The 70,715-nt window shown below is 42.5% G+C and overlaps 3 protein-coding genes across 3 annotated transcripts in view; 2 read left to right on the top strand and 1 right to left on the bottom strand.

Moving 5' to 3' along the window:
* The first annotated feature begins 3,287 nt into the window (after positions 1–3,287).
* cfap43 (cilia and flagella associated protein 43) lies at positions 3,288–31,363 on the top strand. The gene is made up of 37 exons (XM_076286482.1): positions 3,288–3,316; positions 3,608–3,861; positions 4,108–4,204; positions 4,288–4,455; positions 6,208–6,358; positions 6,449–6,602; positions 6,726–6,808; positions 7,434–7,565; positions 7,706–7,825; positions 8,056–8,136; positions 8,406–8,554; positions 10,311–10,414; positions 11,827–11,990; positions 12,323–12,484; positions 13,245–13,375; positions 13,787–13,949; positions 14,230–14,343; positions 16,453–16,530; positions 16,717–16,842; positions 17,128–17,232; positions 17,415–17,531; positions 18,004–18,201; positions 18,937–19,143; positions 19,282–19,371; positions 20,716–20,796; positions 23,753–23,878; positions 24,057–24,176; positions 24,304–24,411; positions 24,639–24,725; positions 25,101–25,189; positions 25,900–26,101; positions 26,236–26,348; positions 27,818–27,977; positions 29,206–29,370; positions 29,815–29,895; positions 30,514–30,667; positions 31,188–31,363. The coding sequence occupies exons 1-37, from the start codon at positions 3,288–3,290 to the stop codon at positions 31,361–31,363; spliced, it is 4,839 nt and encodes a 1,612-aa protein (XP_076142597.1).
* LOC143123777 (swi5-dependent recombination DNA repair protein 1 homolog) lies at positions 31,173–32,786 on the bottom strand. The gene is made up of 3 exons (XM_076285060.1): positions 32,653–32,786; positions 32,090–32,446; positions 31,173–31,717 (listed from the first exon to the last, which is right to left on the bottom strand). The coding sequence occupies exons 1-3, from the start codon at positions 32,752–32,754 to the stop codon at positions 31,526–31,528; spliced, it is 651 nt and encodes a 216-aa protein (XP_076141175.1). The 5' UTR covers positions 32,755–32,786; the 3' UTR covers positions 31,173–31,525.
* A 10,538-nt stretch (positions 32,787–43,324) lies between these two features.
* col17a1b (collagen, type XVII, alpha 1b) overlaps positions 43,325–70,715 on the top strand; it is a 29,612-nt gene continuing 2,221 nt past the window's right edge. The window contains exons 1-53 of the mRNA XM_076285747.1: positions 43,325–43,448; positions 45,476–45,537; positions 45,733–45,777; positions 46,118–46,219; positions 47,712–48,062; positions 48,339–48,386; positions 48,484–48,513; positions 49,150–49,197; positions 49,409–49,555; positions 50,182–50,355; positions 50,614–50,739; positions 51,042–51,119; positions 51,380–51,532; positions 52,149–52,244; positions 52,593–52,637; positions 53,069–53,212; positions 53,653–53,922; positions 54,892–54,942; positions 56,251–56,277; positions 56,446–56,472; positions 57,042–57,104; positions 57,227–57,331; positions 57,592–57,654; positions 57,935–57,970; positions 58,108–58,152; positions 58,319–58,354; positions 58,478–58,513; positions 58,740–58,802; positions 59,362–59,397; positions 59,484–59,555; positions 59,645–59,671; positions 59,775–59,810; positions 61,140–61,175; positions 61,604–61,684; positions 62,998–63,033; positions 63,206–63,298; positions 63,385–63,465; positions 63,809–63,868; positions 63,966–64,028; positions 64,241–64,300; positions 64,612–64,638; positions 64,896–64,946; positions 65,812–65,889; positions 66,593–66,640; positions 66,963–67,097; positions 67,341–67,475; positions 67,961–68,059; positions 68,240–68,395; positions 68,653–68,748; positions 68,964–69,116; positions 69,326–69,466; positions 69,745–69,945; positions 70,604–70,715. The exon at positions 70,604–70,715 is cut by the window's right edge and continues 53 nt beyond it. Of these exons, the coding sequence (XP_076141862.1) occupies positions 45,486–45,537; positions 45,733–45,777; positions 46,118–46,219; positions 47,712–48,062; positions 48,339–48,386; positions 48,484–48,513; positions 49,150–49,197; positions 49,409–49,555; positions 50,182–50,355; positions 50,614–50,739; positions 51,042–51,119; positions 51,380–51,532; positions 52,149–52,244; positions 52,593–52,637; positions 53,069–53,212; positions 53,653–53,922; positions 54,892–54,942; positions 56,251–56,277; positions 56,446–56,472; positions 57,042–57,104; positions 57,227–57,331; positions 57,592–57,654; positions 57,935–57,970; positions 58,108–58,152; positions 58,319–58,354; positions 58,478–58,513; positions 58,740–58,802; positions 59,362–59,397; positions 59,484–59,555; positions 59,645–59,671; positions 59,775–59,810; positions 61,140–61,175; positions 61,604–61,684; positions 62,998–63,033; positions 63,206–63,298; positions 63,385–63,465; positions 63,809–63,868; positions 63,966–64,028; positions 64,241–64,300; positions 64,612–64,638; positions 64,896–64,946; positions 65,812–65,889; positions 66,593–66,640; positions 66,963–67,097; positions 67,341–67,475; positions 67,961–68,059; positions 68,240–68,395; positions 68,653–68,748; positions 68,964–69,116; positions 69,326–69,466; positions 69,745–69,945; positions 70,604–70,715 (4,574 nt within the window). The 5' untranslated portion in view covers positions 43,325–43,448; positions 45,476–45,485. The remainder of the gene's footprint in view (positions 43,449–45,475; positions 45,538–45,732; positions 45,778–46,117; positions 46,220–47,711; positions 48,063–48,338; positions 48,387–48,483; positions 48,514–49,149; positions 49,198–49,408; positions 49,556–50,181; positions 50,356–50,613; positions 50,740–51,041; positions 51,120–51,379; positions 51,533–52,148; positions 52,245–52,592; positions 52,638–53,068; positions 53,213–53,652; positions 53,923–54,891; positions 54,943–56,250; positions 56,278–56,445; positions 56,473–57,041; positions 57,105–57,226; positions 57,332–57,591; positions 57,655–57,934; positions 57,971–58,107; positions 58,153–58,318; positions 58,355–58,477; positions 58,514–58,739; positions 58,803–59,361; positions 59,398–59,483; positions 59,556–59,644; positions 59,672–59,774; positions 59,811–61,139; positions 61,176–61,603; positions 61,685–62,997; positions 63,034–63,205; positions 63,299–63,384; positions 63,466–63,808; positions 63,869–63,965; positions 64,029–64,240; positions 64,301–64,611; positions 64,639–64,895; positions 64,947–65,811; positions 65,890–66,592; positions 66,641–66,962; positions 67,098–67,340; positions 67,476–67,960; positions 68,060–68,239; positions 68,396–68,652; positions 68,749–68,963; positions 69,117–69,325; positions 69,467–69,744; positions 69,946–70,603) is intronic.

Here is a 70,715-nt window from a genome sequence, read left to right on the forward strand (position 1 = left end):
ATATCACCATTAGGTTATTATGTTAAATAATAAAAATACAAAAAGCGTATTATAACAATTATTATATTTTGACATGTATCTCACCACTGCAAGCTGGCAGCTCGACTTGCCTTACATGTGTGTGTGGAGCAGACTGTCCTGAATCTGGCAATATCATTGCCATGGTGGAGGGATTCTCTGGGGCTGAGTAATTTACAGACATATGTGGTGTGCGCCTTACAGAAATAAATGCCTTTTTTTTATTTAGTTATGAAAAATGACCTTTCTGTGCTCCAAGACACAAGATATATAGTCTAGTCAGCTACATTAGAGAAGATGAATAGGCCTAACAGTTTCCCAAGAGAAAGTCTGAAGGTGAAGTTCCTTTCAAACCTTTACATAGGATTCACTGTAAAACTAAGCAGACCAACAGAGTACATCTCAGTTATTTCCTTCGATGTTTTGTTCAAGAGCAATAATGTAGGCTCACATTCCAAGTTACAGAATAGAAACTAATGCGTTAGTTTATGGCTAATGTATATGAGAAATCCCATAGAGATGCTAACGGTTAGCATAATCGGTAAACATAGATATTAGAGCGAATTTCAGTCCATTTACAAAAGAGTTACATGAGAATAGTTCTTTGTTTACAACTGACTATTAAAATACTCAAAGGCTAATGTTTGCTCTCCATATAATACCGTGTAGGAAAAAACGTGACTGTCTCATCAACTTGAACAGAAGCCGCATAAAATTCCAAGTAGCTGGGAAGGAATATGTGAAAAATCATGAAGATTGGGCACTTCTGGATAAGTTTTTGATTTTTGGCAGTGTTAGGTATAGGCCTAAAAATCCATGGATACAAGTTGGGGTGGCCCCCCTAGTGGCAGTTATCCATAAAATCCAAATATATCTCAGCTTCCTTTAGTCTTAAATTGTTGTATAATGTATTTTCTCTACTTTGTTTGATACAAGTAATCCATTTTTTATATGTTCTTCTTATTCTAAGTCCATTTCCATGTTAAATCTAGTATCATAGTCATATTTAGCTCATAAACTGTCAATATCTCTGAAAAAGTCACATTGAAATATTACTCAGGTCCCTAGACCCATATTTTTACCTCCAAGGTATGCTTTTCTTTGTTGACTGGACAGGTCACTATCACTATACTGTCAAAAATCACATGTTGTGACCAAAAGGACCATTGTTGAGGCCTTAAATAAACACAAATTCAGAACTATGCCACAGTGAAAAGTTACAGTATATTCAATCAATATTATAGTCAAATAACACAAAAAAACAATTCATACTTAAACCAGAGACTTTCTAATGAGACACAGCACTCAAAAAATCTTCCATAGAAATGCATGGGTTTAGTTTGAAACAGCAATATGGCAGTTGTCTACGCAAATCACACCCTTTCCGCGGCAAAATGTTGACGTGAATACATTGAGCCAATCATGTGCTGTGTTGTGAATACATTGAGCCAATAATGTGGTGTGTTGTGAAGACATCGTGCCAATCATGTGTTGTGATCACGCCGCTGGAGCAAGATTGGTGTCGTGAAGCCTTGCGCACGCGCATTTCTACCGAAATGGATGCCCGATGAGTGCCCAAAAAGCGTTGCAATATGGCTGCCGAGTGGAGGGACTTGCCTAAAAGGACTTTGCTTAAACATCATGTATTTATTCAAAGATTTTTGATTTCTCTCTTCATCATTATTAGTACAGCCTCCCTCAAAGTTCAGCTCGGTGGCACTTACAGTTGCCCATACAGGCAACCACACAGCCACAGTTGAGGAGGAGTGAGCATTCCTTGCTGGCATCTTCCAGATCTGTCCAATATGGCACCCAGACTTTGATTCTGTCATTCCATTCCCAACCCCACTCACTGGGGTCTGGAATCTCTGGAGTTTTGGAGAGGGACTGCTTCCAGACAAAAGTTGCAGTGTGCAGGACACGCTTTCCATGCTGGAATAAGGCATGATGGGTCGGGGGGATTGAATCCAGGGACTTGAGGCCATGAGTTAAAAGAAGCTTCCGGGTTTCATTGACTGACTCGACACCGCAGTTCTTAAGTACAGTCCAGCGTTTGAGAACTTGCATGTGCACTGATTCCAGTGTGAGGCTGGTTGGGTCTTGGGTGATCACAATGAGGGTGTTGGTGACTTCTGGATAAGCTGCCCACGCATTCCATGCAGTTTTTTTGCCAATTCCATACATTGCTGATACAACGTTATCCTGTGAACGTGTGGAAGAGGGGCAGTGTTTGACATTTTTGGGGTGCCAGCATTTGAGGTGGTGGATTGGAATATCTTTATATGCCTTCCCTGATCCAAATCCAATCCACAGCTCTGAGGCCTAACTCAGATTGATGGCCAGCACAACCACATCGCTACTGTCCTTAGGTAAGCCTTGGTGTGACCCTGTTCGGCAGTATGGCGTAAATGTAGCATCATTCGTGTGTCTGCTTCCTCTTCCTGACATGGTGACAATGCTTCTAGGTCAGTATGTTTGTTGCTCAGGACCAAGTTAGTCTTTGTTGTGAGGAGGTGGTACTTTGAGCCAGCTGTGGTCTTCTGAAGTTCCTCACTGATGTACTGAAACAGCTCACCTTTATTTTGACTGTCCTTGAGGAAATTCTGTCATTGAGCTCCCTTTGGCAGAGGTATCTTAGTAAGGCTGGACTGTACTCATGTATAGTAAGAACTGCGGTGTCGAGTCAGTCAACGAAACCCGGAAGCTTCTTTTCACTCATGGCCTCAAGTCCCTGGATTCAATCCCCCCCGATCCATCATGCCTTAGGCCCCGCATATTCATGGTCCAGCGCATGTAGCCTAGCCTACTACAGACAACCTGACATTTCCAACGCCGACACATCGTGTTGCAAAGCTTTATTAAACAACAAAGTGGAGCATCACAAACATTTCTATTTGAACTTGAGTTAAACAGACGAATCTGCGACCAGGTATCGGAGGCTAAATCATCAGCTGAACGCAAAAGAAGAAGGGGGCGGTTATAAATTACGTTAACTCCAGAGGCAAAGTAAACAGTCCAGCCAGTTAACATGAAAGCCAGTTACCGTATAACACCGGATTAGCGATTGCATTTGCCTCGTGTTATGCATAGCAGAGCATTAAAAGTTCGAGAGGACTTGACTGGCTCATCTTTACGCCACCGTACGGTCAGGTTAGACTTGACATGGATTTCCCAAGGCGGGTCTAATGTATAATCCACCAATAGAAATGAGTTATTCAGTTGTCAGGGAAACCCAGAAACGTGTACACACTGACGGCGGCTAGAAAGATATGGATGCTTTAGGACATTTAGAAGTCAGGTGAGTGTTAAATTGTTTGCCTGGACTGTATTGCAATATGCAGTGCTCACTTGGTATCCTAATTATTTATATTTTCATACAATTGTATATTATTTTGGGAAAAACTTACTGTTTGCTAGCTTCCTGAACTCACGTTCAGACTAAGTTATTGATAGCAGCTATCATTTAAACATACGTCAATCCAGCATTGCCTAAATCAATGTGAGTGCTACTTTTTTCAAGTTTGTTACTAACGTTAACGTTAAGTTATTAACTACGACACAATCGTTGATGGCGATTTCTTTTGTACAGGTGGGTGCAGGGTTTCACCAGCCGGAACGTTGCATTTGTGGATAGGAAAACAGCATGTTACGCCTGTGGGTGTTTTGTTGTTCTCCTGAACATCGAGACGAAGATGAGGGACTTTCTCCAATGCCCCGGTCGTGGGATCGGGACATTTGCAGCCAGTGGACATTTGAAGATTTTGGCTTTTTCTGACCAAAAACTCAACCCCTCTATTTATGTCTACAAGTATCCAGAACTTACTCTACAGTGTGAGCTTGAAGGCGAGTGAAATATTGCACTGCTAATAGACTTAACTGTCTTAGACTTAACTGCGCAGACTACGTGATTGGTGGGCACATTCTATGTTCAGAGGTTAGGTTAATATGTATCTAATTTCTTATTGCAAATTACCATTACCATTATCATTACCACCACATTTTAAATGTTATTATTGTCAGTTTCACATTTGGTTGACTGTGTCATTCAAAATGTGTTTGTCATAAACGTTTACTTGCCTGACTATGTAGGCTCAGCTCAACTGGAATATACATCTCTTGCACTAAGTGACACTGGTCCTTACCTGGCTTGTTGCTCATCTGTACCTGATCACACCATCACTGTCTGGTAACATTTACAACTGTTCATTTATACATCTATAACTGTGTAAAATACATCTGATATTAACCTATCAATCTTTTTTGTTGTAGGGACTGGGAGAAAAGGGTGCCATTATGCAGCCATGCTCAAATGAAAGAGGTCTTCACGATTTTAGCATTCAATCCCATGAGCTGGCACCAAATCTGTGCAATGAGCTCCAGCTCACTAGTGGTCTGGAACATTGAAAGAAGTGATAACCTTTACATTTTAAAACAAAGGTAAGTGATCCTGTAGTTACGCTTATCACTGTAGCGCCTTAGTAAACAGGTGGCTGCATTGTTTCATATCTGCTAGAAAAGGTCATATTTTTGTATTACATCAGAATGCCCCCCTGCCACCACCACCCCACCCCACCCCATCTAACACTAGTGCTATATGAGTTTCACATTATGTTTAACTAGTGCAGTGCCCGTTCAAACATGCCATTCCTGTAGAAAACCCATAGCCCAACTACATGCCTGCTTTTAAAAAAGGATGATGGAGAAAACATCATTCCAGCTCAGCATTCAATAATGAATACTGAATATTATATTATCATATATAAGCCTATAGTTAATGTACAGTAAGCAGAATTTATGCATATTTAGATCAAAATGACATAAGCCTAACAGCTGTTTTTAGTCAAGGCTATATGTTTGGGGCGGTGGTAGTGTAGTGGTTAAGGAGCTGGGCTAGCGTGCAGTAGCCTGAAAGTTGTTGGTTCAATTCCCGGCTTCCACTGTTGTGCCCTTGAGCAAGGCACTTAACCCCAAGTTGCTCCGGGGACAATGTGATCCCTTGTAATATAGATGACATATGTAAGTCACTTTGGTCAAGAAGTGTCTGCTAAATGTAATGTAATGTAATGTTTATTGTTAATCTTATTGAATAACTTCCTGATAGAGAAGACAAACCATTTTGTGGAATGATGCATCATTGTTTGAAATTTTCATTGATGTGACTCAACAATCTCTGGTAGCCTATAAGTGACATCACACTCTGTCTGCCACCCGTTGTCTGTAGCTGATCGAAATGACGTAAGCCTAAAGCTTTGATGTAAGGACCATTAGCCTATCGCTCATTTCAATTTGGGACCTTGTAGCTGGAATTGTTCATTTGTTTATTCAGAGTCTCAAGTCCAAAGTAGCCTGGGCAATTTGAAATGTCAGTGATTTTTTTTACATAATTTTGAATAGCCACTGCATGTTTCAACGGTTCAACAGGGAGCCTACAGTGCTGTGTCAGAGGGGGAGTGGATACGGTAGATCAGGGGAAAGCCAAGTCTTTACCAATGTATTTACCAATATCTTTTGCATTTCTTATCCAAACAACGTCAATGTTGGCCCTGCACTTACTCATGTCCATAGCAAGACACCTGCCACGTTTGAAATTAAAGGGACACCAGGCAACGTTTTCGTGTTAATTACTCATCTTCGTAAGTCGCTATATGGTTGAATGACTCATTACAGAGCGAATGACGACTCTCTCGCCCGCCCCTACTGCCTGTAGGAAGAATATCCCGCTTGCAAGTTCAGTGTATTGTACTCGCCGACAGAAGCAGGATCAGTTGCAACATCAGAAGCAACATCCTGCATCCACAGCACAGAGGCAGGCTAACGAAACGCTAGCGATTGTTGCAAACGTGTGTATAATGGCAGAGCCGGCGAAAAAGCAGCAAAAACCCTTGGTGGAAGATGCAAAAGAAAAGGAAAAGAGCTTCAGACCGAGCGAGGGGGAGTTTCGTAGAGAAAAAGCATCAGGCTTGCCTGGTGTCCCTTTAAATGGATGAGTGGTTCGACATATAAGCTTATGCAGTTAAAGATAGATGTCAGTTTCATTACCTAAATCCTGTAAATAACACCGTGACTGATTTGTCAGCATGTTTGTATTTATATGTCATGAATCACAAGCATATGATATTATATTCTATTTCATTATATAACTTACAAATGTTGTTCTTGGATGATGCAGCATCATGTGTTGTCCTTCAGTGTAATAGACCTCCCAGCCACAGATGGCAGTGTGGTGGAGACAGAGAAGGGCACCTCCCGGGATAACAATGTGAAGCTTTCATACCTTGGCCCTCAGATGCCCACTTCTGCCATTGCTGGGCTTGTAGGGAAGCGTGCAGACAGATTTGTGGTAAAGTATCATTGATTACAGCATGCTACTCCATTTACATTGTTAATTTTATAGGCCAAATATTGACTGTGTGTGTATGTGTGTATACAGCCCAAGTGTCACGTGAAGCCTCACCTGAGCCCTAGCTGTGTGTGTTGGTCGGCTGCGTCTCACCTGTATGTGGGCTGCAGGGAGGGCTGGCTGCTCAGGGTCAACCCAGAGTCTCTTCTCGTCTCCATCCTGCACAGGCCAAATCACACACACGGTGAACACAGACACACACAGACACACTGCAGACTGTAGTATTAACAAGCTGCATCCTCACACATACACGCTGTTGTTTCAACTGTTGGATGGCTAATATAGGATCTTGTGATTTGGACTGTAGGGGATCCTAACATTCCAGCCTTAGAGGAGGGCAGTTTCCTAACCATGGCGGTGCACAAAGATGGACTTCTCGTGTCAGGAGACGTAAGGGCCAAACTCACAATGCCATATATCCTGTGTGTGTGTGTCTGTGTGGATGTGAGCACTCATGGGTGTGTAACAGGGACCACAGACTGGGCTTTCTTTCAAAGCCAAAAGACACAGGACTGACAATACCAGTGTCATTTGCAACTTATTATCAATCATATTTTTGAATAACACTCTGAGGTCCTCTGAGATCCTGTCAGACACTTTGAGGGAGTCTGCTATACCTTGATATTTTTAAGTATTTTATCTAACTAAAAACATCTATGCAAAAGTGACACATATTGTTATATTCTGGAAAACCTCAACAATAATAATAATATGAGAGTAAAGTGAATGTAATGAAATTAGTTTTTAAAAAACACTATAAATATATCTGGACAATACATTTGAAGTCTGAACCTTGTGAGAAGAGCAAGAAGAGCATTCAGAAATGTTATGTAGTTTCAATACAAATTGTAAACACTTCAGACTATTCAGACACTTCTAACTATGTTTTTCCCTATGACAGAGGTAGTTGAGAGCTTCTCATCAGTCTGTGGGTTTGTGGTTCTTTCTGGTCAACAGCGGAATTGTATTGTGTGCATTAATCAGTGTGTCTGTGCCTTTGTCTGCTCGGTGGCAGGATGGTTTTCTGCGCAGTCTGCAGGTAAAGGGGACTGTGGTGGAGGTCTCACAGACAGTGGAGCTGGAGGAGCCGGCCTCCAGCATGTGCTACTCGCCAAACAAGGAGAGTCTGCTTCTGGCCACCAGTGCTGTATGCGTGTTTTGATTCTTTATATGTTATTGTGCATTTGTATTTGTTTTATGTTCTGGTCTGTTGGATAACAGCTGAGATTGTGGCACTGGTGGTAAAGTGAGTGTGCAGGCCTTGCTGAGGTGTGTTCGGTGTTACAGGGGAACTTTTACCACTACAAACCCCCTCAGTCGGACAAGGCAGTGAGGATCCTTGAGGTCCTGACAGGGGACTTTGTGGCTGTGTCGTCACTGCACACAGAGAAGAACCTATACTGTGTGGTGAGACTGTCCTCCCACCCCTAACATCACATTACTTTTAAGAAAGTGGAAAGTGCACATGTTTAGCAGTTTTAGTCCAAGGCAGCCAAACAATCTGATAATGTAGAATTGATTATTAAAAACATTGATGTGACATTGATGTGCTGTTTTGAGTAATGTGGTCTGTTTGGCACATTTGGCCCAAATCGTGTGCCTGACTGTGTTCTGCTAATGTTTTCTGTGTAATGTAGTCTGTGAGAGACAGTGGGGAGCTGCAGCTGTGGTCTATGGATGATGGACTCTGCATTGCATCCATCAGTCTGCATGTTCAGGTGAGGGGTAATGTGTGCTGGAACAGGGGAGTGGCCTAATTGTGACTCACTGGCATGGCTTTAGGTGCTTTATATGGGTCTATGGGGGGTGTGATGTATGCATTGGTCTGTTTGTTTGGGTTGTGGTTGTGCGATAGACGACTGAAAAAGCATGTGTTAGTGTAGTCTCTAATGGACTATATGCATATTTACAAGTGTGTATTTGTGTGTGTGTGCGTGTGTGTGTGTGTGTGTGTGTGTGTGTGTATGTGTGTGTGTTATACCTTTAGGCCACAACTCTGGCCTGTTGTGTAGTGGCGCAGTATGCAGCCGTGGGAACTGCTTTGGGCCAGGTCCTGTTTGTGGACCTGTCGACAAAGAAGCATCCTCGTCTGGTGCACCGAATCCAGCTCTACCACATACCTGTAGAACACCTGCTGTGAGTCCACCTCCCACCACACCTGTGTGTATTATTGATCATACCTTAAGCCCAAGAGCATCTAGTATTTTTTCTAATATTAAGATTCTATATGATTTGTTCTAATATATAAATATATAAAAAAATACATTGAAATATACTACGTTGGACATGCTACCATATAAGTCGCTCCGGAATATAAGTTACATCAGTCAAAAAATTAGGCACTAGGCACACAACAACAGGCTGAATAGGTGTCCGGGATGTTAACGTAACACAGTAACAGGTATTCAGCTACACAATAGGATAAAGAACATACCTGAGAGGCTGAATAGGCTAAATTAACATAACAAGCCAGCGAGTCCAACAAACAAGTTACCGAAGCAAGTTCACAAAGCTCCCGATCTCATTCCACAAGCCTAGAGCGCCCTCTTGCGGCTGTAGACGGTAATGTGTACTCCTTGGTTCATGTCAGTCAGTATGAATTAACATTTAAGAACATGTTAAATTATATTTATTTTAATATATAAGTCACAGGACCAGCCAAACTATATATATATATATATATATATATACACAAACTACCGGTGAAAAGTTTGGGGTCGCTTAGAAATTTCTATTCCACTCCGTTATAGACAGAATACCAGCTGAGATCAGTTGCATTGTTTTTTAAATCAGCAGTTTTCAGATAACGTTTAATTGTAAAAGGGTTCTCCAATGTTTTCTCAGTTAGCCTTTTAACATGATATCAGATTAGTTAAAGCAACACCAAAGAACTTTTCCTCTGTCGCACACACTATTTGTTTATCCAGCACCGGCTTTGCAAATAACAATTTCCACAGACAAGGTAAAATATGTTGCATGGTTTTATAAAAGTACGATGTATTGCGACATCAGATGCAAGTCAAATTTGTAGTTTCTTATGTCTCCTTCCATCGAACTACAGATCCGCTACCCGATCTGGCAAACTTACATAGTGCGGTTATAGCCGATAGAGGGCCGCGAAGCGAATGCAGAAGTGCCGTTCACCCTGTTACGAGTTGATGAACCACTGAAACTATTTTGGAAACATTATTTTAAGGTACAAAAAACTCTTGGGTGGTGCTTTAACTCATTGAATGCCAAGCTGTTTTCGGAAGTGCCAGCAATCTAGACCATTGTTGATGATTTTTGTACAGCCACAGCATATTCTGTGTTATAGCTATGAACACATACAATGGCTCGTTTGAAAGGTGAGACTTTAAGCTCTCAGTGGGTGCAAACCATGTATTTCGAGAAATCGCAAGCAAAACAGTGGCTAGTTTTCATAAAAATCGCTGTTTTTGAAGTATGAAGTGTTGCCTGTAGTTTCCTAGTGACCTAGCGAGACCTGGCGAGACTGCCACCTAGTGATAGACCCACGAAAATGGCCTGGTTTTGAGCTGACGTGCATGTGTCACTGATTCGACCCAAAGCGGCAACCGAGTTATGATAAAATATCCAGATAAAATGTCCATATATTTCATTTCCATTCATCACAGAGTTCCCAAAATCACATATAAGGTGTGTTAGAGTGTCTAGTTTCGTACTTAAAAAAAAAAAGCTAAAAACGTAATATTACGTTTTTTGGCACTCAACGCATGGGAAGGAAAAACGTAATATTACATTTTTGGCACTCAATGAGTTAACAGTATGTGCCTTTGGAACATTGGATGAATGGTTGCTGATCATGGGCGATGTAGAGAGAAAGATATTTGTATAATATGGGCCTGTTCTTTGGACTGAATTGTTATCGTAGGTTTGAGCATGGTGGGAACTTCCTGATCATAAGTGGCTCAGACAAAAACATCTTCCTTCTGGATGCCAGGCCGTCCAAAGGCTTTGAGGTCATCGGATATATAGGTACAGTTTATCCACAGCATAGAAATGTATTTATACACACAACCACACGCACACGCACACACACACACACGCACACACACACACACACACACACACACACACACACACACACACAGACCCACACACACACACACAATGGTGTTTTTTGCTGTGGTTACAGAAGCTGATGGGTTGGTGGTGTCCATCTCGGCTCTGAGCGTGAGGGAGAGGAATCTTGTGAGGGTGGGGGTCGTGTGTGGAGGAAGGAGGGGTGAGCAGATGCAGACAGGAGTGAAGGAGGGGAGGAGGGTCATGCTCTTCTCTCTGCCCAGCCAGGAGTCCTTAGCAGGTGGGAGAACGAGGAGAGAACACTGATACACTGAGAACACTGATACTGTGTGTGTGTGTGTGTGTGTGTGTGTGTGTGTGTGTGTGCGCAGGGCCAGTGGAAGGCAATTGCCCAGGGCGCCAAACTACCAGGGGTGCCACAGCGTGGCGAGCTATGGGCTTACAACATTGAAAACATGTTGATTATCAAAGAATGGCAGACGGTTTATGCGGGAGCAGCAAGTAATTCATTTTCAGTGATATCGGTTAAATAAAAGTCATGAATGAGACGTTTAAAGTCTAGTGCTGCAGAATACAGAAAAGTGCACAGGTTGAAAAACTTTTCTCCAGCATATGATGAGGGCACTGATCTTCAGCCTGAATCGCCAGGTTGCTAACAGTGGAACGTAGCAGAGGGGGCGACAATGTAATAAGGTAAAATTTGAATCTTACCATGTCACCGAATCAGGGGAGCAATGAGCAAATAGGTAGTCCGATTTCTGTATAATAGTCTGTAATAATAATATGTTTATATTAGGTGAAAGCCTAACTGCTTAATTGTAGGCTATCATTTTTCCGTGAGGCCTGGTCGCAATTGTCCCGCAACATTTTATTATTTTTCTGTGCGGTCCAGTAGCCCAGGTCGCAGGATTACCTTCCGCCGGCCCTGTGTGTGTGTGTGTGTGTGTGTGTGTGTGTGTGTGTGTGTGTGTGTGTGTGTGTGTGTGTGTGTATGTAGGTCCTTTTTAGACTGTGCTTTTATTGTGGAACAATTGCTTCATCACAACATAGACATATGGTCTTTTGGGCCCCCACCGTCAACAAGGCAACGCTGCCTGGAAGGCACTAGGGTTAGGCAAGGGTTAGGCAAGGGTTATGGTTAGGTGCCTTGAAGTCGACGGTGCCAGCGCTGCCTTGAAGTCGATGGTGGGGGCCAAAAAGACCATCAAGCCACAGCATACCAAAGATAATTCATCATCTGTCACTGGGCATACCTATCCTTTTTACATAGATGGCAGGGAGGGACTGAGCTGACCCCCCCGTATTTTTTTATGTTGGACACAGTTTATTTATCATTGTATGTATATATGTGTGTGTGTTCATAGAGCGAGCTTCCTGTGTGGACCAGAGAGGTTGTATACTCTCTGAGCTGCTGCAGGCGTGCTACTATGAGACACACTTCCCCCTGTCCTCCTGTGCTCTCGGCCTCAACAGGCTATATGCCTACTGCCATCCCAGAAAGACTATTCAGACATACCAGCTCCCAGAGGTACAACACTCACACACACACACACACACACATACACACACACACACACACACACACACACACACACACACACACACACACACACACACACAGTGAACATCATTAACGCATAGACAAACAATCATCAAAACTTCATCTATAAAATTGTAGCCCCACTACAGAATGCTGACAGTGCTGTCGTTATCTCACATATCTGCTGTTGCTCTGCATGCATCATGTATTAACATTTAAATGAAGCATCAACATTTTTCACATTTCCAACCCCAAATCTGTATGCTCTTCTTACTGTTGCTTATCCTCGTCCTCATACATTTGAGCCTGTGTTCCTCCAGGGCGTGATGGGATCCTCTGACTCGCCCGTGTCTGTGGCCCCAGACGGTGAGGTGCAGGGCCACCCCCTGGGGCCCGCCCTGCTGCTCATGTCCCCCCAACACACCTGGCTGGCCACCTTGGGCCGGGATGGCCTGCTGCACTTGCGAGACTCCTCCAACTTGGTAGGGGGCGACGTTTCGGTAGTACACCGTGTGAAATGGGGATGCCTGCAGCTGTCCAGTGGTCTTCTTGAGGGGATCTAATGCATCAGACTTTGACAAGATTTGGGAAAGATTCTTGAAAGATTGGAGTCTTTTAACTAATTCCCCCCATTCAAGCTTTACTCAAAAGGCTACAATCTTTCAAGAATCTTTCCCAAATCTTGTCAAAGTCTGATGCATTAGATCCCCTCAAGAAGACCAGTACAGTGGCTCCTCTGCCGCAAAGATTCTCAAAAATATGTGTGCTGATCCACAAATGCGAAGACGAAAAATGCGTGTGCTGGTGATCCACAAATGCAAAATTAGATTTCACAAAGGCAATTTTCAGTTTTACAAATGCCATTTCATTTACAAATACACATCTACAATTGTGAAAACCAATTTACAAGTTACAAATATGATTTTTTTACGTGTGGATTTGTGCGACTTTCATGCGAAGAACGTCTCAAAAACACGTTACTTTGGAAAGTGAAGAATGTGTGTGCTGGTGATCCACAAATGCAGAATCACATTTCACAAATGAAATTTTCGGTTTTACAAATGGCATTTTATTTACAAATGCACATCTATATTTGTAAATATACGAGTTTATGCAAACACACATGCAAATCAAGAAATATTTGTGGATCCCCCTCTGCGCATATACAAATATTATTGAGACAAATTTATCTCCATACACACATGGTCAACTGACATGACATGTCTGTGTTTCCACTGTAAGGACTGCTATGTGCAGTTTCAGTGTCACTCTAGCTGGCTGGGTGGCGGGCGAAGCCTCTCCTTCACCACAGACAACCAGGCTCTCCTCAGCACTGGCCTGAGAGATGGCAGCCTAGTGTGCCTCAAATACAGGTAACACACACACACACACACACACACACACTCTCTCTCTCTCTCTCTCTCTCTCACACACACACACATACACACACACACACTCACACACACACACTCTCTCTCACACACACACACACACACTCACACACACTCACACATACTCAAGCGTCCTACATACTCGCCACTCCTGACCGGTTGTCTCGCTACCGGTCAGGTGTGGCGAGTATGTAGTACGCTTCACACAGACACTCACACACACTCACACAGACACATATAAAGCCCTATTACCCTACGTTTACACATATGTACATAGACGGACATGTATGCACATCATAGTTTAGCGCACATGCACACAAATAGCAACATAAGCACAATAAATATCTGAGTGGGTTCCAAATGGTTGCACTGTGCTGTGCTCTGATTGGCTAGGCAGGGGATCAAGGGGGCTGGGAAATCTTACGGCCCCTCCCAGTCGAGTCCGTGGTCGGTGGTCACCCAGCCAGAGTCGGCCATCTTAGCTGAGAACTCTGCCCTTGCCCATATGGCAGAGTGGGATCTGGCTACGCAGTCTGCTCCTGGCTCAGCCAGTGAGGTAGGAAGGTCTCAAGACTCTGGGTCAGATCCCCAATAGAGCCCTGATCACCTTTTCATGCCAGTCTAATAATGAAATAGAGTAACATCTCTGTATGCATTAAAGTTGATAATCCATTTGAAAACATTTGAAAAATTATCATTTTTTCATGAAAGCTGATGTTATACTTTATTATTTAACAATTTAACAAAACAAGTTCTTTTAATGTTTGGTATCGGTGTAGTTCTCATCATGTTTTTTATTTATTATTTCATGGTATTTATCCTCTGGGTGTTTCTAGGAGGGCGTGCGGCACAGGTCTGACATTGATGTGACGGAACAAGATGACAGCTACTGCAGCCCCACCTCTGAATCGCTCTCTACCGCCACCTGGCTGGACAAAAAGTTGGAGCGGGTCAGTTCACCCAAAGCAACACTGTGCAATTCACACTTAAGACACTAGAGGTCACTTGTGGGTCTGCCCTTTTCTCTGGCAGTCTTTAAGGTGGATCATACTGGCTTGTTTTGGTTTGCTTCACTCAGTGCATGATAAGCAGCCACTCATATCAGCTCACATCTTCATCAGGGGTCTTACGGGAGGAGAATGTAATGCCTTGCTTTTCTATACAATCATTTGGCTGTTAACTCAGAGAATTCTTATCAGTTGCACTTCTTTCAGGAGTTGAGATTGAGGAGTTAATCAGATGTATGCTTGAGGGTTTTCTGTCATGAACAAGGAGTTATCTGTTGTTTAACTAATTCTAAACTCAGATCTGTATAACTAAATGAAGGTTTATTGTCTGCTGTAGGTTTATTGCCATGATACTAAGGTTATGCATTTTCTTACATTTCATACCTTTGCAGTGGAGTTGACTTTTGCTTGGATGAGCCAGGAACCCGTCATGTTGACTTGATTTGAGAGACAGGCACCAGTAGAGCAATTTGCTGTTCCCTTCTGTGTTTGATTGTATGACTGGTCTAAGTAATAGACTAAGTAATACCTCTGCATGGCTCTGTGGTTCAGGTCAGAGACACCCCCCCCAGCTCCCCCACCATCCTCTCGTTGTGTCTTATTGACGGAGGCTGCTACCTGCAGTGTGGGGGTGTGCAGCTGTGTGTTGCCTGCAGCTACATTCCTGCGCAAGGATATATCTCCCTTTAAGGGGACGCGTATGACAGCACGAACCACAGACTCCCGATAGGACAGAGGAATGTGTTTTCAGCTCCTGCTGATGCCACCTCCGCACGCACACACTTACAGAGAAATGTGTGTGTGTTTGTGTGTGTCTGTCTGTGTGTGCCTGTGTATGTGTCTGTGTTTCTGTGTGTGTGTGTGTGTGTGTGGGGAGGTGTTTCATCAGCCGTGTTCGTGGTTTGTTCTAGGATGGATAGATAACTGCAAAAAGTGTTTTTACAATATGCGTCATCCAACCACACACTTTAAACAATCCGTCACTGACAGTACTGGAGAGCTGGCCATAGGTGGTTACGTACTCTCATGTCTAAAAGGTTGGTTCCAATGTACACCATCACAAGTTTGCACTATGGTTGGAACTTGAATGTGATATAAAGGAAAAAACAATCTGTTATCCATTTATTTTGCAGAATAATTGGGATTTTTTTTTACATTTACAGCAAGTTACCCTTCTTTAAAGAACTCTTTGGGGTAAAAAGTTCTTCAACCAATCGTTACCCATTATGGGATAGATTTTCTCTCCATGTAATTTGATCAGTAAGATCAAATACCTATTGGGCTGGGTACTAGAATGAACTGAGCTGTGCATCCATTCTCTGTGTGTCAGTTAGCCCTTTGTTTCCCTGTGTGGGAGGCAGAGCTAGCTGTCAGGGCAAGCCCTCTCCTTCTGCTGTGCTCCTCTCCACAGCCGCAGGAATGTGTGCACGGAGGGGAACAACCCCAATCAAAGCCATCCACTCAAATAAAAACAAGAGGCCACACGCACTCACACAGAAGGGCACATATACTCACACATACTGTACACATGTATGTAGGCACACACACACACTCTCAGAATCACATTGACACAGACACACACAAGTATACTCTTTTGGTCCCGTGAGGGAAATTTGGTCTCTGCATTTATCCCAATCCGTGAATTAGTGAAACACACTCAGCACACACAGTAAACACACAGTGAGGTGAAGCACACACTAATCCCGGAGCAGTGAGCTGCCTGCAACAACAGCGGCGCTCGGGGAGCAGTGAGGGGTTAGGTGCCTTGCTCAAGGGCACTTCAGCCGTGCCTACTGGTTGGGGTTTGAACCGGCAACCCTCCGGTTACAAGTCCGAAGTGCTAACCAGTAGGCCACGGCTGCTCTATCACGGCGGTCTATCTCCATATGTCTCTCAGATACACGCACACACATGTGTTCCATTATTTGTATCTATGTGTTTATATTCAAATTACATTCATACACACACAGAAAAGACAAAGAAAAAAATCTTCCCACAGACACGCACCCACACACTCACGAGTCAGCCCATAGATGCCATTTCTCTCTACAGGTTAGTAAAGAGGAGAACCAGAAGTTCACTGAGATAAAGCAGAATCTGAGGAAGTCCATCAAAGAACTCAGAGACACCGTAAGACACAACACACACAAATCCTTCCAGAGATCACAGAAAGACACGATTTCAACAGAAACAGAACACAAATACTTAAAAAAGCTATTTTTCTCAAGTTTTCTCATGGTCGTGTATTCATGTAATGTGTGTGTGTCCATATTTGTATGTGTGTGTGTGTGTGTGTGTGTGTGTGTGTGTGTATAGATCCAGGTGATGATGAGGGAGAATGAGGCCCTGCCTGAGATGGAGCGCTTGGAGCAACAGGAGTTTAATTTGGACGCAACAGAGAAGAAACGACTACAGGCAGAGGGAGAACAAGAGGTTCAGAGGGTAAACATACACACATACACACACACACACACACACACACACACACACACACACACACACACACACATACACATATAAACAGAACTCACACTTACACCCACACAACGCACAAGCACACATGGACACAAACACACTGTACATACACATACACACAAACAGAAACACACATACTCACACATCAAGCATTAAGGCAAGGCAATAGTTTCTCATCAAAAGTCAAAATGTCTAAGTCAAAGAGCCAATGGGTAAAAGGGTTGTGTCATGTCTTTTTTCTCCTCTGTGAAGGTGAGGAATGAGATTGAGATGGAGAACTTGGCAAAGAGTTACCTGCGAGAGGTGTTGAAGAGAGAGTGCTGGGACTCCATGAAAGTCAAAGGCAAAGCTATCAAAGTGTGTCTCTGTGTGTGTGTGTGTGTGTGTGTGTGTCCATTTGTGTTTATGTTTATGCATCTGTGTTTGGAGTTTGTCTTTTCTGGCTAAGTGTTTTCCATACATCTCTCCATATGTTTTCTGTGTGTGTGTATTTCTGTGTGCTTGTGTGCGTGCGGGTGTGTATTCTACCTGTTCTGTAGGCGTTCCACTCATCCTATGAGGTGAAGAACTACCCCATGAAGGAGCGGACTCAGACAGAGCTGGATGAGTTACTGCGAGTGGAGAACATGAGGAAGATCGAGCTTGCAGACTCTAACGTACGACAACCCCTACAAATAACTGTCAGAAGACATTCCAGATGATCATACCAGACAAAATTAGACTATTGTTTACATTTACATTTAGTCATTTAACATCATTAGTCATTTGTCCAAAGCGACTTGGAGCAACTCGGGGTTAAGTGTCTTGCACAACAGTGTCTTGCACAACTTTTCAGGCTACTGCATGTTAGCCCAGCTCCTTAGCCACTACGCTATCATCGCACTATTATATTGACTATACGGTTCTTTATTACACAGTATCTACTATAAAACTACGGTTAGTACTAACTTTAATCCATAACAGAACTGTAGAGTAGCGAGAAATACATTAGTTAGACTTAGTTGTTGTGATTGATGAAGTGGAAAAGTGATGACCGATGCACACAACTGGAGGGTTGTCTGATCTGTGTGCGTTGACTATGTGCAGGTGTACTTTACTTTCTCACATTTCCATGTGTTTGAACTGCAGCTCCAGCAGGAGATCCTGGAGCATAGGGCTCACATGCTGACGGAGCACGAGGAAGAGGAGGAGGAAGGCTCTGAGGCAGAGAGCATGGCCCTGTGTGGCAGCCTGAGTGGCCGGTACGGAGGCACCCATCCTCTACTCCACAGCCAGTTCAACCTGCATATCAGAGAGCAGAAGATCAACCAGATCACCCTGCTACAGGTGACACACATATGAATGTGCATGGGAGCGCACACACACACACACACACACACACACACACACACACACACACACACACACACACACAAATCAAAACTTAAACTAAACCAAGACTTAGTCACTCTAAACTTTTACAAACAGGAACACTAAGCATCAATAGGTAACAGGTCTTTGTACCCTCTGCTGTGACTGTGATATTTTATGTGTTGTATGTACTTTATTGTTTTCGGTTTTTTGCCATGTTGCAAAGAAATTTCCATTTTAAATGTATAAAAAGTCAGGGATTTCGCAGGAAGTCGTGTTTGTTTGTGTTTATATTTATGTTTACATTTATTAGCAGACGATTCTGTGCAAAAAAACGTACATTATATTTTAACCAAGGACCAAACAAAACACACCAGAGAGGTATCTCACCCCTACCTTCAGCAGGGTTTCTGGTTTTTGTTGGCAGGCTAACCCCACTTTGTTTGTTTAAAGTTTACGGAGTCTGGGCTGCATGTAGAGACTGGGTTTGTATAGTGTTCTCAGGAAATGAGCAGCTAATGGTCGTGAGGAGATGATTGCTAAATGTGACAAAAAATGTTATGGGCTTGAAATTGCGTAAAATCCCTGACTGTGCCTTTAACACATACATTAGTACAGTTTGACTTTTGACAATTGATCAAGTATTGTGTATCTACCAGATGTAATTTGCAATGTCAGCCCAGTTTAACTGTGGCTACATCTTTCCCAAAGGATGTCATCTACAAGGTGAAGAGCGCCTTCAATAAGGAGTTTGACAACGTGTACAAGCAGAAGGAACAGGAGATGCATCGTGTGCGGGAGAGGAACAAGCGCATCACAGTGATCATGGCCGAGCTGGACGTGATGGAGGCTCTATGGGAACCAGTGCTCTCCGTCAGTGAGAGGCCAGAGAGGGCGTTGACAGTGGACGACTCAGAGGTGTGTGTGTGTGTGTGTTTGAGAGAGAGAGTGATCCTTGATACATGGGGTCAGGTAGTTATAAAGGGTGTGTTAGTAATTACTAGTAGTTAGTAATGTGTGTGTGCGTGTGCGTGCTTGCTTACTTCCATATGCCAGATCAAAGTGGAGAAGTTCTTGAGCCTGGAGCAGAGGCAGAAAGAGGAGGAGCAGAGAAAAGAGGAGGAGGAGAGGAGGCTGGAGGCAAAGGTGTGGCGCTCTCTCTTCATCACATTTTTTGTATTCTGTAACCTCAAAAACCACACCTTCTATTAGACAGTGAAAACAGCGACATGATACAGAATGAGACATTTTTATTGTTGTTGCTGTTGTTATTATTATGCTGCTGCATAATTATTATTATTATTATTATTATTATTATTATTATTATTATTATTATTATTATTATTATTAGTAGTAGTAGTAGTAGTAGTAGTACTAGTACTAGTACTGGTATTAGTAGTTGAGTAGTATTAGCGTAAGTGTAGGTGTTTGTCAACAGACATTTCAACATTTGTTAGGGCATATTTTTACATTCAGATTTTTCAGTCTGTCTGTCAGTATCAGGATTAATATCAATGTCTTGGGATTCTGCACAAACTCATTACAGTGTAGTCCACAATAATACCCCTTAGACAGTGAATTCATAGGAAAAAACTGTTTTGGGGTGAACGTATCTACAAGTGCCTTGGAGGTTTGTTTTGTGTTGTATATGCTGGGAGAGGCCTAGGGGTTGGAGACGCTATTGGTAATCCAGAGTTGGCTTGGGAAAAGTTGACTCAACTTTGGTATTGACATTTGCCTATAAGTGCAACCACAACATTTGTCAAAACATTTTTTTTAAAGGACAAGTTCAGCCTAACAACAACTAGGTAACGAGTGTTGTTGTTGGGGATGTTAGCAATGTTAATCTGAGTAGTTTTGAGTAAAACCGGAATATGCATTTGCAATAAAATTGCATATAATGATAGTCTTGGGGGCATATTCGCTATGTCATAGTAAATCACTACTTTAAGTCACTGACAAGGCTCAAAATATCATTACACTTATGTGATACTCTGGACAGGGTCCCTACAGACCAACAGAAGTATTTTTTACTTTGTACAAGTAAAAGTTGATTACCAAATGCAGTATCACATGGCTTTGTCAGTGACTTAAATTAGCAATTTACTTTGATATAGTAAATTTGCCCCCAAGGCTATCGTTATATGCTGTTTCATTACAAATGTACATTTCGGTCTTACTCAAAATTAAACTTATTAATGTTCTTAACATCCCCAATGACAATTAACACTTGTAATGATCTATAAATAGACCCTAGGTTGACCCATCTAAAAATAGACCCTTTCAGATAATGACAAATATTTCTCTAAATTTCACAAAATTGGCCTACACAGGTGTCAAGGGCGTTCTAGAACATCAGAATTGATTGCTGTCACATTCTTCTATAATGTTGCTCCTTGTTCTCCAGTGAGCTAATGATTTTTGTGCATGGAAGAACATTCTGTTTGTATAGTGTGTCTATTATTTGAGCGGTTGATCTCTCCTCTGCAGGGTGAGAACCTCAGAGAACGCGCTCTGGGCCACATGATGGGTGGAGTGCTAGAGGTCAAGAAAGAGGACATCCTAAAGATGGTGAGGAGCAACACACACACACACACTCTACTGATCACCTTCAATCTGCCTGTGTAGGAGGTCCTGCATGACCAATATGGAAATACTAACACAAACAAATTTTGCCGTTCAATTCAATTTCAATTTCAATTTATTGTGCTTATATAGCGCCAAAACATTACACATGTATCATGGCGCTTTACAGAATGTAGCAATCAGAGAAAAAGAAAAGAGGGAGAAAAGAAAAGGAAGAAAGAAAGAAGGCCCATGGGTAACAGGGGCGTGGAAAAACTCCCTAGAATTGGAGATACATATAGGAAGAAACCTCGAGCAGATCCACGACTCAAGGGCCTGACCCATCTGCCTAGGGTCAATACGGACAGTAAGGTCTGTAAACAATGATAAATGCATATGACAGTCTGGTGTGTAGAATAGGACATGGTGTTTAAAGCACCTGAGGTGAAAGTTACAAGAGGTGGGATGATTATGTATCCGGTATGATAATGCATTAATCATGATTTAGTGAGAGAAAGTGCAATAGTCCGGCGTCGGAATTGTCCAGGAAAGAAAGTTGTCAGGGGGCAAGTGGTGGGTCAGCAGACAGGCCAGAATCCGGGCAGAGTTGTCATAGGCAGGTGATGGGGCTGTACGGGCCAGGAATCCAGGTAGGGGGACAGTAATACAGCAGTCAAGGATGGGACTTCAGGTGGGATGGGTAAAAGGAGGGCCAGGCACACGGATGGTTGATGACTGGTGATGATATACCTCACAAGTGAGGTACAGTAAGGGGGAAGAAAGAGAAATGTAGAATGGGTTAGTATTACTTGAAATCAATGTGGTTAATGTCAAGAAGTGATCAGTGGTGCTATATATTGTTACAGTAAATCATAGTGAGAATGGGCAAGAGAGGGAGAGTTGAGAGAAAGAGAGTAGGGGAGAGAGGAGGGGGGGGGTTTGTACGGCGTGGCACATGAGAAGTCCATGACAGCACTATGCTATAGCAGCATAACTAAGGCATGGTGAGGGGTAGTCGACACCAGCGCAGTTATGGTCGGGGACCACCATCTCACGCGCGACTGGGGTGCCAGTCACACGAGGACTCAGCAGGGTGGTCCATTCCAAAATCCCCGAGATGGGTGAAGTTCCACACCGCACCATACCTAACTATGGGAGGCAGTAAAGAGGTATGTTTTAAGTCTAAACTTAAAAATAGGGAGGGTGTCTGCTAATCGAATTGAGGAAGGGAGATTATTCCAGAGGAGGGGTGAGCGATAGCTGAAAGCTCTGCCACCTACTGTCGTCTTTGAGATTCTTGGAATTACAAGAAGGCCAGTATTCTGTGATCGTAGCGGTCTGGGCGGGTTATATGGGACTAGGAGATCTTTAAAGGTGCCATGTGTAATGTCCAGCAAAAAATCAATTCATACTCCACATTCCATAAAAGATGGGGGCAGTATACCTCCAGAAAGTGAGTTGGTCTACCCTAGAGTAACAACCGAGACACGTGTATTGCAGTTTGGCTGGCGTTTATGTTGCCCGCATACCGCCTCCCATGGCCGAAACTGGTATTATGACACACCGGGCTGTGGCTAGTAATTTAGCATGCTAATTCAGGTTGATATCTCTGCAGCACTATACCTTGTCATTTTTTTAATGACATCATCGCCCTTATTTCTTCTCATTCTTTTGATGCGTGTAGCTAATTTTTTGGATATTTTTACCTCAATTCTTACACATGGCACCTTTAATATATTCTGGTGCCTGGCCATTAATGGCTTTGTACGTTAGAAGTAAAATTTTGAAGTCAATGCGACTTTTAACAGGCAGCCAATGTAGAGATGCCAGGATAGGGGAAATATGTTCATATTTTTTAGTTCTAGTGAGCAGCTGCATTTTGTATAAGCTGTAAGCTTATTAGACAGGTGTTATTGCAGCCAGCATACAGAGCATTGCAATAATCAATCCTTGAGGTTACAAAAGCATGGATTAATTTTTCAGCGTCTGGTATGGATAAGGACTTCCTTATCTTTGAAATGTTCCTTAAGTGATAGAATGAAGTTTTGCCGTTCATTCACGTCAATTATGCAGCTGAAAAGATAATCTAGTTACTGTCCACAATTATTAATCTAGTTACTGTCCACAATTATTTAAGGCATAAAATGCACAAAGGCATAAAATGCACATGTAGCCATTACCTACTGGTTAGGGCTTTGGGCTTGTAACTGAAGGGTTGCTGGTTCGATCCCCGACCAGAGGAAAAATGTGGGAGAGGGAAGTGGTTAAGCACTGCTCTCCCATGCCCACATCCACAGCTGAAGTGCCCTTGAGTAAGGCACCTAACCCCTCACTGCTCCCGAGCGCCGCTGTAGCAAGGCAGCTCACTGCTCCGGGTTAGTGTGTTCTTCACCTCACTGTGTGCTCACTGTGAGCTCTGTGTGTATCACTAATTCACAGATGGGATAAATGCAGAGACCAAATTCCTTTCATACGCAAGTATATTTGGCCTAGAAACCTGATTTACATTTATATTTACATTGACAAGTGCATATTCAATGAACACTAACCTTGGGTCTCTTCGGAGTGTGCTGAAACAATCGAATTACCATTCTGTGTTGTTTCATTTCTGTTCACGTCTATGTTTAATGTTTGTTCTGTTTACAACCTCACAGTTGGAACGGTTTCAAAATAAAACAAGTTTCTAACTAAAAGCCCCCAAAACACAATAGGAAAAGGCCCCCCAAAAAGTAAACAACATAAGGAATGCATTAATAGTAATATTTAAAAAAGTAAAGATTAAATTAATCAAATATTAAAAAATATAAAAAAAATAATATATATATTTTTTTAATTAATCAAAAATCTAATTGAATCTTGACTTAAAAATCGAAAATCACATTGAATCGACGATGTGGAGAATCGTGACACCCCTAAAACACACAAACACTCACCAACCATTATTGCCTGCTATAATCTGCAGGAGGTCTCTCAACCTGAGTTCATGTCCAGGCCAGAAGTGCAGTGGACAGAAGAGGAGAGGAAGGCCCACAAGGATTACGAGAAGAAGGTCAAAGAGCTGCAGGAGGAAAAGGAGAAGCACCGCAAGGTGAGGCCCATCTCCATCACCTTCCAATCAGTGCAGATCTCAAGCTCCAAAAAAAAAAGATATGTATGACAGAGCACTGGTTGAGTACCGGTATATGCTGTGCGACTGCCCTGCTAACATGTCTGGTTTTGAGGGTCCTTGTTCAATAGTTATGCTTTCTACACTGTCTCCATCCCAGACTTTAGAATCAGAGATGAAGAAACTGCAAACATGCATCAAAGAGGCAACCCAGGGCTTTGATGAAACCCTCACAAAACTGTTTGAGAGGAAGGTGACGTCCGAAATGGTGATATACCAGGTAAACCTCAAATGATGACAGTTTTTTCTTTATCACAAGCTCAATATGCACAGCTCAGAGGAGGAGCACTACCACTAGCTGTACTAACTATAGCCAGTGAAGATGAATGTCTCCTTCAATACCACAGGAAGAGCTGAAGATCGCCAACCTGATTCACTCCATACTGACTGAGGATGAGATTCTCAACAGGGAGAAGGAGCTGCATAACAAGCTGGAAACGATGAGAGCTTCGAAGGTACTCTCATCTGATTAAGCACCACACGGATGGAGAGCAAAGGTTGCCTTTTTTGAAATCCGAATTTATGAATGTCTCCCGGCTATATTCATCAGGTGCCACGAGTCTGGCGTGTCTTGCATGAGCAGACTTGCGTGGCATTTTAATGTTTGCCTCCGAGGCACTTTCTCCTCATCCCTTCTCTGTCTTTGTGTTTCTCTGTGTGAGTCACTTGTTCTTGCCCACAGCATAACATGGGCGAGGACCTGAAGAAGTACAAGGAGGATGTGGACTCGTACAGGGAGACGTATGACAACATCGTGGCAGAGGACAAGGTGCACACCCACCCATCCATACCTGATGTTACCTAAACGTACATCTGAGACTGGAGATGCTGCTCTAATTGCTTATCACCCTAGAGAGGAAAGTGACATTGAAGTTCAGTTTGTATGAGAACTTTTATTCAGTGCCTTCAATATGTTGGGCAGCATATTGATTTTACTCTTTTAAAAATCAAATTAAAATACTTTTAGACTAATAGTGAGACATGATCACATACTTTTACTTTCATTTTAGAAATTGAATTGGTTCTGGCCCTAATCTGACATGAATACAGGATAGTCCTGATACTACTCAGGAGAAAATCCATTACATCCTGCTTGATATGATACAGTATTGTGTGGCTGATATGTAATCTTTCCTCTTGTCAGCTGCTTGACCGTGGGTTTCGTAAGGAGTTCTTTGATATCCCTGGACATGTAGTGGATCAGCTGTACAAACTTTATAAGAGAAGGCCCAGGTACTAACTATGATGGTCTTGTAATGAATAATCCTAAATTATGTTTTAGGTTATGCCAAATTTGGTTAAATTAGGTTATGCCAATCTAACCACTAACCCAACTATTCTGTGTGTGTGTGTGTGTGTGTGTGTGTGTGTACACATGTCTGCATCAGATCTGCCAACTTCATCTTCATGTGTGTAGCCAAAAATAGACAGAGCCAAACACACAAGATAGGCCTAGACTACATTTCAGATATCTATCTACTAAATAAATCCAATGGGTTCCTGAAAATGCAATTGCAATCTTTTACAGTAGCTCAATATAGATTTTGACAATTTGTCTTAGAGCCTAATCCTGATCTATGAAAAACACTTGTGCTGATAGGGACTGATGTGGATGTGTTGTCCATTTTCTTGTATTATGTCTATTCTATACTGGTCTATTATTACCCTTTTCCAATACATTATTATTCAATATTTCATTTGTGAAGAAATGCATCTATCCCTCATATTATGCTCTCCAAAGTAGGATGTCTGCTCGTTTTTGCAAACTTTTTAAGTACCAAATCGTACTGACGTACTTTGATGTAAAAATGTGTGCCAGCTATGCAAAATGCATACAGGTTGGTATGGAAATGTATGGAAATAGACATGTAGATAGACATATAGATAGATGTGTATGTTTGTGTGCATTTATGTGTCATTGCCTGTGTTATGTGTGTTTGTAGGGTTCACCAGATGCGGACGCAGACGGACGTGCCCAGCGGAGGGGGTGTTGGGTCGGGCCAGGCGCAGGCTGAGGGCCTGTCTCTCATGCTGAGGGCAATGGAGGAGCTGGACTCACGGGAGCACATGCCCGAGGGCCTGGACCCGGCCGTGTGGGAGCGCTTCTGCAACTCCAGGAGGACCAAGGTCGAGAGTGAGCACCAGGTGTGTTTCTGTCTGTGTGCAGTTACCTGTGTGTGTGTGTCTGTTTGTGTTGCAACTTGCAGCACTTCTGGTGTGTGTGTGTGTGTCATATGCGGGCACACGATTGATATGTGTGTGCTCTGCATGCTCCTCAGGTGAAGACAAAGGCCCTGACCCTGGCAGAGATGCAGGCCTTTCTACAGCGGAGAACCGACGAGGATGAGAACACTCGTCTGGAGATCATCAATCTCATCGAGGAGATTAACAGGTAAGAGAAGGGTCAAACTAAGACAGTGACTGCTCATTTGTTTGAAAACTGAGTTGTAGTATGGCCAGTGAGAGTTTACTTTAACCCTTAGAACCCGATTGACGCAAAGTGCGTCAAAAAACACACCCCTTCTTCTCTGTTACATTGCTCTGGAACGGTTCATCGCAGCGAGATTAAACCTTTATTGCACGACAGAGCAGAAGTGGGGCTTTCCAACGAGACTACACACTTGTCTGTACGATCAAGTATGAAAATTAAAAAAAATCATGAAATTAAATCAAATTGCATCATATTTACAGTCTATACTTCTCTGCGTTCACCTGCACACACATTACTCTAGTTTGAATTACTCGCGAACCCGTGATCGCATCGATATGGCAAGCATATCAGATGAAAGAGGGGGCACAGGGCTATCCATTGGTACCATGTTTATCGATCCTTCGGGCTTATAAAACCAGACGAAGTGACTGCAAAATAATAACGTCATGTACACAAACCAACGCTGCACACTCATTACTCTCGTTTGAATTACTCGCGGACCCGTGATCGCATAGATATGCCACGCATGTCAGATGAAAGAGGAGACTCAGAGCTATTATTTGATACCAAGTACATCCTTCTGGGTTATAAAACAGACGAAGTGACAGCAAAATAATAACTTCATATAGCTGGACTTACCCCACGTTTTTGTCTGTTCTTGTGGCAAAGCATGTTTATAATCCAATGCTATCATGTGTTTCTCTATGGCAAAGCATGTTCATATTCCGGTTTTGAGATCCTAGCAAATTCCTGCATGGCATCCAATTCAAGGCATACATTGCATCCCAATTTGTTCAACAAATAAACACCTTTTTTGCCTTTACTTTGTTCATGGCAATGCAGTAAAAAGTTGAGAATTATTATGACAGCATACACACAGGCACGCAGGCTAACACGTAACCTCGGGTCAAGTCAGGTCAGATCAGTTCGTGTCACAGATATGGAGCTCAGAAAGGTCACTATAAAAAATGGCATTTATTTCCGTAAATCACACAGCAAATATTTCTGTAAATTGCTCAGCCCCAGAGTATCCCTCCAACATGGCAATTATATTGCCTGATTCAGGACAGTCTGCCCTACAACCACATGAAATGCATGTAGAGCTGTGAGCTTGCTGTGGTGAGATACATGTCGAAATATAAGAATTTTTATAATACACTTTTTAAATTTTAATTCTTTAAAAATCAAAATAAAATCAATGCTAGTATTAATACATGAAATGATAGCATAGACTCTCCTGAAAAAAACAATATATAATATATGTGTGTGGCACTTACAATGACCAGAATAAATCCTTATGAATAAAGGTAGTGAAAATGCCCTAAAAACAGCTTAGGGTTCTAAGGGTTAAGTGAGAGCTGAGGATGGAAAAACTCCTGTATCCATGAAAATTTACACTGGAATCCCTGTGTATGTGTGTGAATCCCTAGTCTCCGTGAGGAGAAGATGCGTTTCCGTCTGGACATCATGGTGCAGATTCTGATCAAGCAGGGCCAGGTGGAGGTGGAGGCTGGGGACTTTGTGGCCGACTACTCCGACTCTCTACTGCTGCACCGCAATGTGGTGGAGGACCTCAACGCCACCATTAGGGTACAAGCACACGCAAATAAAACAAAAACTAACATTTATGACACCACACACACTCAAATCAAATGATTTCAAACGACACACACAGAGAAACAAATAACCATAGATGATCATTAAAGGAAAATTCCGGTATTTAGCACTTTGAGTCCCTTTTCTGGTTTGTTTTGGATGAACTAGAGTGGTGGACATCGAAATTTTGACGATTGGTCCTGTCTCGACTTTTCTTACTCATTTTGAATCGCCTTTACTGCTTCAGAGTGGCTGCCTACAGGCATGCACAAACATGTCCTTAAAACAACCCTTAACGTTCGTTTTCAAAACTGTGCAACTCACCGAGTGGTTAGTGGTGTTCGTTGATTATTAAAATATATCAGCGCAATGTATGATTTCCAGCCGTCTTATTTGCTATGGTGGAACTATTTTTTCAGACACCTCACAACCTCGTATAAACTTCCGCTCAATATTTGAGCCTGAAGCATAGGCGGTGTCGCAGTAATATCAACGTGCAATGAGTCTTCCAACAGAAATCAATGGGATTTTACAAAATGGCAAATGAAACACGACAGAAACTGTATTTCGCTATGCTACTTGTTTTGGAACATCAACGAACACCACTAACCACTCGGTGAGTTGCACAGTTTTGAAAACGAACGTTAAGGGTTGTTTTAGGACATGTTTGTGCATGCCTGTTCTGAAGCCACTCTGAAGTAGTCAAAGGCGATTCAGAACGAGTCAGAAAAGTCGGTGTCCACCACTCTAGTTCATCCAAAACAAACCAGAAAAGGGACTCAAAGTGCTAAATACCGGAATTTTCCTTTAAGCATACACACGACACAACTTAAAGGTTGTATCAGCGATAGCGGGGATACGTCACTTCTGTTGATGTTCAAACAAAACAGAGAGCTACAGTAGCTCGCTACCCCCTCCCTCCCGTGCAATTAAAACTCTCCTAAACGCGCATCTCGTCGGTTATTGGTTAACACTTTATTTTGCTGGTTTGCCAACCCTTGTTGGTAGCAATTGTTTTTGTGTACAGATCTCAGAGCCTAGGCTGCCTACAGAGACACATCTTTTTGACTGCCTGCTTATGGGGCAGACAGCTAGCGGATCGTTAGGAAAGATTAGATGAATGTGATCATTTATGTTTGGGCCTTTTTTGGGCCTGAAATCGCTGATACAACCTTTAACCTACACACACTCTTTAAGATCATGACGAGCTGTGTGTGTGCAGATGCTGGGAGAGCAGAAGATCGCCAGCATGGTGGAGTGTAAGGACTTCCGGAAGGGCATCATCCAGCAGGAGTGGGAGCACAAGAGAATGCACATGCTGATGGAGGACCTCAACAACAAGGCTCGCGACATCCAGATGCTACGAGTGTCCCAGGAACTTCAGGAGGTGGGACGCGACCCACTCAACCCAGCACACTAATGTGACTAGTGTCCAACAGTTAGCTTACTACCCTGGAGTGCGTTTCCCAAAACCACAGTTGCTAACCTGTTAGCAACTTAGTTGGTTGGCAATGGGAAATTGCATTGCAACCAACAAAGTTGCTAACTTAGTTAGCAAATATGGTTTTAGAAAACGTGCCCCTGTTCTTTCTCCTCACTAAACACATCCTACTTTTAGGGTAAACTTAAGCAATTATAGGCAGCAGACCTCTCATTTCCAGGCCAATCATTTCGTTTTATTGATTCCTCTTTAGATCTGTATTGTATATGTTTATTTCCATACAGACATGTTTGTGCCATACTGACTGAATGACATACAGACACTAGGCACATGTGACATTGATAGGATCAGCTTTGCACTGCTGTTACCATGTGTTGATTTGCTTTCCAGCACCTGGGTGAGATAGACCAGGACAGCAGAATGTCAAAGCAGGTTTCCATTCTAGAGAAAACTATTGCACAACAAGAACAGGTGAGTACTGACATCACTCTTCTATTTAAAGAAATTCAGACATATTTGCAATATAATCTATTTAACTCAAACTAATGTTTAGGTAAAACACATATTGAAAGAAATGAACTGGAACAGTCACCAAACTGATGAATGTCCTGCATAGGTCAACATAAAATATATAGAAAAGGGGTGTCCAAACTTTGACTCAAGGGCCACATTGGGTTTTGAAAATTGGCCAGCGGGCCACACAACAAAAAAATAATGTGTATATAACGTTTTGTATCATTTAAATGGCAAAGTAATTTTGTTGTAGAAAATTAATTTCTTAAGAAATGCTGTTCATTTGATGATGTTTAATTCATTTATAAATGGTGCACTGTCACTTTAAGACTCTTTTGCCAGCTCCACTAGCCTATGGCTGTGCCCTCTCACAGTTTATAAATGGTTAGTAGTGGGAACTACTGTTGCCATCGTGATTTCCTTTTAAAAGTTTCTTATAAAAAGGAGATATCAATTATCAACAATGACAAGCCAGTTGGAACCTGCCGCGCTCTCTCCTTTGAATGTTAAGCAAACAAATAATTGTGGCTGTGGTCCACAAACAGACCATGTGATGTGTTTGCGCGCTGCTTTCAGACACACCTGAAGAACGTGCAGAACTGTAAGCGCCTGATTAAGCAGCTGGAGAAGCAGACATCTGCGATGGTGGATAAGAACGCCGCTCTTGACACACAGTTGGCCAGCATGCAGATCACAGTGGCTGAAAGGAGGACCATCTATCACACCATAGGTACTGTGTGGAATTGTCCATCTACAGTCCCTCCAACAATTCACTATACTGACTAGAAACACTTGCAATTTGCAAGCAATCTTCTAATGTGCATAAAAAATCTAATTCACCAGAGATAGGTGGATTAACTCTCAATTCACATAAGGTATAATGCAATTTAAGTTAATGGATAGTTTTCATCTGTTCAGAACGCTTCGCTTGATTAAGACGGTCCATTTTTGGAAACATGTAAGCATGCAGATTTGCATTTTCTTTAGCTGAATTATCATGAATGTGCTAAAAGAATGAACTGAATGGAAACCCTGCTTTCTGACCTGATTGGTGTGGCTTGCCTCCTTTGGCACAGTTGGTAATTATGTTATATGCCCACTTGTAGGATGTTGTGAAGCACTCAGACACTAAAAGGATCTGTTGTGTCTCACACCCAACTACTACACACATGCACGACGTGTACGTAAGTCTAATGTGTACAGTAGCACAGGCTGACAGTTTCTGATAGATAAGCCTGCTGTTCTTCCAGCCATGGAGGAGAACCAGGAGGCCGAGGCAGAGCAGCGCTACCAGGAGATCTTGGAGCGCAAGCGTCTGGTGGAGCTGGCCAAGGAGCAGGCCCAGGACGTGGCAGTGCTGCGCGCAGAGGTGGAGAGGATGAGGATGAAGACCTTCCCCGCACTTGGCCAGTTCAAGCACAGCTGAGGCTCGACCACTGGGACACCAAAAGCAGACTGCTCAGACCTGTGGTTTTTATATGACTGAGTTTATTCATATAAATATTTCACATATCCTAAAAAGTGTGTGAGGGCATTTATTTTCAGTATTTGTGCACTTTGAAATGTCTTTTTTTTGTTTGTGTTCTGTTCAGACTTCTCTGAAATCATCCTCTGTGCGGTCATAGTGCAGCAGGCGGTCCTCCAGGCCGAATTGGTCCATGAGCTGGCCAAGGCTGGCTTTGCGACCGTCCGTAGGCAGGGCTGTCTGCAGCTCATACAGGGCCGCCTGTGCACAGTGACGCCACTTCACGATCAGTGTACGCAACTGTGACAGATCGTTCTGGAGGAAGAAATGAAGAGCTTTACTGTTACATCCAATGAAAAGTTGGAGTGTTAGAGTTCACTTCAAGGTTAAAGAGACATTGATTAGGTCTATTATACACAGCTAAGGGAACAGTACATCTGTGTGTAGTTAAAACGTCCATTCCATCTGTCCCTCATCCAAATCTTCAACTAACGTTATACTAATTTCTCTTGAGCATAAAAAAATAAACTGCAGACGTGTCTAGTAAATAACCAGCATACTACCCTATGTTGATAACTTGCCTGTTTTGTCAACAAGGTGACGTTTTGAAATGTACAAAAACAAAAAGTCTTCACCCATTACACTGATATACGGTATTACATATCAAGGCAAGTGTGCTACTGTTACCTTTTCCCGGTACATTTTGACCATCTGGAGCCTCCGCAGTGTCTCTGCCTTCTCTTTCACCTCCCGCCTCAGAGCGTCTCGCAGCTGAAGAATGTCTGTCTGAGGGAATTGTGTAGAATCCGCATGCGGCCCTGGAGTTTGCTTGATTGGCCGTTCGCAAGACAATTTTTCATTGTGGTTCAAGTCCATTTCCTTCTGTCCTTTCACCAGTTTTAGCTGTGTAGTGCCGTCTGTTTTTTGGGATGCAGCAGGAGAGTCGTCCTCTTCGTCCACATTGAGTCTTTTAGCCACTGCAAGAGGTGATGTGAAAGAGCGACGGCTTCTCTTCAGTTTCTGCCTCAGGGAAGAGCTCATAGTCTGGGCCAGGTACATTATTCAGACAGTTAGTAAAAAAAAGTAATGCCACATAGACACATGTTTTCATTGCCATTATTATCCTAATGTTAGAATGCGTTTATGAGATTTCTTTAAGAGATACAATCCAGCAGAAACAAAAATAACCACCAACCAATCTAGTGCTAACTAGTTCAGCCATTCGTTTTTTTTACAGTTTTTTCACCTACCCTTATATCAGAAGATGGTTGTGGACTAACGTTAGCATCGACATCATTGCTCGGAGTGTGCAACACAGACAGTATTTTTTGTGCTTTCGGTGTCGTATCCATTATGTTTAGCTTGAAAAGTAACACCAAGCGTTGCGATTCTACTCAGAGCTGCAAATTCAAGGTTGGTGCGAAAACATACAATGTCACTTCCGCCTCTGCAGGAACTGCCAAACAGGCATTTTGGGAGATTGAGTACTGGAACAGTAGATAGTAGCCTACTAGCTCTACGGTCTATGCTTAGGCTACTAGAAGAAGTGGGCTACTTGAAGTCCGCATTAATGTGGCAAGTATCGAAGCCTAAAGTGTTTATGGATGCATTATGCATGCATTTTCTTCCCCGTTCAAACAGCATATCTTCTTGCCCACAAAAGAATCCCACTGCAGAAAACAAGAAAATTTTGCATTTTGCATAGAATTCTGTGTCAATTATCAGATAGGTCTAAGGTCGTTGTCTCAGCCAAATCTCGTCTTGAATTGGTCTCAAATCAAAGGGAATTTTTGTTTATGTTTTGAACGATTAATTCTAGAATAGCGTATTAATAATGGGCTAGCGCGTCCTCCTATTTGGGTTGCCAAATTAGCAAAGGCCAACTGTCAACAGCTGTCAGTTGTAGTCATGAACGCCTACAAGAGGCAGGCAAATTTCCAAAATTAAAACAAGAAACAAATTAAGTGGACATCGGAGGAGCTTCCTGAGATGGTGACGTCTTCTAAACTTCATCTGCATCGCTAACTTCAGCTAAATATGTTACGTTGGTTAGAGATGTATTTTTTGTTTTCACTGTTTCCGTAATGTGTAGCTGGGTCATGGTTGGAGAAACGTTAAAGCAGCTGCAGGTCAACTAACGTTAGCTAAGTCTTCATTATATCTGGCAACCCAGAAGAGGCTCGCGTCTGGTAGTCTTGAGAACGTTCACCAGTGTTTTGATTTTGGCCTACAGAACGTTCGTTAACAATCCTACAAATCGCACCTTTAATGCAAAGGAAGTAGATTAGGGCCCAAATAGAACGTTCAAGCATTGTTTTTGTTTTTATTGTTGAAAGGGTCCTATGGACCTATAGTCTAGGTCAATTTTGAAAATAAATTAACCCTGAAGGCAAATCATGTTAATTTTTGGCATACAACACTTTTAGGGGGTTTGAAGGGTGCTGAATTCAAATCTTCTGTATGCCAGGCTCAAAAATTTCCCATAATGCCTCAAAACGGAGAAATCCAATATGGCCGCCAGGTCAAAATCTAATTAATCACTTATCTTTAGGACTGTACAAGGTAAAAACCTGAATGTAATGTGCTTTTATAGGTTTTCACATATAGGGAATTCAATGCCATGCTCAGATTTAAGATCAAGACTAGAGAAAATGCTTGAAATGAATGTACATGGTTAAAATTGTTGTCTCGGATAACGAATAATTCATGAAAAAAGAGGACCATGAAACAGGTTGATGGCTTTCTGAAGAATTTACTTGAAACATGTTTTTTATTTTTATATTTTAACTATCTATTTATATTATTTATCTGTATTTTAACTATTTATTTAGTATTTGAAGAAAATGCTTGAAACTCTTAAGCTATTACTACTAGATTTGCCTACTATTGAAATATTGTACCTGAGCTTATTGTTTTGATGTCAGTGTGCTATGATGACATGTTTGCCCATCCCACCCCTACCCGTACCCCTACACACACACAAATACCCATATGTAACCCTGAATGAGGCCACACCCTCTACCTATACACTGAGGAGGCACTTTTTAGCAATTATGTTGCTCCTCTCACATGATGCTCAGCAGTAACAGGTAAACTATAACATAATATCACAACAATTTGTTTAGGACCATGTAATACATCTATAATAGCATGTGAATATTGTTATGTGAGGATTATGTATAGGCTAACTGAATAATGAATATATCGTAAGAAACTAAAAAAACGTTAGCTAGTTAGCCTTTGTGAATAGGAAGAAGCTAACTAGAGCCTCGACTCTCCGGGATGTGGGCCCCCTCTTGACAAGATGTTGGCCGCAGCATACAAGGCTCCCGGCACATGAACTGCTCTGAGAGAGCTGAACAGGGGATGAGCCACAGGTCTGTCGACAGGCTGCAAAGACCTGGAGACCCCAAGCCCCCCTGTCTGTTGATGTAGGCCGCAGTCACCGTGCTGTCGGTCCTCACCATCACATCTTAGCCACGGTAGATAGTGTCGGAGGGCGAGGAGAGCAGCCCTCAGCTCCAGGACATTGATGTGCTGGGATAGCCAAGGGTCCGTCCAGAGACCATTGATGCCCTGACCATCGAGAACGGCGCCCCAGCCTACTGGGGATGCATCTGTAAATACGACCCAGTCACGAATCTCTGGTTCCATGGCACTCTCCTTCTCGGTGTTGGCGGGATCTCTCCACCAGTATAGGGCCCTGTGAAGCCTGCGGGACACAGTCACCTTGGCCTGGGAGGGCCCTTGGGGGCACAGACCAAGGCTCAACAGGCACCTCTGGACTGGGTGCATGTGAAGGGCCATAAGGCCCAAGAGGCGAAGGCAGAGTTTCCACTCCACCTGGGCGTGCAACGTGAAGCAACTGAGACATTGAGACGGTTGCCCTCCTGGAGTCCAGGACCATGCCCAGGAAGGTGGTGACCTGGGAAGGCTGGAGCCTGCTTTACTTGGGATTGGGGCGCAAGCCAAAGTCCTGAATGTGCTTCAACAGCAAGGCCACGTGTAGGCGGCATTGCACTTCTGAGGTTGCACAGATGAGCCTAGACTAGATAGTTTAATATCCTCAGCCCCCTCTGCTTCCATGCACCTGGTAAAGGTTCGGGGGGCCAGAGAGATTCCAAATGGGGGGACTTGGAACTCGAAGACCTGACCCTCGAACGCAAACCTCAGGAACTGCCAATGCCCTGGCCATGGGTATCTGAAAATAAGCATCCTGTAGGTCGATGGCAGCAAACCAGTCCCCTGCATTGATGGCCTGCCGCACCCTCGGAACTGTGATGAACCTGCACCTCAGAGACCGGTGTACGTTGAGTGCCCTGAGGTCTAAAATAGGACGAAGGTCCTCTGTGTGCTTGGGTACAGGAAAATAACGGGAGAAGAACCCCGCTTGGGGGTCTGAACTCCTCACTTCCCTTATCGCCCTTTTGTCCAGGAGGGTGGACAGCTCTGCACATAAGGTCTGAGCGTGGGTCATGGTGGAGAGCACCCATGGATCTGCTCCAGCCAAGCCTTAATGCATCGAGCTGAGAGGTGAGGCTGGCTGGCCCGGAGATTGTCAGGAATGACGAGAGCACCTGGAGAGGCCACGGCTAGTAGCACGCTGGCCCCCTGGCCAGCTTGTGGGCGGCCACCCCGCCCCTGGGATGCCTGAAGCCGCTGCCTGAGATCAGTCGGCCCCCAAGACGGATGCCGCAAGGTAGGTGTTGGCTGAGGCGTGAATGCTCTAGGGCGCCTAGCGCCCCTGGTACGCCTGCCAAGAGACCCTCTCACCTCTTCTGCACAGGGCCAGCTGTCACGCGCCTGCTGTGGGCCGAACATGGACCCAGGCTCCACCGGCACTCTCAAAAGACGTTCTCTGTCTGCCTGCTGGAGCTGAGATTAAGACAGCCAGAGAGGGCGTCTAGCTACTTAGAACTGAGGCAAGGAGCGGCCCGATGCCACTGCCTGCTCCTTAGACACTGCAGTGAGGTACACAGAGGCTGACTGGAGCTCTATCAAAAGAGTGGGATCACCGGCACTGCTTTGCAAGAGACCAGAGAGGTGTCGAACATACAGGGACAGAATGGCCGCTCTGTTAGCCAGGCGGCCTTGCATCACTATGGGCCTATGCAGCTTACCCAGCAGAGCCTCCATAGTCCTGCCATTGGCACTGAGGCAGGAGGGACCACCAAAGAGGGAGTTGGGGGAGTTGAAGAGGGGCTCCAAAGCTTGATCCACTGGGGGGAGCGAGCCACAACCTATCAGCCCTTCACCGTGCATGTTGGAAACCACCTATGAAAAGTAGTTGGGGAGGAAAACTGGTGACAGACCAAGTCACTAAAGTCTGGTAGGAGGGGAATAAGCGCCGCCACTGGGCGCTCAGTCATGTCTGTGTGGAACCTAGATGCAGAGGCAAGGGGCTTTTCTGGAAGGGGAATATCAAGAGCCCTGGATGCCCTGCCAAGGACCTCCTCAAACAGACGGGCCAGCTCGCCTCCCACGGGGCTGGCTACACAGGGCAGTGCACAAGGTAGCTCCTCTCCCTCAGACGCAAGAACCGTCTCAACGTCCACAATGGCCTCCTCATCTTCCTCCTCCAGCTCATGCGGACTGGTAGAAGGAGCAGGTTGGGGAACTGCAGGCCTTGTGCTAAGAGAAAAAAGTGAGGCTTGTAAGGCTGCTGAGGACTCCCCAAGCGCCCTGGCTACTCTTGCCATCTTCCTTGACGGAACCTCGGAAACAGGAGAACCCGCACGTTTACCAGAGAAAAAACGACAACGGGCTTCCCTTGTGTGCGTAGGCATAATTAAACAATTCATGCACGACTGGGGGGGGGCGCCAAGAAAGCATGTTGGTGGCCCAAACACAACACACACTTATCAGGCCATCCAAATGTGCATGATCAGTTAGTGCCACAGCTACTATCTCTCACCAATTCCAAAAACTTGTAAGGAGACCACCTCCTGTGGTTGCGTCAAGGGATGTCTAAGCCAGCGCTACAGTTGCAGGAAAAGTTGCATGTTATGCATGGAGTAATGCAGCTGCAGCAGCACCTGTCAGAACACTGCTGGAGAGGAGGAGGATGAGGATGATTAGGATAACCTAAGTGTGTAGCCTACCTCTTCATACCAAGAAGTTTAAAGAATTGATTAGAACATAATGGATTAATTACTAAATAAATAGGTAAATATGCATTATTAAATAAATAGTTAAAATACAGATAAATAGATAAATACAGATAAATAATATAAATATATAATTGAAATATGGTGATCAACCTTGCTTCTAAACATGTTTCAAGTAAATTCTTCAGAAAGCCATCAACCTGTTTCATGGTCCTCTTTTTTCATGAATTATTCATTATCCGAGACAACAATTTTAACCATGTACATTAATTTCAAGCATTTTCTCTAGTGTTGATCTTAAATCTGAGCATGACATTGAATTCCCTATATGTGAAAACCTATAAAAGCACATTACATTCAGGTTTTTACCCTGTACAGTCTAAAAGATAAGTGATTAATTAGATTTTGACCTGGCGGCGGCGGCCATATTGGATTTCTCCATTTTGAGGCATTATGGGACATTTTTGAGCCTGGCATACAGAAGATTTGAATTCAGCACCCTTCAAAACCCCTAAAAATGTTGTATGCCAAAAATTAACATGATTTGCCTTCGGGACTTTAAATAAGCACATTTTCCAAAATCCTGCCTAGTCTACTATGTTTAAAAAAAAAGTGCAGAAGTGTTTGAAAAAAAGTGGGTATTAAAAATTATATGCACCTGTATAAGAAAGTTCACTTTTTTATTAACAACACTTTGAGTATTGCAGAATTAGTATATTTCATTTTAGTACACTGAAGTTGAACTTAATAACATCTATTTTGAAGTATAATTTTTAGAAGTACACAATAAACATACAACCCCAAATCAGAACAAGTTGTAAAACACAAATAAAAACAGAATGTGATCACTTGTAAACCCATATTTAGCAGCAAAAAGGACATAGGCAACATGTTGAAAATGAACATTTTGAATTCATGTTTCAAGAAAAGGATAGGGATTTTTTTTTACCATTGTGCTGCTTCACCTCTTCATTTAACAACATTCTGTAAATGTTTAGGAACTGAGAAGACTGAGAAGAGTTGTTCCATTCCTGGCCGATATGATTTCAGTTGCTCAACAGGATGAGGTATTCTTAATCATATTTTTCATTCCATGAATGCATCTAATTTGACAGGTCTGGAGAGAAGCCATTTTAGCACTTGGACTCTTCCACTGTGGAGAAATACTGTTTAAATTTGTGCAGAATCCATTTTGGCATTGTTTTCCTGAAATATTCAAGGTCTTCCGTGGAAAACAACATTGCCTGGATGGCAATATGTTGCTCAAAAGCTGTATACATCATCAGAATTGATTGTGCCTTGCTAGATGTAAGATACCCATGGCTCTAATACACCTCCATAATGTCATAGTTGTTGGGTTTTGAACTGAGCACTACAAGTTCAATACAGTAGGTTGGATACTTGGATAGGCCATCTTTTTCCATGTTACCTCAGTCCATTTTTAAACAAGCTCAGGCCCAGATACGACAGTGGTATTTATCATGTCTAAATACTATTTTGGCTGTTACATGGTAAAGTGTACACTAGCATTTCTGAATTGAGTATCAAACTGCGCTCATACAATGGTTATCATCAGAGGTTTTCCTAAGCTATTACTATGATTTTCTTTACAGAAACAGGTCTGGTTTTAATGGAATGCCACCTGAGGTCCAAAAGACCATGGCCATCCAATATTGTTTTTCAGTTCTATCCCTAGTTTGCGAAGATTTCTCTGGATTCTCTAAATATTTTAATGAATTTCTTGAATTTCCCCTTGGGAATCAATACAGTATCTATCTATCTATCTATCTATCTATCTATCTAATGATATTATACTGTAGATTATGAACTCCCCAAATACTTTACAATTTCATATAAGAAGCATTAAAATGACACCCTTTCACACAGGTTTACACAGAGTGATGAATACCCCTTTGAAACGTGTTGCTGGTATCAAATTCAAAATGAACATATATTTTTCATGAAATAGTCAAATTTGTCATTGTCAGCATTTGCTATGTTGTCTTGTCCTTTTGGCAACTAAATATGAGTTTACAAGATTTGCAGATTATTACATTCTGGTTTTATTCACATTTTACACAACGTCCCAACTTTTTCTGATTTGGGGTTGTACTTCAGATAAAGCACAAGTGTAAGCATGTTTTATACTTCATATACTTTAATATTTCTAACACACTAAAGTATGCTACTTTTTGACCTGGGGGATACTTTCCGTGTTAAATCTGAGTTTCTGACAGACCAGAACCAACTGGTTTGTTATGTTGTTGTTGGAGATGTTCTCTTGCATCCTCTGTGTTCAGGGTTCCATTTCCCAATAATTTATCAACACGTGTAGCCTGGGGCTTAAGGGAGTTTACAGAGAAAATTCTTATCGTGCCGTGACTTGATTTTGATATTTTAAATTAAGGTAAATTATGTATTTTACCTCCGGAAATGAAGATAATCCTTTTTTGATGTTGTAGGCAACACTTTTCCTGAGAAATGGTGGTGTAGTCCTACTGAGTTATTGATGTTGGCCTTCCTGTTTGAATATGAAGTGGGTAATGTGGAAAATGGAAAAATTATATGATTTTTGAAGGTTCAAACTTAAATAAAGGTTTAGGTTTATTCTTTTAGCAGACAATTTTATCCAAAGTGACTGATGTTGATAGGGACCATTCTTGGGGTTAAGTGCCTTGCTAGGGTCACAACCTACAACTTTTTAGGCTATGCTAGCCCAGCTCCATAGCCATTATACTGCCACCTCGAATAAAGGACATTCATACATAGAAATAGTCATACATTTTTATTTATTTTTTTTTTTGGTGGTGGTGGGGGGGGGGGTTGCCTTTGCTCTTATAAGGCAGTGAAGAGATTGGCAGTGAGTGGGAGAGAGTGGTGGGGTGGGATCAGGAAATATATCAGCCGCTAAATTATGTTTCAGTGAACTGACACAGCTGTTTGGAGAGAGGTGTGTCATCATATTCAGCATTCAGTTGTCAATAACAAAAACATTTGCCACTACCCCACAAACAGGTAATGTGTAATGCTGTAAACATAGTGAAGTTAAATGTGTAGTTTCAGATATCTGTGGAACCTTACTGCAAGTCAGTGATTATCACCCCTCATCAGTGATTAAAATCAGCAAATGACTCCCTTGCTTGTTTAGTCATCCACAGCAAAATGAGCAAACAGGCTGATTTGCCTGATCATAATCTCTGATAATAACCATTTATGGTTTTTGGATTTGGGAAACAAAGGCTGAGATTACGAGTCAAATTGATAGTGTTATGTAAAGCTGTGGCTTTGTGCTGGGTGGGGTGGCTGTGGAGTTGGTGTTTGATGTGGTGGAAGATGTTACTCAGCCATGGTTCGTGTTGCAGGGCACCTGAGGTAAGAGTGTGTGAGAAAGATAGAGAGAGAGAGGTCACACCCACAAACTCTGGTAATTCATGCCAACGCAAATTATATCCAATCCTTATCCCTCAGGCAAACATTTTTTCTGCAGTTTTATGGAGCTACTGGCAATGGAAAGCATGCATTTTAGATTCCACTTTTATGTTGTTCACTGTCTCGTTTCGTGTGGAGACCAGAAAGATGAACATCATCATCCCAACATCCAATATAGGGAAAAAAACTAAGAACATGGTTTAATTCAGACATTTTCTTTTTATTTCTTTTTCCTGTTTTTATCATAGACACATTAGATGAAACTGGATCCCTCTTTTTGCCAGTTTAGCCCAGGGTGTCCTCCAGGTGATGACTTGTCCTTTGTAATTACAGGGAAAGGGAGAACACATCCCCTATAGTTCCTATGGCAACAGATGATTGAGGATTTTCCCAGAAAATGTTCATAAAAATTTTCAGGAGAAAAAAACTAAGGAACGGACTAGTTTGTGTGAAGTGCTTTGTGTGAGTTATAGCCCTGTATGGTAATGTTGCATATCCTTGTAGGTTTAATTAAGCCTATAGTAAACAAAAAACAAAAAAGACACAAGAATGAACTTGAGAGACAGAATAGGAAAGTATAGACAGAATGAGAGACACAGAAGGTTGTGTTTGTTTCCCTGGCTGTGGGGATGGGTGTGAACTGGATGAGTGAGTCAGACTGCATGTGAACAGACTAGTCCCCTCGGGTGTGCAGTCCGCCTCACAGAGCTAATGAGGTGTGTATGTGTGTGTGTGTCATTGGGGTTGATGGGTGGGTGGTTTGAAAGACCAAAACCTCAGCTCTCTCAACATTGGTTGCCACCAGGATAGAATTTGCAGTCCTTTCCATGAATACATGCAACTCTTTTTTATTTCACAGAGATGGTGAATCACTATTGGATAACACAAACATGCCAGACCCTGTCCTAGAAACTTTGAAAAGAAGATTTTAATTGGGATTAGACAACAGACATAGTCATACCAGCACTATCGTTAAGTGGTTACATAACAGTATTGTTTATTTTAGTGTTATGACAACAAATTATATTAATCTATAGTTGGGTTGATTTTCACTGTATTAATCAATTATATCTGTTCAATTAGGAGGAGAAACTGTTAAGCATGCTCTGATAAATAATGTCCTTTTAAATTGAGCCTGCTAGATGTTGTTCTGTCATTTATTTTTTGTCCTGACATCCCTCGTTGCACTTTGATTCATTTAAGGATTTTATTGAAGCTAGTCCCTTGTGAATTGTTATTGAGATATCCTTCAGCGAATTGTCATAAATGTGGACTTGAGTAGGCCTACGCATGGTCAATTTGATATTAAAAGTAAATGTAAAACTGTTTTTGAAATCTGTGATACATTTTTGTTGGGGATACTGCTGAATCTTAAAAAAGTATCTGGCGCAGGCTGTACAGACTTTTGAAATCAATTACTCCATGGCGGAGATTCAGAACACCAGCGCCAACAGTGAGCGATGCTTATCTGCTAATTTAATCTGAGACCTAAATCAAATCTTGAAAGGATACAAAATAGAAAATGTCTGCCTATGTCTGACACCTTGCCAAAATTACTGTTTTGTCACAGCTGTTCATTGTTACGGTGCATGAACACAAACCACTTGGCTCCTTCATAAAGTGTGAAATCTCAAGAAAATTCAAAGTAGACTATATTTGGTTTGGACAGAGAGAGAGTCATTCTTCATGTGGAAATTAAGACTGTCTTGTCTTAAATCTTTGAATTTTGTTTGTCTTGAATCTTTGTCTGACAAGCAACGAGCTTTAGATTTCCCTGAGAACCCAACACAAATATAAAAGAGAAAAGGACTAGACTTATACTTATATCTTGTATGTCTTGGTATCATGGGTACACTGGCGATTACGCTGCTCCGTCCGGCATCTTTTGTCTTATGTGTCAATGTGTGGAGCGCTTTGTGCACTCTGTGCATACAAAAATTAGCAATATAAATAAAAGTGATTTGACTTGACTTACCATGCCAATATACATGCAAAAATTTAGCACTTACAACATTGTTTAAAAGTTTCTTACAAAGTTCACCATTTTTTGTAATGCTTTGTAAATGTTGAAATGTGAAGGTACAAAATGACTATGCTAATATTATGATATGCAGTATATTGTTTATGTGGATTTTGTGCACACTATCTCAGAGGTAAACAAGAAATGTTCTGTGTCTAGAACTTTGCACACTCAGCTAACCCAATGCCATAACCTGACATTTTAAATTATTAGTCCCCAGGGTACTGTGTTTCAGAAGGCGGTTTGTTTGTGTACCTGCCAGCGATCTTGCAGGGGCGTGCCCCATTCAGACCTGCTGGAGCACGCATGCAGGGGGAAGAAAAGAGAGAGCGACAGGTAGCAGTCAATCAGTCCATGCTTGTGGCGGACAGGTGAGCATCCCATCTCATTTCACTGTTTGCGGACTGCCTTTGGATTGTAAGCAGATATTTTCCCCCAGTTATTTTTTCCTGCCAGAGTATCTGTTTTCAAACATTGATCAGCAGCAAAGGTAAAGTATTGAACTTCAAACACGTGCAGGCTTACTGTTTGCTGATTGCAATCTGCTCTGTGCTGGAACTTTGCACCATTCAAAGCATTAAGAAAGGGGTGTTGGTTCTATTTGTTTGGTTGATTATTTGGTTAACTGATAAAAGTCACAATTAATACTCTTTCTTATTGGTATGTTTCTTGTAAAGTATGTTCTAAGTAAAGCCTGATTGATTATTTTAAAAATGAAGAACTTTGCAGTGTTGTAACTTCTGTGATGAAACACTAACAATGCAACTGGAGATTATTTTATTATTATTGAAACAAGATGGGGAATTCTCTGTACTGTCCATGTCTGAGGTTTGCTTTAGAAGTTTGCGGTAATGTGTGGCTGTAGTGTACTGTAACTGTAGAAGCGCCTGAAGGGTGTGGTGTGCCTGGATTCAGGCTTAATAAAGGAAAGGACCCATGGTGGGACAAAGAGTGTTCAGCTAGGTATGGACTTCTTTTGTCACTCAGAGGCGGCCGTCTCCATCGGCCTCTTGTGATGAACCGTCCCTTGATGCCCACCTGGCTGTGTTTGCCTTCATGTTGTGTTTTCAAGAAGTTCACTTAATGGAGCACTTTGTGACATGGGCTGAGTTTAATGGCATGCCATTCCTCGATGGGGAGTATTGGAGTTGGAGTACAGATGCATCCCTCAGCGCACTGTCAGTTATGTTTTTGTGAGCAGGAGAGCAGGAGATTAAAATGTTGTGTCCCAACCTGTCTTTTTATGTCTGAGACTCATCCACACTGCTGCTGTTAACTCCCCCCCCCCTCTCCCCTCTCCTTTTTTATGAGCTCAGAAATGTAATATCAGGCTGTCAGCTCTTTTTGCTTTGACTTGCTTCTCCCTGTGGAGTGATTTATGATTGCGGTTATTGTGCACAGTAAAGGGATTCTCAGGTTGCACTATTTACAAATTATGATTTTAAAAAAGGGGACATTTTGTGTGCAAAAGGGTGGGTGCAGAAGGGTCAGGGATGTACTGACTATACAGGCTGAACACTCTTTGAACATCACAAAGGTCAATTGCTCTACTCCAACCCGAGGCAATGGCCTTGGACCAGGCCAGGCTTGTGTAGGCAATGATGTGGTGAAACCATGCTGGACCATGGACTGGAACTGTTTTCCAGAAAGCTGCCGTCTTGCCAGACTGGTATCACATCACTGGGTAGTGGGTCTAACCCAGAGTCTGCTCTGGTCCAGCAGCAGAATCCTCTGCCCCAACCTCCTCTGTGACACCACTCAGTGTGTCCTGCTCAAATCAGCTGCATTGCTCTGTGTTGTTTGCGTACAGTAAAACAACAGCTATCTAGATCTTCCTGATCTATTTGGGAATTGTTGGAGTCAAACTAAGGAAGAACAACACAGCAAATGGCTATTAAAGTTTTAATTTGTTCCCCACAGAAAGATTAATTCATTCATACCTGTGGAAGAAATTAGAAAAGCAGAAAAAGCGGCACATACACTTTCAGGGTGCATTTCCTGTGCATAGATTGAGCCTATAGCCCAATACTAAAAGCAAAAAAGGACTGACTTAATCCATTAAATTGGCCATTCATGATTAATGGAGAGTTATCGAAACAGATTTTCTGAAAACAGTTCTTTTCTGAGTTTCTGAAATATACTAAATGAAATGAATGTTGGTTGAGTCTGTGCTTAGCCCAAGCACAACAAAAGGAAGTCAAAGTCCAGACAGGAGAGACATTCTGTTGTGTGTTTTTTTGTTTTGAAAAAGCTTATTCGCTGACTGTCTCTGAAGACAGATTACATTGCAGAATGCCCAGAGCTAGACTGGTGTCATGATTTAAGCCAATTAATTATGTGCTGCCTATGTGAGATGGATAACATGCCCATGCTTGAGATAGAGTGAGAAGAAGAAAAATAATTTGCTTTCAACAGACAAAATTGACTTGTGGATTCTGTATTTGACACGCACTGTGAAACTTTCACATACTTTTAATTATAGACAAGACATTTATATATATACATTTTCCTCATCAGATAGCATGGAATGGATGATCTGATATCCAGTGACAGACATTTCTCAGGAGGCAGTTCAGGAGGTAAAGATGAACCCACTTTTAACTTGCCTTTCTCTCGTTTTTTTCCTTTTCTCTTTTTGTTCTATTTTTTGTTCTTTGCTTTTCATTTTCAGTTTCTCACGCTCACTTTGTTTGTCTTTTTCACCACTGTGTAAACCTGTGTTAGCTATAAGCCTGTTTAATACCTATGCTGGTTTAACTGTTGTTTTTTCTCAGTTGTGACAGACATAACATCCACAAGACTAACATCTTTGCCACCAAGTGAGTAAAATTAAGATTCCCAGAACAGTGATTCCAGGCAAAACGGTTGTTGTTGTTGTTGAATAACAGTAGCTCCAGATCAAGTGACCCCTGTCATCTAATATTTTAGTTGTAAGTAATGAGATGTTTTGTGAAATGACAAAGTGCTTCCCCGGAGTATCTTGGCTGTCTAGTGGGGCTGTATGCCAATGACCTCTCCCTTCAAGTGGCTTAGTCTGAATCAATGACGACAAATAGAAACATAATAATTGTTTTATGTCATTTTTTTGTGTTATTATTAGTCACGACATGCCTTGTGTGTGTTTTATGTTTGTATGCTATGTGCTTTCTGTACCACCAGAGGGCAGTAGTGGGTCAGTGAAGAGCATGAGCAGTGGCTATGGAGGGGCCGGGGTGGAGAAGAATATTTTAACCCAGAACAGCAGCAGCTTCTACACATCCTGTGAGTAACAACAACATCATACTCTTCTTTTACTGGTGGGTTTACTGGTACTGTACATGCAAAGGTCAGACTAGACATAGATAGATAGATAGATAGATAGATAGATAGATAGATAGATAGATAAATAAACTAATTTAAGCTGAAATGATAGTGTTACAGCAACAATTACTAATGTTAATATGTATCACTCAAAATCAATAAAATGTAGGATATCACTAAGTCTCTGTGCAATTACATGTAAACTGTGCATTATCTTTCCCAGCACAGAGGGGAGTCTTTGTAAATAGTTCTAGCAGTGGGCAGGAATGGCTCTCAGTAGCAGTTCTTCTTACAGCAAATTTGAAGGAACTTCTGGTTAAAAACAGTCTGCTGTCTTACCAGTAGTGCGTGCATGGGATGTAAGGTGTTGTCCATCATAAGGTCGTTGACTCTGTTCAGGTTTCCCTCAAAGCCCCCTTTGCTCTGAACCCTGTTATGGTCTTCATTTCTGAACACACATCCCTCATGTTGTTCTGCTGGAGCCTCTGTAGGCCTTGCTTGCTTTCAGTTTGCCTCTCAGCTCCTTCACACTCCTTAAAGGTTGCATCAGCGATTTCAGGCCCAAAAAAGGCCCAAACATAAATTATTACATTTATCTAATCTTTCCTAACGATCCGCTAGCTGCCTGCCCCATAAGCCTGCCCCATAAGTCAAAGCCCTAGGCTCCAAGATCTGTACACAAAAACAATTGCTACCAACAAGGGTTGGCAACCCCTTAAAGGCAAAATAAAGTGTGTCAACCAATAACCGACGAGATGCGAGTTTAGGAGAGTTTTAATTGCACGGGAGGAAGGGGGAGGGAGTAGCGTGCTAGCTCTCTGTTTTGTTTGAACATCAACAGAAGCGACGTATTTAATAGCTCTCTGTGCCCATCCCTGAAGGCCTTGCTCTTTCAGATCCTTGACACTACTTAGTAGCTCTCTGGTCCCATCCCTGAAGGCCTTGCTCTTTCAGGTCCTTGACACTACTTAGTAGCTCTCTGGTCCCATCCATGAAGGTCTTGGTCTTGGGAGGCACAGCACTATCAATACAGAAACGAATGTACTTTGTTGTGAATGTACTAATTTGTCAGTCATGGAATTGATGTAATCTCCATAGCGTCACAGCGTACATCCCAGTCTGCAAAGCATCTCTCACAAGCAACATAAGAAGGAACTTTGGTCAGATTTGACTTGTGTATGTGTTTGATGTGTGTCTGAGTGTATATTGATGTTGTTTTCACTATCATTTCACAGCACAGTCTGCACTTTCTTCTATTAGTGAGCACAGATCACCAACCCCAAAATCCAACTGCAGCAGCTTTAGTGCTTTCACCATTATTATAACCTATATATATATGTGTGTGTGTTTGTGTGTGTGTGTGTGTGTGTGTGTGTGTGTGTGTGTGTGTGTGTGTGTATGTGTGTGTGTGTGTGTGTGTGTGTGTCTGACTGTGCGTATGTTTCTTTTACAGCATCAGTGGGGGTGAATGCTGGAGGACTGAGTTCAGGCGTGTACATGGGGGACTTCTCCAGCGAGGGGTCTGGAGGAGGAGGTGGAGGAGGAGGAGGAGGAGGAGGAGGAGGAGGACTTAGAGTAGGTGGAGCCGGTGGAGGAGGGGCCAGAGGAGGTGGTGGAGGAGGAGGAGGAGGAGGAGGAGGTGCTATGTTCAGCAGCTCCTCGGGACCAGGGATAGGGGGGTCTAAAATGAAGCTGAGCTCCAGTGGGGGTGGGAGGAGGTCACAAGGCCCCGCCTCCTCTACAGGCCACTCCCCTATCTTCCTGGAGAGGAAGGTTATGACCAGCCACTCCATGGGCTACGATGGTACGTCAACACGCTGTACTGTATTTACATACATTTAGGTACTCATATACAAACCAAAACTGATATAGAACCATATCACGATACATTTTGAATCAGGTAAAGATGCACTTCAAGAGCCATTTTGTCTCTTGAAATAAATTTGAAGGTGAAGGGACAGTGAACAGTGCACTGGTTAAAACTGTTTGCAACACTCCAATAAAGTTAAGATCTACACTGTAGTCTACCTTAATAGACCGTTTCTTCAATACTTTTTTTTCTTCTCCTTTTGGATTTCAGGAAGCTCTAGTGGAAACTCATCCCCAGAGTTGACCAGAAAAGACTACGGTAGGCTTCCATCCAAGTGACCATTTAATGCAAATGATAATGCAGATGTCGATATTATCCTAAAACACTTTTTTTCAATCCAACATTTTTCCAACAGTTTCATCCCGAGGCCGAAGCCAGAGCAGAGGTAAACATTCACACACAGAATAACCAAGTCCCCAAAAGAATCACAAATTGGGCTCCAAAGCACTGGTGTCTCCCCTCTCTTGAATGTTTGTGACTTATTTTTGTCTTACATTTTTTTGTCTCTAGTAGTGTTTGCATACATGCATGTCACAAGGTTATTTTTTGACTATCTGGTCACAACACACCAAAGAAGTTAGAGAACAATGTCAATCAATTATAAAGACCAAGCCCATGGATTCTTCTCTCTGAGCCAAATCATAATTGTTGGCCCACTTTATATAGTGCAGTATTCTTCTTTGCCTGATGGACACTTCCTTCTTAAGTGCACCAGCTCCCCCCACTGTCCTTTTTCCATCATTACACCAACATACCAACACAAGTCTGTCCTGTCACATATGCATGCATGTATGTATGTATGTATGTATGTATGTATATACTGTACAGTATGTATGTATGTATGTATGTATGTATATACTGTACAGTATGTATGTATGCATGTATGTATGTATGTATGTATGTATGTATGTATGTATGTATGTATGTATGTATGCTTGTGTGCTTAAATGCATGTTTGTATGTTGTGTTTGTGTTGAGTATTTGATGCTAACTCTTGTGTCTCCTGTCCACTGTGTCTCAGAGAGTGAGATCAGAGCCCGCCTCCAGAGCGCTTCGCCTTCCACTCGATGTGAGTTCCCTCATCTCCATGGCAACATACTTTTTGGAAAAGGGTAGAGAGTGTGTTCAGTGAAGGGCGGCCATTCTGATGGCTATGTTGTGTGTGTGTGTGTGTGTGTGTGTGTGTGTGTGTGTGTGTGTGTGTGTGTGTGTGTATGTGTATGTGTATGTGTGTGTGTGTGTGTGTGTGTGTGTGTGTGTGTGTGTGTGTGTGTGTTCAGGGACAGAGCTGGATGATGTGAAGCGTCTGCTGAAGGGTGGGCGGTCCTCCAGTGTCAGCCCCACCCGCTCCTCCACCTCCTCCACCCTCCCCGTCCCTCGCAAGGCCAGCGTGGAGGTCAGAGCGCCTGCTGAGGGCTCACAGTCAGGTACATACACAATCTCTCTCTCTCTCTCTCTCTCTCTCTCTCTCTCTCTCTCTCTCTCTCTCTCCCTCTCTCTCTCTCCCTCTCTCACACACACACACACACATACATTCTCTTTTTTTCTCTCTCTCTCTCTCTCACACATACACACACACACGCACATATACAATCTCTCTCTCTGTTTTTTAGGACATATTAAGAAGTTTAAGAAATATGTCCTTCGTGCTTTGTCAGCCAGGTTTTGATGCCAGATTAAACCTTCCTGATGATGTTATTGTAAGTCCTAAATAGTTATAAAATTATTATAAGCCTATCTGACTTTTGCATAAAATGTTCTTATTATCCAAGAAGGTAAGTATTCTTGTTTTCAGTATATTACAGAAAATGTTACCAAGAATACTCGTGACGCAGATCCCACGATAGTTATTTGGGTTTATTTTATGAATGTATGTCTCTCTCTCTCTCACACACACACACATACAATCTCTCTCTCTCACACACATACACACACACACACACACACACATACAATCTCTCTCTCTCACACACATACACACACACACACACAGACACACACACACACACACACTTAGCTAGCTCACTGTTTTTCACGTGTCTCTCTGTTTCAGTGTCTGGGCAGTATGACTCTGCCATGTTAGACGCTGCCCTTACCTCCTACACCTGGACAAGCTCCACGCTCCCATCAGGAGCCTCACTCAGCCCCACCTATGGTTACCAGGGAAACAACAATCTGTCATCCGGGACATCACTGGTCAATACCACCTCACCATCCTCCCTGTCAGGTCAGCAATTACTCTCTGGGTTAAGAGAGAGTTAATTATATGTAACATAAGTCAAGTGAAATCTTTACACTTTACAGCTTTCAAAATAACTTTACTTAACTTACCATGTACATGTATTTAGAATTTAGAAATACTTTATATAGTTTGCATCCTTACATTCCTCACACCCTCTGAAATGTTTGAATTCTAAAGCTAGTGCATGTTTAAATACAAAACATGTGGAAATCTCTCTCTCTCTCCCTCCCTCTCTTTGTGCAGTGTATGGATTCCAGAATAACTTGGTGTCAACAGCACCAAGCAGTGTACTCACTTCCAATGGGGTGAACACATTCACTTCCAATGGGGTGAACACATTCTCTTCCAATGGGGTGAACACACATGCAGGTACATGTCTTTTAGCAGCTGTAGTACATATAATATGACACTAGGGGAGCCTTGAACTCATAAACTGAAAGCAGTAGGCTATTCAGTTTTTTTTAAATGAATGCATTCATTATCCAATTTAATACATATTTGATTATTGTTTCTTACTACATTCATATTATATATTAAGCATATTAAAAAACAAGAGAATTTTCATAATTCTATACTGTATGTTCATAAACGTCATCGTGGGTTTCTGTAAAGCTTTCACACCCTTACTGAGAAATGGTTGAAGCAGTGTTTGTACTTTTGGGCCCCATCAGGATATGGTGTCCAGAAGAATGTGTCCCAGGTAATGAACAGCATAGGAGTGGTCAGCACAGGGGTGTCCACCTCCACAGGTAATCACCATGCCATGACCTTTGACCCTCACATGCAGGCTTAATGTGCATTACTCAAGCCTTCCATCAGTGGTAGAACTCCAGGACCTTTGGCAGTGTATGTAATTTCAGTTATTTTTTGTGTGACTGATGGCTTCCATTTTAAAACATTGAAATTATTTTCCGTGTGTGTGTGTGTGTGTGTGTGTGTGTGTGTGTGTGTGTGTGTGTGTGTGTGTGTGTGTGTGTGTGCGTGTGTGTGTGTGTGTGCGTGCATGCAGCTGTGTCCACATCCAGGTCCCTCAGTGATGATGTGCCCCGGAAATATGTCCTGCTGGAGAAGGAGAATGTTCCTGTGAAGAGGGACACGGAGGTCCTCATCCTGACCAAGGACAGCGGGAAACAGTTCAGCAGTGGGATTGGAGTGAGGACGGGTAAGAACAACACAGCCGCTCCGAGGAATCCAAACACAACATGAGTTCTGTTGCTGTATAGTGAAAGTACAAAATATTATTCGATATAGCCCAAATAATGTAATTGGTGAAAGTACAAAGAATTATTCGATATAGCCCAAATAATGTCATTTGTGAAAGTATAAAGTATTATTTGATAGACTCCAAATAATGTAATTTGATTTTAATTTCATTTTAATTTCTTAGTAAAACCAGTGGGAACACTTTTTATGAACTCCCTCTTTTAAGATTGACCAAACAAGTTGTGTCATAGATGTGTCACAGTCAAGTGGTATATTCTGTCAGTAGACTTAATAAACGATAATATGGATAATACTATACATGTGGTTTGTTGGCAGGTGTTGTAGTGTTACTGTAGACGCATACGGAGATGCATATGACTATATGCTGTCATTATGTCTGTATGACCATACGACCTTATGACCTTATGACGTAATCCTATGATGGAAAGTTTGTTTTACCCTCATTTTCACCTTGTTCTCTTTGAACTAGGCTACATGAGGAAGACACACAGATCAATGTGCATGCCGTCATGTTGTTAAGTCTTCAGAGATGGTGTTCTCCGTTTCCTCTGCAGGCTCGTTCTCTGACGACTCTCTGAAGAAAGAAAAAGTGATCTCTGGCAGTTACTCACAGGCTGCTCCTGTCCGATCCACCTCTGCAAACACCTACTGTGAGCACACCTTCTGTTCCCCTACCTGCAGCTTAGCACCAGACACAGCCATCAGGACTGTCTCAGATACATACCGTCTATTATAGGATTATTTAACGCGTTAGAGGAATCATTATTAGCATTATTATCCAGGTTAAGAGCGTCGTCTAGCTGGATTCTTTCATTGCTTATTTGTTAATAAACTAAATAAAATATGATGTAATAATATAATATGATATTATACAACAAAATGTATCTGTTTGTCTGTCAGATATAGCATACTGATTGACTAATTGGAAGATTGATTAGATTGGAAGATTGACTGACATATTGATTGATTGATTAACTGAATGACTCACTTTTTTTCAGATGGATCATCAGCAGTGGCGACCAAAGACAAAGCTACTTACGCAGGTAGAGTGTGCTGGGTCACTACAAAAGGAACATTATAGTGAAGGAATATATAACTGTGTTGGGTTTTAAACACCTGAAACAAGGGTGGGTTATTTAAATATTCAGTATATCTTCTCTGTATACTTTGTATTTCATAATCTGGACAAGTGGACATCAGCATTAGTGCTAGACTGCATTACCATATAAAGATGTTTGACCTTTTCCTATGGAATTTATAACTTTAACTTCCAAACAGTGTACACCACAGAGTGTTTCCTCTATCTTGGTTGGAAATTGTGTGTCTGTGTGTATTTATTGTGTGCTACCGCTTATCTGTCGTGTTTTGTGTGTGTGTGTGGGTGTGTGTGTGCGTGTGCGTGTGCGTGTGCGTGTGCGTGTGCGTGTGCGTGTGCGTGTGTGTGCGTGTGCGTGTGTGTGTGTTCATCCATCAGAGATCCAGAAGGAGGAGGAGTATGGGGGAGGCGGGGGCTGCTGTGGCTGTCTGCCCGGCTGCTGCTCCTGGTGGAAGTGGCTGCTGGGACTTCTGCTGGGCCTGCTGCTGCTGCTGGGCCTGCTGTTTGGACTCATCGCACTGGGTGAGTCACACACAGACATGCAGGACATACACATATGACTCAAACAAGCATGCACATTAACCCACACTCAGCACACGCAGACACAAAAGTAGGGTACAGCTCATAAACTGTAACTACGTACATATACCGGTATGTATGAACTATCACAGCATATAAAGACACACACACGCACACTCACACATACTTGAGCATGTAAGCGAACACACACACACACACACACACACACACACACACACACACACACACACACACACACACACACACACACACACACACACACACACTTGAACATGTAAGCGAACACACACACACAACACACCCCATCACCCCATTAATACAATACACTCCCAAAGATGGACTTGTGCGCACACATAACCCTGGGCCCTGGGGTATGACTTGTTAGTGAGGGCATTAATGTGACCCCCCCCCCCTCGCCCCAGCGGAGGACGTGAGGAAGCTGAGGGCTCGTGTGGATGCTCTGGAAGGTGCCTCCGGTGCCACGGCTGCCCGCACCAGCCGCCTGACTGCCGGTAACGAGGTGCACCACACACTGCACCCTCAGCCAGGCATCTACACGGACACCAGCGGGACCCTCAGCCGGGCCGACAACACTCTGAACCTGGGGGGAGCACTTCCCATGGACAACACAGCTCTGCAGAGGACTATACAACAGCTACTGAGATCAGAGCTACAATCTGAGTCTGTTCAAGGTAAACACACATACACACACACACACATACACACCTACTACTACTACAGAAGAACTACACAACAGTCATAATGGTATCGGAAAGTCACATATTTCCGCCCATGCCCTATTTCCGCCCTTTTACGTGTATGTGTCACTTAATATTCATTTCTAGACAAACCAAGATGGCGGATTCCTAAAGAAACGCAAGCACCCACACCATAAATGTATCTAAATTAGCTATGTACCAAAAATGACATTTTACCATGACTCGAAGAACTGTAAACAGTGTTGTAAGGCTGCATGTACAAATCCGCTTGGAGCTCCAGTGGAATTTTGATTTTGCGACGAGAATTCCGGTCTAACCGTTGATGTGCCGAGTTAGTGGGCGGAAATAGGGCACCCACCAGCCCAGCACCAAACTCTGAGCACAGTAAACAAAATAGGATTTTGAAGGCAGTAAATGCTCCTGTTAAGAACCAAACGAGATTTTGTTCAAATCTACACACCTATGGCTATTGGAAAATGTAAGGTTCATTTATGAAATGTTATTTTGAAGTATTAAAGCAACACCAAATAACTTTCCTTCTGTCGCACTCACACTATTTGTTTATCCAGCACCGGCTTGGCAAATAACGATGTCCACAGACAATGTAGAATATTTTTCACGATTTATGAAAGTATGATGTATTGCAACATCAGATGCAAGTCAAATTCCATCGAACTACAGATCCGCTACCCGATCTGGCAAACTTACATAGTGCGGTTATAGCCGATAGAGGGCCGCAAAGCGAATGCAGAAGTGCCGTTCACCCTGTTACAAGTTGATGAACCACTGAAACGATTTTGGAAACATTATTTTAAGGTACAAAAAACTCTTTGGTGTTGCTTTAAAAACATCTTTATTTTAGAATTTTCGAACGAAAGGGGCGAAAATTTGTGCTTTTACGATAATCATGTACTAAATACTGAAATCTCTTTGTTTCTTCAGCGACCCTAGCTTCCTCAGTTAGAACAGAGAGAGGACCGCCAGGGCCTAAAGGTAAGACCACCACCAACTCCACACCACTCACAGCCCTGTAATGACCACCACCAACTCCACACTAACAGCCCTGTAATGACCATTCTAAAACGGATAGTTCCGGTCCTTGATTGTGATTGGCTGAATCACGTTCGATGCCATTGTAAAATCCAAACAAACATATACCTTGACCACATTCCGTTCTATATTACTGCGCTACCATAACTTGATATAAAAGTTAAAGTAGCTGCCCCGAGTTCTATATTACTGCGCTACCATAACTTGATACAAAAGTTAAAGTAGCTGCCCTGAGTTCTATATTACTGCGCTAACATAACTTGATACAAAAGTTAAAGTAGTGGCCCCGAGAGACCATAGGTTACACTGACTCTCCGCTAGCGCGTTGTGCCTGACGACGCCCCTTAGCTGTTGTAGAATCAGTGTAACCTACGGCCTCTCGGGGCTTATTGCTTAAGTACAACTCCACACCACACTCACAGCACTATAATCAAAGTCAAAGTCAAAGTCAGCTTTATTGTCAATTTCTTCACATGTTCCAGACATACAAAGAGATCGAAATTACGTTTCTCACTATCCCACGGTGGAGACAAGACATATTTTAACAATTTTAAGTCCACAGACAAACATAACATTCAAGTAAACAAAAAAGTAAGTAAATAAGTAAATAAGAGGGCACATATAATGAAAAAATAAGAGCAGCAAAATTTGGTTGAAATTGTGCATAGACAGTCAATAAAATAAAATACTAGTGCAAAGTCAGGCCAATAAGAGGCTGAGGTAGTTCTGTTTGACCTAAGTAAGAAATAAAGTGGCATAGTGGTGCAAGTTATGTAAGAGCAGCAGAAGTGTTGTGTTTCCAGGACAACAACAACAAGTTGCAAAGTGTACAAGTGTGCAAGTGGAGTGGTGCAGGCGGCCATTTGTGGGTCCAATGTCCAGGATGTTATGTAGCTGAGGGTGGAGGGGGGAGAGGAGGGAGAGATAGATAATGAGAGAGATAATGACCACCACCAACTCCACACTACTCACAGCCCTATAATGACCAGTACAACTCCACACCACTCACAGCCCTATAATGACCACCACCAACTCCACACCACTCACAGCCCTATAATGACCAGTACAACTCCACACCACACTCACAGCACTATAATGACCACCACCAACTCCACACCACTCACAGGCACTATAATGACCAGTACACCCTATGTTTGAACTCTACTGTATTGGAGTACTGTGATACTTTTTGCACTCTAAACATGAGAATTCATACAGTATGTTAATTTATGTCTCCTTGTTTTATATCAGGTGACACAGGAGCTCCTGGACATAAAGGTTTGAACACACACACACACACACACAAACAGAGAGAGAGAGAGAGAGAGAGAGAGACATCTACATGACCATACTGAAATGCAAAAATGTGGTCCAGTTAGATTAAATGCATGAACACCTGATAATGCACTTCAGTAACAGTCTTAATCTTTTTGTTTCAATACACAGGTGACACAGGTTTCCCTGGTTTACCAGGTAAGCACAATGATGTTTATGCATAAAGCAGACTAGTTTTCTCTGATGCAACAAAGGGTCTATATACATGCAATATGTTGCATTGACTAGCTGTAGGGTAGGAAGCTGAATAACTTCATACTCCACAGTCCAAATCAACTGTGGCAGGATGATATCACCACATTTATCCATCCTTAGCTCCTCTCTGTCATTCATGTATCCAGAGTTTGTCCTTAGAATGTGGAAGCTACTGGACACACAAACGGTAGTATATTAACTTAGTTGAGACTAACGATTAAGGTTGACTGATAGGCTGACATTGCAGGATAGGTTCATTTGCTTGCTGTTTTTACGGTAGAAAGTCTCTATCGCCTCTTGAGGCACAAGGTAGTATTACAAGAGAGGACAGGCCACAGCTTGCTGTGACCTTTCTAACTTTGGGAGGTATGGTCAGACAGTAGCTGCCTTGACATTAGGTCATGTTATTTCTATATAAATCTATTCATATTTGTATTTATTTAAGGTTTTAGACTACATAAACTATACTGATGCTACTCCTGTCAGTGTGACCTTTGACCTTTCCCCTCTAGGTTCTCCTGGCGTTATGGGACCACCAGGACACGAGGGGCCAAAAGGACAGAAAGGAAGTGCTGGTATGGGGAGTTTCCTCTACACTGGCACACAGGACATCTGACTCTTTACAGTGTTGCAGTCTTGATCTTTACAGGCCCCCATTTAAAGTCATTGAAACCAATCTCCTTGCTTTCCCCTTCAGGGGATCATGGTCAAGAGGGACCCCAGGGGATGCGCGGACGAGAAGGGGCAGCAGGACCTCGTGGGGAACCTGGACCTCCAGGGTTTGGCACCAAGGGTGAACGAGGTCCAGTGTGCTCTTCAGTGTATTTACAGATGACATACAGGAGTTCATAATGAGGGCTCATCTTCATATGCTGCTCAGTCTTACCCTTTCTGCTGTTAGTGCATGTTGTGTGTGATGTCTGTATGCTACTGAGACCTTGAATTTCCCCTTGGGGATCAATCTTCTCTCTCTCTCTCTCTCTCTCTCTCTCTCTCTCTCTCTCTCTCTCTCTCTCTGGTGAGGTATAGATGATTGGCATTAACATGGTTTTGTCTCTACAGGGTCTCCTGGTGATGCTGGACCTCCCGGTCTTCCAGGATCGGTTGGTTCTCCTGGACCCAAAGGTGAGATATGCCTCGAAAGCCCAGATCTGAATGACATGACATAAGTGATACTAGTGATGACTCTTTTGCCATATGCACAGTGTGTAGCATCAGTGTGTTCCTTGAATTTCCCCTTGGGGATCAATAAAGTATCTATCTATCTATCTATCTATCTAGCAGAAAGTTACTAAACCTATAGTGTGGTGTTGTCTCTGTACATGAGGTGCACTACATAGTTTTTGTCATCAACTAATTAAAAGACAGTGCTACATGTAGTACTTACCGATTCTCTCTTTTCCAGGTGAAACTGGAGCACATGGCCTTGCTGGACCTCCAGGTAAGTCCCTTTTCAGCCTCTCACAGTTCCTCAGAGGAACTCTCCTTTCTGTAGACCCTGCTGAATGACAGGGGGAGAAATGAGACATGGATGGCATGTCATTAACACCACTCTTACCTCCTTACCCTGTGATCCAGGAAGCCCTGGTTTCCGTGGTGACCCTGGTTCTGCTGGACAAAAAGGTATGGACATGACCATTATTGCATCTTTCAGACACTTCTATATCAAGTCACTAACCCAGCCACCCACATAGCCCTCCATTATTAACTCCATAGGTGACACATGTGTGGTACAAATGTAGGAAGTTCAGTTGTACCTCTCAATACTTGTTGTTCTTTTGACCTACAGGTGACAGAGGACCTGCTGGATCACAGGGAATTAAAGGTGGGAGAATCAATTTGCCTCATGTTCTCTAGAGGAGTCTTTGGGACTCATAACTATTCAAATAATTTATGTTAATAATTAATCAGTTGATATAATGTCATTGCACATTTCATGTTTACACAGGTGACCATGGCGACAAGGGTGAAACAGGCAGACAAGGTGGGTATGCTATAACAATATAGCATAATTTGTTATTCCACATATACTGTACATACATTTGTCTATATATATATTATGAATGTACAAATGCTATGCAGTCTTTCTGTTTAGTTTCCAATTTGTATCCAGTCTGTAAAACCGGTATTGGTTTTGGAACGATGTAATGATACTGTACTGATTTCCCCTGACCGGGTTCTCCTGCGGGTTCTTTTCTGGTTCTTTTCAGGTTCCTCAGGAAGCCCAGGCAAACAAGGACCCACTGGAGAGAAAGGAGACAAGGGATCTGCAGGTAAGAGGTGGTGTGTGTGTGTGTTTGTGTGTGTGTGTGTGTGTGTGTGTGTGTGAGTGTGTTTGAGTGTGAGGCAGAGAGTGTGAGTGTGAGGCAGAGAAAGAGAGAAAGAGAGAGAGAGAGAGAGAGAGAGAGAGAGAAAGAGAGAGAGAGAGAAATCAGTAACCCCATCATGAATTTAGTTTATTATACCTGTGGGCGCCATCAACAGAACCATCAGTCTGCGAGGCTCTTAGACTCTAAAGAGCATGACTAAAGGTTAAATGCAATTGCTGTTTGGTGAGTCAGAGAGATGCCACTATCCATCTGCCAGCCTGCAATCAAGCAGCCAATACTTGCAGATAACATGACTATTTTTACTGCTACTATTTTTACTCTTAACCCATTAAGAGATGAGTTCTCTGTTTATGTGTCACTCACATTATAATGCATAATGATGTGGTCAGTATTAAATAATTTCTTTGATTCTGGATAATGTCTCTATGAAGTTGGTGTGTACCGGTAATTTAGCTTCTTCCCTCAAATCTTCTCATCCTTTTGTTTCCATCCTGTGTGACAGGACCCCAAGGAATTGATGGTGAAAAAGGAACCAGAGGTAAATTATTATTTCATATGATTATTAATAATACAGCATTCAAATGAGACCAAGAGGAATCATGGTTATGAATTTTTGATGTCCAGGTGACCAAGGACCAATCGGACCACCTGGAATCAGAGGTCCCTCTGGGCCCCCAGGAGATACAGGAGCCCCAGGTAGGTCCTACTATCTTGTCAGTGACAATGCACCATTAAGCCACGAGGATACTGGTACAGATGTCATAATAATTGACCTGTGCTTTTAGGAACACCAGGCCTGCAAGGATCACCAGGTATAGTCTACATATTTGTATTAGACACATATTAGATCTTAGAGCTGAATTAGTTTTTAACAGTTTTCCTGATAAAATTCCTCGTTTGATATTCTAATTTTAGGAATTCCAGGAAACCCAGGACAACCAGGAGCGAAAGGTAATATTTGTTTTAATGTATTATGATATTTCCATCAATAATGGAATTATTACAACCCCAAATCAGAAAAAGTTGGGATGTTGTGTAAAATATGAATAAAAACAGAATGTCATAATCTGCAAATCTTGTGAACTCATTTAGTTGCAAAAAGGACACAAACAACATATCAAATGTTGAAAATTACAAATTTGACTATTTCATGGAAAATATATGTTAATTGTGAATTTGATAGGCTACCAGCAACAAGTTTAAAAAAATGTTGGGGTGGTGTTAACAAAATGCTGGATACAAATGATAAAGAAAGCAAAAGGAGTAATGTTTCACAACTAATTTGGGTAACTGGCAACACGATTGCGTATGACAAAGAGCATCCAGAGTCTCTTAGAAGTAAAGATGTAGGGGTAATCGCTCTGTGCAAACCTGTGGACAAATGATGAAACAAAATATTAATGCTTCTTAACATGATATTGTGAAGTATTTGGGGAGTTCATCATCGACAGTACATAATATTATTCAAATATTCAGAGCATCCAGAGGAATCTTTGCAAACAAGGGATATAGCTGAAAAACAATATTGGATGGCTGTGGTCTTTTGGCACTGCATTAAACCCAGACCTGTTTCTGTAGAAAATCATTGTATGGGCTCAGGAAAACTTCAGATGACCATTGTCTATGAGCACAGTTTAATACTCAACTCAGAAATAAATGATGTATACAGGTTTGAGCAACATATACTGCTATCCAGGCAATGTCTTTTACAGGGAAGACCTTGAATATTTCAGGAAAACAATGCCAAAATGAATTCTGCACATATTTAAACAGTATTTCACCATAGAGGAAGAGTCCAGGTGCTAAAAGCAGTCTGCAGTCGAGACCTGTCAAATTAGGTGCATCATGGAATGAAAAACATGATTAAGAATACCCCATACTGTTGAGCAACTGAAATCCTGGGAATGGGACATTTCATTCTCAAAACTCCTTAGTTCCTAAACATTTACAGAATTCTGTTAAATGAAGAGGTGAAGCAGCACAGTGGTAAACATTCCCTGTCCCACTTGTCTTTGAAACATGTTGCTGGCATTAAATTCAAAATTAACATATTTCCATGAAATTTCCAAAATTTAAATTTTCGACATTTGATATGTTGTCTATGTCCTTTTTGCTGCTAAATTTAGGTTTACGAAACTTGTATATTATCTCATTCTGGTTTTTTTTGCATTTTATACAATGTCCCAACTTTTTCTGATTTGGGGTTGTATTTGGAATAAAAATGCCATGTAATATGTGTAACTACATTTAACAAAACATGGGCCTGAATCTGTTACACAGGTGCAACAGGAGCACCTGGACAAGTCATCAATGCAGGTGAGTTTTCTCGTCTAAATTGTTCAATAAATATAATAGACCTTATGGACAGAGGGCTCTTTGGGCAGGTCATTTATTTCTGATGGAGCGTCAGCTCGGCATCTTCTGCTCCTTACATGTTCACTCCGACACTAAATGTCTTGTTTGCCCAGTAGGGCAACTCTTTCTACAACTTTAACATTGCCTAAATAATTCTACATCGTAATGTGCTGATTCACTAGGTGTAACACCCAACCGGGTTTGTTTAAACATTAATTACATTAACAACAGCGGCGGCTACAACACACCTGGCTCCACCGGAAATAAATGAGCTGTCTAAAGAGCCTTTGCATACGGTCCATTGAGTCATATCTCCAGAGCTGTTTAAACAATGGAGCTATTTTATTTCATGTCTTAATTCCATGTCTGTTTCCATGGTGATTTTTCAGCTGGCTCCAGCTCAGTGGCCGTTCCTGGGCCACCTGGCCCCTCTGGATCTCCCGGACCTGCCGGACCCCCAGGCGTATCAGGTGAGTCATGCAGCTGGGGCCTGGGTGCAGGGCAGACTGCTCATAGACATGAATCATGTTGCTTTAAGAGTTGAGGGAGCAGGTGGGCAAGCCCTAGAAAGTGTATTTTCTCTTCCTGTGTACTTAACATACAGTAGGTGATATCAATCATTAGCTGATTTACTGGCTGAGCTAATCAGGGTTAGTGGGTTTAGTGAACAGTGAACACATATCTGGTAAGCTGATCTGAGAATGTTCATGTTCAGTGTTTACCTGCCCAGAGTGTTAACCACACCTTCATACTAGTACTGTATGTCTTTTCTGGATACTAGAATTTCTTCTAAAACCAAAATCAAAGATTTATTTGGAAACACCTTGTATAAGTCAGAAAACTACAAGCATTGTAATTGTATTTTGTATTGCTTTCTGCAATAGATTAGCACAAGGGACATAATTATTTTGTGCACTTTACACAGGTGTTTTCATTAATTAGCTCAGCACCTAGATTATGAATGCGGGCTGCATGGTGCTTGGTTAATACACCTGTGGAAAGGGACCTGGTGAAACCCATGAATAGAGTCATATTAATTACAATCAGATGGTTCATAGAATGATTGGAATTATGTGGCAGGACAGTTGAGAGAGTCAGAACCTTTGCTATGATTGGGTGTGGCTTCAGCACAGTAAGCGGATCTGGCCACAGCATTTGAGAGCACTGTGTGTACTGGTCATTTTTCATGATTTTGTATATATGGGATCTTGGAGGGGGGGTATATATACATTTATTCAATTAAATAAATTCATAATATAATATAATATAACATAATATAATATAATATAATAATATTATATTATATTATATAATGAATTTATTTAATTGAATAAATGTATATATACCCCCCTCCAAGATCCCATATATAGGCTATTATATAATATAATATAATATAATATAATATAATATAATATAATATAATATAATAGCCTACTCCCACCATTATTCTCGTTTGAAAAAATAATGTAGATGTAAGTGGAGTATGGGCCATTGGAGGCAAAGTGATCTTTTTTTTTGTGGCTTTTTTTGGCACACAGTTCTTCTGATTGTTTTCCAAGAAACTATAGTGTCTCAGCTTTCCAAAGAGGACAGGCATTTGATTATAGGGCAAACTAAGTGGGAACGGTGGCCTCAGAAGCAGGCGCTGTGCTTGAAATTGGTATTGAAAACGAAGCGGGTACTGCCCCACTATAATATAATGTAGGAACTTGGAATGGCTAATCTGTAATAACAGAGATTTGTGTTTATAAGGTGCAATAACACAGTTGTTCTGTGTGTTCAGGTCCCATTGGACCTGCTGGGCTTCCAGGACAGCAAGGTGAGTGTCTTGTGTTTCTGAACCATCAGAGTCTTTGGAGCCCTTTTAGGTTTAATCTGTTCCTCTAGATTTTATTGACTTCTCTTCCATTCAGTTCTACCTGATTTTGTGAGGCCACTAAGAGATTGCATGGTTGTGTTGTTTTGACCTCGGTTTTTTGTATTTTGCACAGGACCTAAAGGAGACAGGGGTGACAAGGGAGATCAAGGAGAACCTGGCATCACAATCAAGACCACAGAAACCGTTCGTGCTACCCAGGCAGAAAGTATGTAATTCTCTCCTTTGTAATTACTACATTTAGACAGGCTGACATTTGTTTTGGGCTAAATATCAGTGTATGTGTAATTTCAGGGCAGTTTGGTGCAGCTGGATCTCAAAGCCTCCCTGGCCCTCCGGGACCTCCTGGTCCGCCAGGCCAACCTGGCCGTACAGGTGAGATGACCACAGCACAACATGCATTGCAAACAAATTAACTGCACCCATCACTTGTTAAAATGACTTAATGACTGAATATACGGTACTGTACATCAAGTATTATTGTGTCAGGGAAAATTAAGTTTTGGTTTATATTGTTATTGCACAGCTGTGGTGTAGTCTAGTTAGCTGTGGTGGGTATACTGTGATCAACCCCAAATGTAAATACCTATCCTTTCCTATTTTAAGTGGGTATACTGCGTAGTCCTGCGTATCACATAGACTGCACCACTGATGCACAGGATATGCTGTTATTGTCAGTGATGTCACTCATGATCCAAACTGTTTGTTTGTTTCTCAGGAGACTCCAGACCAGGACCGCCAGGCCCAGTTGGTCCACAAGGGGAGCCTGGGCCACCAGGTAAATATAACCCATTTCAAAACAACTCTTATCACAGCATAAAGCCTCCATTGATAATGCCTGCTCAAACCCATGTGTTTCTGATCTCCTGTTTTAGGCTATGGAAGACCCGGCCCAAGGGGAGAGAAGGGAGAGCCAGGCAGCTTCGTGCCCAACTCAGGTTGGCATCTCTTCCCAAACAAAACATTGTCCAACAGCTGGGTTCACTCTGGAGCAGCCCCATGCAGCCTCTGTGCACAGCCTCTATGGGCCACACATACTGCCCTATTCTCACAGCATTAGTGGTAACTGGCTCTGAGGCAGGGCCAGTTGTTTGGTGCTCATGCCTGCAGACACAGATTGTGAGTGTCAAATTTGCTGTTTTTCATTCAGGCACGTTTTTCGCTGGACCTCCTGGACCCCCAGGACCTGCAGGGCCCAAAGGATCTCCAGGTGGGTCCCTCAAAGAGTCCATCATAACAATACAGTTACAAAGTCACTATTTTCTGATTAAACAGGACACCAGCACTTAGAATGATTTAATAATAGGAGAGGATATATCCTCTTGTATTTCTACTTTTGAATTGATGTTACCCTCTGGTGAAAACATTCACGCTAAGGACATGGTCAGTAGCTGCTACTGAGGGCTTATTGTGCTTTGGTAAAACTTCAGCTTACTATCAGCTATCAGGCCTGTGCTATGCAAAGAAAATCTGTCCTTATCTGGCATGCCATTTTGTTTGACTATGTTTTCAATCTCATAGGACCGCAAGGGCTCAGGGGATACCAAGGTAACAGACTTTACTCCTAGAGTTAATTTAGGAGGTGCATAACACAACATGGTACAATACAATATGTTATGACACATTAATGAACATGAATACACTAGATGCAATTTGAATGTGACATGATTTGATATGACTACAATATAACATGATACCATATAATGCTATGGAATGTACAGTATTAAAAGTAATAGACCACACAGCTTGTTATTATAGACACTATGTTATGTCTCTGATCCTGATGTGTATGTTGAATTTCACAGGAGAGGCTGGCCAGCCTGGATTACCAGGGAGACCTGGAGATGCAGTCAGATGTAAGCAGTGTTTACACTTTTTTATATGTTGGGGAAGGGGGACAGTCTGTGGTTTCAAAGATGCCATTAGTGCACTGTGCATATCAGCATCACAGGCCCCTCACAGTTCTAGTACCAGCTGATGACAAAAAAATATTTCAGTACAAAAATAGCAATGGTTGTTTTACCATTGCTAGAAAATAAGCAAACTTGCGTGGATTACTTAAACCATGATACAAATTCTGCTGCTCTGGAACTCATTTTTAAACCACAAATGTTCAATGCTGAGAGTTTGAGCTAGCCAGTTTAGTTAGCTTAATATAGCAGTTAGCTAGTTTGCAAGATTTGATGCAGCTGTTGCTAACTATTCTGTGTTCATGTTAAAAAGCATTTAGTAGAAATTGAAAAGCTATTGAAGATTTCCATTTATCTTTCTTAGCTTGACTGACAGACTAGAGGGGGTTGATCTACAAGGTAGCTTGTAGGGACAGTAAAAAGTTGTTACACTTGTTATTGAAAGCTATTAGACTTAATGGTTGGAGAGAAGATGAGTTCAAGTCTGATGAGATTTCTGCATTCCTGATGACACAGAGAAGTGCATGTGCTGGGTGTAAGCCAAACAATGGCATTTCAACTAAATTTTACTTTATAGTCTATTGATCTACAGGCTCATGGATGTGTAATCATCAATGATGATTAAAAGCTACAATTTTGGCAAAATATTGCCAAATTGAATGCAGCAGGGTTAGGGTTGGACAAGTGTAGGGGTTTTAGTTTTCAAATGTTGGATGCACCAGTTCAACTTGTGTCTTGTACATCTCCTGGTTTTCACACGTATGTAGAGATGACTCCCCCACAGCTGACAAGTCTCTTTTGGTCCTCTCAGCCTCAGACTATGGAACATCGCAAGGACCCCCAGGACCCCCCGGACCTCCAGGGACACCAGGACGGGAGGGACGCAAAGGTTGGCATGACCTACTAAGTATAAGTATATAAATATATACTCTTTTGATCCCGTGAGGGAAATTTGGTCTCTGCATTTATCCCAATCGGTGAATTAGTGAAACACACACAGCACACAGTGTACACACAGTGAGGTAAAGCACACACTAATCCCGGCGCAGTGAGCTGCCTGCATCAACAGCGGCGCTCGGGGAGCAGTGAGGGGTTAGGTGCCTTGCTCAAGGGCACTTCAGCCGTGCCTACTGGTCGGGGTTCGAACCGGTAACCCTCCGGTTACAGGTCCAAAGTGCTAACCAGTAGGCCACGGCTGCCAAAACTACTACTCACATTTAACATAAAAGACAGCAGAGTGGAAACACAACAAGCACAGCACAGCAACTTATGGGTGTTCTAAAAAGGCTGCAGTCAATATGTGACAACAGTGGTGATGATGGTAGAGACCGCTATGCTAATGTACCTGAAGGTGATTGACAGATCAGAATGGCAAGGGTGAAGACTGTGGTGACTGATATGGTCGTGCCAGTGATGACAGTGATCTTTTGGTAGAACAGAGGATGTTGGTGCAGATGTTGGTACTGATGTGGGTATTGGGCAAGAGGGTGGTAGAGATGGCGATGGACATTATAAAGATGATAAAGGTGAGTGTATTGATAAGAATGACCTTCAAACAAATAACTGACAAATTAATACTCTGGCTTTCTCAGGGGATCCAGGATCCCCAGGTGCTCCAGGCTCTCCAGGATTCTCCAGAGGTGAGTTTCATGACACCTTAACGTCTTATCTAACATTAGCTAATTTACAGAAAAAAGTTCATGAGACTGTGTCTTTAAAATGTAAAAATGCCATACTGAGTTGCATAGCGTCATTAACAAATGAATGTTTTTGATTGCCAGATTGAAGCATTTTTGCAGTGGTCATGTGTAGTCATGCAGTTTTATTTAGCCGTGAGCTAGCCATCTCAACAGTAAAGACTGGAGATGTTAACTAGTCTTAAGGTCAATGGTTTTACATTTTTGGATAGCTTCGCCATTTTGAGTGCTGTCTCATACTGTATGTGTGTCTTTTTGTCCTCAGATTCTGGGGCCTCTCACGGACTTCCTGGCCCTCCCGGTCCACCCGGGCCACCCGGAACGCCGGGATCGCCTGGACACTCTGGGGGCTCACACTCTGCGTCCGAATTCCGTCGCTACATCTCCGACTACTTCCAAAGTAAGACTGGACTGCTAGTCATCTTAGTTTGCCCTCAGTGTATGACCTTTTTATTGTGGTACCCTACACATGTTATTCCTTAAATGACCTCAGCATCAGCAACAGTATTAATGGATATCTATTACGTATAGGCAGGTGTAACTGCATGTGCATGTATGTATGTGGGTTTATGTGATCGATTTTGTGTTTGTGTGGAACATGGTCTGTATGCTGAATACCCACCATGCTGCTGTGTGTCTATAGGTGACAGTGCGAGGCAGCAGCTCAGTGGGATGCGGGGACCCCCTGGTCCCCCCGGCTCGCCTGGCTCTCCTGGGCCTGCAGGAAGCTCTATGTCCATTGACGATATGGCAACTCGTGTCATTGCCTACATTCAGCGTAAGTAAAGCAACGCTAATATGGAACTATTAAGCTATTTGTACAGGGTGAATTACAGGTCCCTGACAAAACAGTGTACAAGCCAAAGCACAAGAGAAGGTAACTGGGTGTGTGTGTGTTTTTATTTTGAAATAAGTCAGTGTGGCATTACATTTCCAACGATATCAACTAGGCTACGCACAGATGAATAATGTGTTGGGTTGGGAAACATTTATGGTGACTAAGCTGTTCAGAATGCTTACATTGTTTCATGTGTTATATCATTTTATTCTTTAAAATTCAACTGCTATTTCAAGAAATACCGGTAAGCATTTTACAATTTGCAAGTTTGAAAACAGCGGTTTGTACAATACACAATCCCACTCAACATATCATGTGTTCTAAATGTGCACGATACATAATGCTTTGTTCCAGGGCTTTACATGAAATGTTTTTGTAGCCTGAGGTGTGCGGTAGTACCGATTCAGTGGTAAATGTGGCTTCAGGTTCAGGCGTTGTTGGAGCCCAAGGTCCTCCTGGCCCCCCTGGGATCCCTGGAACATCCGGCTCCATTTCTGTGTCTGACATCATCACACTGCTACAGAGTGAGTGATGTTGTCATATGGGGAACAATGTGATGCAGTGTGGATAGCTGTACACTTGTATTTACATATACTGTAGTCTGTAACGTTAATCAATTGAGTCGATTTTTTTCTGCTGTAAAACCGATTGTTTTCCTGAACAGTTGTTTGATTGGTTGGTTTGTAAATTGATTGATTGATCAGGGGATGATGTGAGGCGCTATGTCATGGGCCCACCTGGTCCTCCTGGAACACCTGGGGTACCTGGCACTCCTGGCACACCTGGTACAGGGGGCGGAGCATCCAGAGCAAATTATAACACCCAGGAAGTGGCTGAATATGTCATCAGGGTTATCAAAGGTGAGACTTTACCCAATTAAAACCCCTTCTGAAACTGAAACTCCTTCGCCAAAAATGGCCATCTCCTCAAGTAATAATTTATATTTCATTCAAATATTTTTATTTCATAGCAAACAAGCAAATAAAAAATGTGGGGAATTTTTGAAAATGTACTTACTAACATCCTACTGAACATCATGGTAATTCCACAGCAGCATTTGCTCTTATGTCCATTTACAATAAACTGGGTAGTGAACTTGCCTGTGTTGTCTTCCCAGAGCGCGGTTTAACTCAGGGCAGACCCGGAGCTCCCGGACCTCCAGGAACGCCTGGATTACCTGGAACCATTGGTGACATCACTTCCCTGCTGGAGCGTAAGAGCCTGTTTCTCTACCTGGGAAAAGTCTGTCTCTAGCTGTGATGCAGTCGTCTAAAATCAGTGTTAAATTTTGACAATGTTCAGCTCTTTTATTGGACCCATCATGTATCTATTGGTTTGTCTTTTTTATTATAATTTTGTCTTTTCACAAATCACACAAACACAATAACACACTTCTATCACTCTCCTGCTTGTCTTCCCTCCATGTAGGTTCTGGGTATCGTGGGACAGTTGGTCCTCCAGGTCAACCTGGGCCTCCAGGTATCCCAGGGCCTCAAGGTCCAGCTGGGCCCGCAGGAAGATCCACACAAGTCAGTGGAGGTTCTGGCTACAGACTGGAGGACATCCAGGTCTACTTACAGAGTGAGTCTGTGTCTGTGTCTGTCTTTAGTTAAAAAGAAGAGAATGGAAAATGAGTCTGTCATGCCCACCTCACCAAGCTAACATTGAACCTTTACTGGTGCAGGGGATGCCTTCCTTGTGCTGCATGTATATGTTTGGCATGACTATTGAAATGATTAATTGAAATGAATAGATATAACTGTGCTTGTTTATTCCCCATCTCCAAACAGACTCGGGCTTCAGCGGGCGCCCTGGTCCTCCAGGCCCACCTGGACCTCAGGGACCCCCAGGAGACGCACGGCAATCAGGGGGATATGGAGACAGGGAGTCCAGACAGTACATCCGCTCTGAGCTTCAGGAGTATCTGCGGAGTGAGTGCTTATTACATATAATGATGACTTTCTCTAGAACATATAATGATGACACGCTACTTCGATGTTCTTTCAGAATATGTGATTATTACCAACTCAAAAGGCCAAATCAATTTGCCACCACTTGCCATTTGTGGCAATCTTCTACCTTTAGAGATGCTTCTAAGAATCTTTATAAACTGAGCCAGCCATGCACACATCCAAGACACGCAGACAGCTCAACAAAAGGCACACACTGACACTCACTAACAGGCCAAATGTGTGCATCCCCCCCTTAGGTGGTGAAGGGCAGCGCTATGTATCCAGCCGCCCAGGACCCCCAGGTCCTCAGGGTCCCGCCGGCCCTAAGGGAGACCGCGGAGAGCCTGGACAGCAGTACTACTATGGCAATGACCGGACTCAAAACGGCCCGAACGGCGCTGTGGCAGACACCGTAGACTACTCCAGCATGGCACTAAGGGTCACTGACTACATCAAGAGTGAGTGCATTGTCACCAGTGGCACAAATATATGGTGTGGTTGTCACTTTGGATTCAATAGGGGCAAACATTACATTACTGTACCTAAATTCCATTGTAACACTATTAAGTAGTGAAGTTTATTTTTAGCATTTTTTTTCTAAACTTCATTGTAACACTTTTAAACAGTTAAGTTTATTTTTTGAATGTTCAGTTACGATAAGTAATAGCACGTTGGCACATTGAATTCATATGCATTTGGGATTATGGTGACAGTTAAGAGTGTCAAAATGAGCTGTTCCATTATAATAACTAGGTTGTACTTAATGTTTTAAGTGATTTCCTGAAAATGTTAACACAAAAAGTCACTTGCATTCAATCATTTTCAATTTTATCAAAATTCACAGTACTAGGTATGTATTCAGCAGTTTTGTTTCTTTGGAATCATTGCCGTCAGTCTATTTTTATGTGTAGTTTACACTAGGGCAGCCATGGCCTACTGGTTAGGGATGCCCACTGCTCCAGGTGTTTGTGTGTGCTAGCTACTCACTATGTGTTAACTGCTCCAAGTGTGTGAGTGTGTTTGTGTTCACTAACCACAGATGGGTCAAATGCAGATGAAGACTTTCCCTCGGGATGAATAATAGTACTATCTCTATCTGTCTCACTTGTCTTACAGACCAGGGCTTACTCCAGAGTGTTATAGATGAGGAATATACCCGTGGAAACTCTAGAACTGCCAATGGTCCTCCAGGGCCACCCGGACCACCAGGACCACCTGGGTATAGCCG

The sequence above is a fragment of the Alosa pseudoharengus genome, unplaced genomic scaffold, assembly GCF_046254945.1.
Source record: "Alosa pseudoharengus isolate Yale_2024_CS ecotype anadromous, Long Island Sound unplaced genomic scaffold, YU_APseudo_1.1 YU_APseudo_1.1_scf_15, whole genome shotgun sequence".
NCBI classification, from domain to species: domain Eukaryota; kingdom Metazoa; phylum Chordata; class Actinopteri; order Clupeiformes; family Clupeidae; genus Alosa; species Alosa pseudoharengus.

What these genes read in the sequence shown, in the direction of transcription:
- cfap43 (XM_076286482.1), top strand. Translation starts at nt 3,288, where the DNA reads ATGGATGCTTTAGGACATTTAGAAGTCAG. An exon ending in ATACCTGTAGAACACCTGCT is followed by an intron (nt 8,555 to 10,310) that starts GTGAGTCCACCT and finishes TTGTTATCGTAG; the next exon opens with GTTTGAGCATGGTGGGAACT. An exon ending in TGGACAAAAAGTTGGAGCGG is followed by an intron (nt 14,344 to 16,452) that starts GTCAGTTCACCC and finishes TTCTCTCTACAG; the next exon opens with GTTAGTAAAGAGGAGAACCA.
- LOC143123777 (XM_076285060.1), bottom strand. Translation starts at nt 32,754, where the DNA reads ATGGATACGACACCGAAAGCACAAAAAATACTGTCTGTGTTGCACACT. An exon ending in AACCATCTTCTGATATAAGG is followed by an intron (nt 32,447 to 32,652) that starts GTAGGTGAAAAA and finishes TACCTGGCCCAG; the next exon opens with ACTATGAGCTCTTCCCTGAG. An exon ending in TCAAAATGTACCGGGAAAAG is followed by an intron (nt 31,718 to 32,089) that starts GTAACAGTAGCA and finishes TTCTTCCTCCAG; the next exon opens with AACGATCTGTCACAGTTGCG.